This window comes from Gymnogyps californianus, chromosome 5 (genome assembly GCF_018139145.2).
Source record: "Gymnogyps californianus isolate 813 chromosome 5, ASM1813914v2, whole genome shotgun sequence".
NCBI classification, from domain to species: Eukaryota; Metazoa; Chordata; class Aves; order Accipitriformes; family Cathartidae; genus Gymnogyps; species Gymnogyps californianus.
This window is the reverse complement of record NC_059475.1, coordinates 44,694,977-44,757,954: the sequence shown is the minus strand read 5'-3', so window position 1 is coordinate 44,757,954 and position 62,978 is coordinate 44,694,977. Positions and strand designations below refer to the sequence as shown.

The 62,978-nt window shown below is 38.7% G+C and overlaps 1 protein-coding gene across 3 annotated transcripts; it reads left to right on the top strand.

Moving 5' to 3' along the window:
• The first annotated feature begins 2,268 nt into the window (after window positions 1-2,268).
• Window positions 2,269-32,509, top strand: SEC23A (SEC23 homolog A, COPII coat complex component). 3 transcript variants are annotated; one of them, XM_050897022.1, is made up of 20 exons: window positions 2,269-2,286; window positions 6,985-7,226; window positions 9,066-9,123; window positions 9,390-9,476; window positions 10,653-10,889; window positions 10,995-11,074; window positions 12,005-12,149; window positions 12,494-12,652; window positions 13,486-13,601; window positions 15,774-15,897; window positions 17,051-17,131; window positions 18,888-18,977; window positions 20,267-20,373; window positions 21,375-21,528; window positions 22,276-22,353; window positions 23,395-23,556; window positions 25,057-25,143; window positions 26,625-26,780; window positions 27,383-27,448; window positions 31,045-32,509. In XM_050897022.1, the coding sequence occupies exons 2-20, from the start codon at window positions 7,006-7,008 to the stop codon at window positions 31,132-31,134; spliced, it is 2,298 nt and encodes a 765-aa protein (XP_050752979.1). In that variant the 5' UTR covers window positions 2,269-2,286; window positions 6,985-7,005; the 3' UTR covers window positions 31,135-32,509. The 3 variants fall into 3 exon arrangements, with proteins under 3 accessions (XP_050752979.1, XP_050752978.1, XP_050752980.1); XM_050897021.1 differs by lacking the exon at window positions 2,269-2,286 and adding an exon at window positions 2,558-2,596; XM_050897023.1 differs by lacking the exon at window positions 2,269-2,286 and adding an exon at window positions 3,124-3,139.
• Window positions 32,510-62,978: the final 30,469 nt, after the last annotated feature.

Below are 62,978 nucleotides of genomic sequence, written 5' to 3'. Positions count from 1 at the left end.
AGTAGATCAGAGTAGCTCTAAGTACTTCTGACATAAGTTAAAAAAAAGCAATGCTGTTTTTTCTCCAAGGCTGTATTTTAGCAGTTCTGAACAAACATCTACCCTAACTCCTCCTCTCCACTGGCTTTTGTTTGTTTTAAGGTGTTTCCAAAACCACCTACGTATAACAGGGAGTTTTAATTCTGAAACCCGGATCTAACGTCCTAGTTGAGTATGCAACAACTGCAGACACCACTAGAAATAAAACCTGCTTAGCTAAAACTACAGTGATATCTCTGGAAAGGCTGACCAATGGTCAAGACAAAAACTTTGGTGAGTCCAGCTGTAAAAAGTTCTCTTCTAATACTTTGGTAATACTCAGAACTTATTTTTTCTATTTGTCGTGAAGTCAAGAACTATGAACAGAAAGAGAATCCACAGACATAAATATACTTTAAATGTACTTTCTATCTTTAGATTACTTTTTCTGGAACTTCCCATTAATACTTTTTAAATGAAGTTACATATAATAAAATTGTTCCTAACAAGTTTTACCAACAACGTTGATGCAGTGGCTAGCAAATATGACTCAGTGGAGGAAGAGGAAAAAGAAACTGGAAATGAATATTCTTTCTCCTCAACTGCCTAGGCGTTATGGAAGAGTACTTTTGCAAAGAAAGGGTGAGTTGCCATCAGGGGATATGCACTGCTGACTAAAAAGAAAATTAACACATAAACTAAAAATTCTGCATTAAAAAAAATCTACTGCTTTCACTGTACATTCTAATACTGGGAGATAATAAAGTGTTTTCTTATGAGTATGCACCATGTTAGGATCCTATTTTCTGTTCTATTTTTTTGCTTCTCCTTGCTTTTCTCTGGTTTGCACCATCGTAACAGCTGCAAGACGTTTCTTGAAGTTTAGAGCATTGGATTGAGTCCTTATGTAATGAAATTTAATTGTGCTAATGACTGATTAAAAATACTGTATACCTTTTATTTGTAGTGAACTTTCAGAATAGTCTACTTCCCTGTTCTTCCCTTTTAAGTGTCTTTAAGTGGCAGTTGCCTCTTTTTGTCTTGTTGTCTATGGAGTTCATCCCGCAGTTCTGACTTTGGGACTTGCCTCTTTTCAGTGTAACTTTCTGAAAATGTTTCACACAGTATTTGAGTACCTTTGAAATTATAACACTGCATTGCTTTCTGTGCATCTGTTTGAAGTTTGCCCTGTTGTGGGTTCTTGGTTTTTTTTTTTTACAGACTGAGGAGGTTGCATGTCCTTGGCAAGCTCCTGCTTAAGACTCCCACAACTGGCAGTGAGATTTGTGGACGTGAAAATTTAAAATCTCCCTTTAAGTTCTGCTGTTGTTTACCTGCTCATGTTTTTAGACTGAAGAGGACTGGCAAACAATACTGGAGATAGTAATGGCATAGAAATTCTATCATAATTACATTTGACATATAAGAAAAGAGGGTAAGGATGTTTTAGTCCTTTATATTTAGTTGGTGGTCATAGCACGTTTTCAGAGTTGCAGTGAAGGAGGACGTTGTAGTCAGCAGAATGTTTTTCAATCCTCCCCCATGTCCAGATTGGTTGCACTGAGATCTCTCAGGAAAGACTGAAGTTACTGTTCTAGTCTTTTGTGGCAGGCTTGTTTAAAACGTTCTGAAGTGCCCTGAAACCTAAGCGTCACTGTAACTTGGGTTTGGGGGAAAAAAAGATAACCACACTAACAAAAAACCTGAACAAAACTGTACAGTTATGGCTATGTGAAAGTTATTGTGCGGCTAGTAAATAAACGTGTTATATTTCTAAATATTTATGAGATGAAGTATTGTCTGAGGCTAAAAACCACCAGGAATGTAATTTCAATATATTTTTTCCCAGGCAGTCCGAAGAAACACGTAAACAATCTTCCAGATTAAAAAGTTGCCATAAATACAAGTGGTGGAAGATGGGCAACAAGCAGGGTGAATGCAAGGACTCCCAGAAGCCCGGCTGGCTTGGTCCCACGGATTTCCCTGAAACAGCCCCTCACAAGCGGAGAACAAAGCAGCAGCGGAGCAGCACATCCACAGGCGGCGGTGAGGACGGCTGCGGTAACTGCGGGCACAGGCGCGGCCCGGGGGAACCGAGGGCAGCCGAAGCGTAGAGAAGACAAAACTGCCCCCGGTGGCCGGGATGCCTCCTTTCCCGAACGGTTTTAGGAGCGAGATTGAGACAAACGATCTTTAGAAGAAATCGGAAAGCCGAACAGGGAAGAAAACGCACACGCGAGCAGGAGCCGTCAGGGCGGTGAAGCGAAGGTCAGCGGTGTGGGATGACTGACACCGGGCCCCTCCGCTCCGCTCGCCGGGGAGGGCCGCGGGGCACAGGCGGGCTGGCCCGGCGGGAGCGAGGCGGCAGCTGGGCGCGGCGAGGGCTCCCCCTGCGTCGGGGGTGGGCGGTGGAGGAGCCACGGAGCTCAGCCCGCCCACCGCCCCGGCCCGCCGCTCTCTGCCCCTTGACGTGGCGCGGACTCTCCCATCAGCCATGTTGACTGCGTCGGCAGCGCCGGGGCGGCTGCGTGCGGGTGGGGGAGAGCGAGAGAGGCGGCGGCGGCGGCCGGGACGCGGGGTGAGCGAGCAGGGCAGGGGCTGAGGGGGGCGGCGGAGGGCGCGGGGAGCCGGTGCCGTGGCGGCAGCCCCGCTCCCCGCGCTGCGTGGGTACGGGGGGCACCCCACCCCTCGGGCCGTGAGGCCCCCGCCCGCCTCCCCTCAGGAGGCTTCAGGCGCTCACGCCGCCCTCCGTGGCAGTGGGGGGGGATCCCCGGGCGGCCCTGAGGGGCCGGGAATACCGCCGGCGGCTCGTCAGCGCTGCCCGCGGCCTCCCGGGCCCCGGACCGGGAGTGCGTGCGCCCCTTCTCATGAGGCGGGGAGCGCCCACCCTGGCCGCCGCGGTGGAGCCCGGCCGGGGCGGTGCGAGCAGCCGCCGAGAGCCCCGTCCTCAGCTGGGGCTGCTGGCACTCGGGTAGGGCCGGCGGGGCACGGCCGCCGCTGCGCCGGGTGTAAAGTGCGGCTCACTCCGGCAGCGGCTGCAGCTCTCCGGTCCTGGAGCTCTTCTGTACCCGCGTCGTTGTGCCACTGCCAGGGGCTCTGACAGGCGTACCTTGCGATATCGGTAAAGCTACACAAAAATTGTGTTTAGGCAGACCCTGCTGCATTTGAATATGTGTTTTTTAATTTAGGTGGGTTATTACATACACTGGTTGTTTTAAAAAAAAAAAAAAAAAAAAGTCCTCAGTGGACAAAACTGGGAGAGCAGATTTGGAGGTGGCTGTGTTTGAGTAGTGAAAATGAAATTCTTACATTGTCAGTTTGACAACTTGCAGTTGCTTTAGATAAGTACTAAGTGGTTCTCCTCGTATATTTGAGTTCCTCCTTGGAATTGAAGTAGATTTATATCTGAAATGCTGATTTTGGCGTAAAAAAATTAATTAAAGGTTTATTATTGATCTCATTTTACCAGATTGTTAGCGCATAATAAACTGAAAGAATAGGTTTGTTGTAAGATAAGTGCACAGTGAACTGTACTGATTTAGTGGTACTTAAATACATGGTCATATGAGGGGCTCTGATCCGTCTGTGCTGGAACTCTTAAAACACTGTAGAGAGAAATGTTTTGATTTTGTTTGTATGTGCTTCCAAGGATTAGTGGATATTATTTTGGTGATCTTCTGTATTGGGACACATTTATGTGTGGTGTGTAAACCTTTAAAGGTGCTGAGATGAAGGAGGAGCTTTTAGAATAATCTGTTTTGAAGAAACTATCGTTACTGTTTGCACTTGCTTCTAGAAGCATTCAAAAATAATGTCATTTCAAAGTAATGTATTTCAAAACCATTTATTGAGCTATAGGATAGCTTTCCGAATGGTATATCAAATATGTTTGATGTGTGTGATGGTTAGAAGGTCCTAACTGTACTCTTGCATCCAGTCAGAGTAATTACATGAATACTATTATTTACCTGAGAATCAAGCCTTCATAGTCAGGTATAGTCACCCTGTGAGTCTTTATGCAAATCAGGTGTGGCTTCTTTGTGTGACCCAGAGTGAGATTGCCATGGTGCAGGGATGTGAGGTAAATTCAGCCTCAGCAGTGGGAGGGAGGAAGCAAGCCAGGAGGGACTGCTGATCTTATGTGGATGTCCTATTCTGCAGCAAAGCTAAAGCAGTGACACTCCAACATGGGAGCTGTTGCTGTTGAGTTGTTCTGAAAATCACTTCTCTGTGGTTTTCTGAGGTGGGCAATATGTATTTTGTGGCATTCAGGTGTGTGAAGTTCAGTATGTAGTCTGTAGGTCAGGAGGGTTTGCTGTTCTGGTCTAACGTAATACATCTCCACACCTATCCCAGAAAATGTGCCTGCATAGTTATAACAAAACAATGGTACTGAAATAGAATGTAACTTGTCAGATGATGAGTTTCACATTTGATGAATAATGAAATATGTGAACATTATTGGCTGTCGGAAAGGAAGAAAAGATGGAGGAAAATTTGATTATTAGCAGGTTCTGCCTTCTGAATAGGAAATATGTACTTTACTAGAAAGTAACAGTATTTAACTCAATAAATCCAACAAATCTTTTATGTATATATGTGCACTTTATTAGTCACTGCACACTGGTGTTTGTACATTGCCCTCTGGGGAGCAGTAGCTAAGTGGTAAAAATAATGTCCACGTAAAACCATTTTGAATGTAGCTAGAGTAAAATGTGGAGAAAAAACTTTAAAGTCCAGTACAGAAAGTGGGAGTTCACGTTGCAGTGTATGGAGCTGGAGCTGGTGGACTTTGTAGCAGATGCCTATGAAATGGCTGAAACGGCCTTTAAGTTGCGATTTTCTCTGTCTTAGATAATTTTAAAAAGAGAGATTATTCAGTTTGTGGTTATAGCTGAGGTAGTTGCCTCGTGCAGATTGTTGTATCAATACCCCATTTTTCAGGGATAATGTTCCTCCACCTTTTTTATGAAACACTGATGGATTTTGATGTATTAGGAGAGAATTTTTTTCAATTCTAGATCCTTTTCAAATACCAGGCTGTTCTTTCCTCTCTTAGCTGAATTATCTTCTGTCTCTGATCCCTCTGTACTAATATGACTTCCAGATAGTCTCCCTGTTGCTTTTGCTTAGTTTTGTTCCCTGCCCAATGGCCTCATTCAGCCCGATGGCCTTGCAGCAATTTGAGTGAAAGCGATGGTGGAAGTGCTCTTCCGCACAAAGTCCTGTATGGCTCCCTGTGTTGCAATTGCCATGACATGTAGATTTGCTCCTAATATCAGTAAGACGACATACCCATTAAAAGGTTGTCACGCTAATTATCATAGTATTTCAATTACAATGTGGAGATAAGTGATAGTGATAGCACCTGTGGAAAACTTTAAGAGAAGGATACTCTGTAGAGTTGTTTGCCTGTCAAGTCTGTGTTTTATAGGAACAATTTTGAGACTGCTTTTTGTAGCTTTCATCACATGCTGACAGTTGATTATTTTCTAATGATATTAACTGTGAAATGTGGGGCTTCTCTTTGTTTTATGGATGTTATTAATCTGTTTTCTTAAAAATCAGTGTTAGAATAAAACCATTCAGTTAAACTATAATTTAAAAGAACTCGAAAAGTTTTTAACTGTCATAGAAACTAAAGGTGCAATGCCATTTTAATTTTAGTAGAGAGCTAGGTCTTTATAAATGGAGAGTTTTCCAGGAGTCTCCCTTACCATATCTAATTGCAGGACTGAGAAGGTCAGTGTGCTTGTGAGAATTCCTGATTTAAATCCCAATTTAGGAGGATTCCAGCATTTCTAGAAGCTGTTCATTAACTTAGTACAGTCTAAATTGAGACCTAGGATTATTTTCCCAGACTACCTCTTAGGTGGTTCATGTAGACTTTTACAGTAAATTTTTAATTATTAGGCAGTGGGAGTGTAAGTATCCTAGTTGCTGGAAAAACCTGTACTATATGTACTATAAAATGTACTGGGAAGCGTGCAGCAGGTATTCAGGAACAGTGTGTATATAGCTGAGGGTTTTCGGGTCGAGGGGAGGGAGCATGCTTCTTGCTGGCTTTCGCAGATGTTCACAGGTACCTGTTGAGCTTTTCAGATGTGTCTGTGTACCCCAGTGCTCCAGCTTCTGAGTAACTGTAGCTGAAAATTTTGAAAGCCTTAGGTCTGTGCCCAGAATGGTAAATTTGAGTTCAAACAATTGCTGAAAGGCATGTCTTGATAGATAACGTAGTGGAATATGACACTTTTATTTCTTACAAAGTTATTTCCTAGCACTGCTGTAGGAATGTACTCTTGTGGAATATCGTGTTGTTATTCCTTTACATTTGCATGTAGGCTGCATCATGAGTTAATGAAAATATGGTTAGAAAACTCTTACAAAATTTGATACAGCAGAAGACATAAAACAAGTACACTTAGGAGAATACTTTTTGCTATTTGATTCTTAGAAGAAGTTAGAGGATTAAACAGTTTGCAAGAATGAATGATTCTTGATTGATGAACAGAATGAATAACTAAACGCATTAGTGAAAGTCCTTAAGGCAGTGTGTATTTTTTTTGTAAGCAAGTCATTTTTTATAGTGTTAGTGTGCTGCACATTCTCTACTCTGACCTACCCTAGAATTGCTGCTTTAGTTATATCATTCCTTGCCCGAGTTTGTTGCTTAAGTCAAGAAGTGATCAGAAGATGGACTGTTTTAACACTATGTATTTAACTCGCAAATATCAAATATTTGTTATTTTGAAGAGATTGCTACATCCTAGGAGTCTCAATTTCTTTTTGTTTCACCTTGGAATTCTGTGCATTGCTTTTAAGATTTAAGAAGCGCTACTCAGTATTTATTGATGGTAACTCAGTTACAGTATTTGGATGTGTGACTGTCATTAAGTGCATTCAGTATTTAGTGGTTAAAAATGTTTGCATTTCAATATTCTGCTAATGGTTATCTTTTTATTTTAGTGATAAACAGAGAAGTTGACCATGACAACCTTCCTGGAATTTATCCAGCAGAATGAGGACAGAGATGGAGTTAGATTCAGCTGGAATGTTTGGCCTTCAAGTCGTCTTGAAGCCACAAGAATGGTAGTCCCGGTGGCTGCCCTCTTCACACCACTGAAGGAACGGCCAGACTTGCCTCCTATTCAGTATGAGCCAGTTTTGTGCAGTAGGACCACGTGTCGAGCTGTTCTGAATCCCTTATGGTAAACCTAATACATATGTTATGCCAATATTTTACCTTACAAACAATCTTTAGAGTAGTGCCGGTTAAACTATGCAAAAGATCTCCTGTGTGGAAGTTCAGGTACTCCTCATATGAATATACAGCTCATACTTCCAGATCTTAGAAGTTTCTGCACATAGATTTGCATATGTAACATACATACTTAAAACATAGCTTTGATTTAACCAGTCTTTTCAAAGTACTTCATTTAATTAATGATTAGGTGTGTTATTTTTCTGGAAATACACATCTTGTGAGTTAATATACTCCTGCATTTTGCCTCTAGAAAATTACTTGGGTAAAAAGTTACTGTGCTGTATCTTTTTAACTGTTGGGCCCTGATATAGTTTAATTTCCAAGTGAAATAAACTATATTTATTACTGACCTTAGTTCACTAGTAGGCCAAAGCAGGTTAGCTGGTTTAGTTTACCTGAACAGAAGCTGAAAAATGTGATAGATAGATAGATACATACATGAGAAGTAGGCATGAGAGAGGGTGAAAAGCTGTTTAAGCTAAAGGGTGATATTGGCACAAACACAAATGATTGTGGACTAGTCATGGATAAGTTTAGGTTGGAAGCAGAGGAAGTGTTTCATATGTCATTCCAATCACAGAAGTATGGAAAAGAAACAACAATTTCTAAGGCGGAGTTTGATAGTCATGGGAAAGGTACTGATAGTGAGAGATTAGACATGATGTAAAAGATCCTGTAGAACGAACTCAATTTTATGAACGAGTTGTCCCTGCTTGGGAGAAAAGACAGTTTTAAAGCAGATGTAAAATTGTGTTTCAATATTAAACAGACACAGTGACTGATTATACTGGTAGTCAGACTTGGTGGAAGCTTGACTTTTTCAGAAGCATTATCTTTTATTGAGGGCTGAAAGAAAAATAATGGAAAGACAAAGCTGTAAAGGGTCAGTCAGATCCCTGACATTACAGTGAACTGTGTACATTTGTCCTGTATCATGTATGCAAGTCATGACTGGATTTTTTTTTTTTTTTTTACAAGTTGTGATTAGAGACTCAATTTGGGGGGATCTTTGAAGCCTGTGTGGCACAGTGTATCGGGCTAGATAATCTGCTGCCCCTGAAATTGGTATAGATCATTTGATCTCAATAGAGCTGTGTTGTATTTACAGTATGCTGGGACTTACCCAAAGATTTAATGATATTTTAAAAAGACTTTTGCCCTTGTAGACAGAAGATGTGATAGCAAGAAGTGTACATTGAAAACCTGTAAAGTTTACTTTCCCTTAAGATGGGAGTAGGACTTTGTAAGTATGGCATGAAATACAAGTTGCATTTTTTATTTTAACTATCTGAAAATGTAGATAAAAGGAGGTAAGCTCATCAGTTGAAAAAAATGTTATTTTCACTAGAGAGATAGCTGTTAAGTTGGAACCTGTTTTTTTAGAGCATAATGCATATTCAGGATAGTCCGAGACACTGACAGCTAATAGACATAGGCTGAGCAAAGAGAAAAACACAAAGGTAGGCAGAGTTAAAATGATTTGCCTGAAACCGTGCAGAAAGTCTCTAATAAAGGTGCTGAGTCTGTATTCTTAAATTTCTTATTTGCTTCTTTTCCTTGAAGACCATTCTCCCTCTCTAAAGACAATAATTTGCTTGATATATCTGTGTAAGACTACACTTATTTTGAATGTGTAATATGGGTATTTAGGAGAAAGTATATTAGGAGGAAGCTTTTTCAAAGTCAGTGTGTTTTTGAAAAATTAAAAGAAACGTATTCTAGGGTCAGTGGAGGAAAATTAATTGTTCATGCTATATAAACTTTTCTTACTGTATTTTTACAGCCAGGTGGATTATCGAGCAAAACTCTGGGCTTGCAACTTTTGTTATCAGAGAAATCAGGTAAGAAAATGAAACATTCAGGATATAGAAAATCTTTTTTATAAGGTAAAAGTGAAAATCCTCATTTTTCAAATTACAGTTGCAAACTGAAATTGACAGCAAGAGCATGAATGTGCAGCTATATCTTCAGAGATTGCATTGAGAATTTTTTCATGACAGCAATAGTGAACATCTGTTGCAGAGGAAAGTAGTCCATACATATGTTTTTGGTTTTGTAGATGTTGTAATCTTTTATTCATACTTAATTTCTGTGTTTTTATTTGCAGTTTCCTCCTACCTATGCTGGCATATCTGAAATGAATCAGCCAGCTGAACTTTTGCCTCAGTTCTCCAGCATTGAATACGTAGTACAGGTAAAATCATTAAATAAAACCTTTAGCATCTGTAGCCTTGCAATGTACAAAAAGAATTAATTTCAATTTTATTTCCTCACTGCATTTTAATGTCTGTGAGTCTATATGTGCTTGTTGGTAGATTGAACATTTATGTCATCAATTGCAAATGGAAAACATAACCTTTTATAAGAACACAAAGATGGCTAATAAGACTGGTTTAAAAAAAAAAAAAAGAAAAAACAGAGGTCTCTTCTAAAGGCAATATTTCTGTTAGGTCTGTTTCTTTACCAGGAGTTTAATTTGTTTTTGTGCCGGGGGTCTGCTTACTGCTGTTGCTTGCTCAAACGATTTCAGTTCAAATTTGGCTGACTGATGATTCATCTCTCATTAATCATTTGAATTTAAGTTTGTATTCGAAGGATTATGAGTTAGTTTTAGGGCTAGCTGGTTTAGAGAAAACGGCTAATACATAATTCAGATGTTTGAATTTTAATAGTCATCCTTTTTTAGGATAGAAGTTACTTGAACAGAAATAAAAAATGGACCTAAAACCCAAAATTGCAAACATTTGCAATTGCAAATTTGTAATCTCTAAATTCCATTTTTGGGGATTAAAATTTGTAAGACTTCAGTGAGGCATTCAGATTATGGAAAGAAGAGTGAAGACTGAACAGAATCTCTACTTTTTACCAGCTCTTGTACTGTGAAGTAAAGGGGATATTTGCTTATAGTACAGCAAAATTAGTTTAGAAAGAATAAAAAGAACTGATGATCTCTAGAGTAAAATTATGAGGTGAAATGCCGCAGAATGTCATCAGGTTGGAATATTTTATAATTGTGAATAGCTTTATGATTATTACGCTCACTTGGAGCAATAAAAGCTCATTGTATATTAAAAGATTTATATAATTGGCACAAGCTTCAAAACTATCATGACATCCTGAAAGGATTTTTTCTTTCCTTCTGTAGTAAGCATTTAATTTTTGTGCAGAGTTCATTATGGTAGGGGTTTCGTTCCCCTTCAGCCCCAGATACTGGTTATTACTTGAGAGGGAGCTAAGTTAGATGGAACATTGATGTTATTGGTGTGATTAAAATTAAAGCTTTTACAAAATGTACTTTATGTGTTCATTTTTGATCCTGTAAATATTGCAAGATTTGTTTTTCATGTGATTATATTTGTGTTTCTTAAAGCGTGGTCCTCAGATGCCTTTGATATTTCTTTATGTTGTGGACACATGCATGGAAGATGAGGACTTGCAAGCTCTGAAGGAATCCATGCAAATGTCGCTTAGTCTCCTGCCACCAACTGCATTAGTAGGTCTCATTACCTTTGGCCGAATGGTGCAAGTTCATGAACTTGGCTGTGAAGGAATTTCCAAAAGTTATGTCTTCAGAGGAACAAAGGACCTGTCTGCAAAACAACTTCAGGTAACGCACAAAAGCAAACAAAAAGAAATCATCAAGATGATGATGAAGAGTTTCAAATAGTCTGTAAACAAATTTTGTAATAAAATCTTATGTGTTTGACTACAGGAAATGCTAGGGCTTACAAAAGTAGCTGTTTCACAAGTCGGTCGGGGTCCTCAAGTGCAGCAGCCACCACCTTCTAACAGGTAACGTGCTTAAAACATCTAAAAAACATACCTTGACAACATTGATTTACTGGAAAACTTATGTTTTATGACAATGAAAACAATCAACTGACAGTTGAACCTCTTGATCAGGCACAAATTTACTAGGAGACGAATGGTTATAGCCTGTTTCTTTCCTACAGTTTGTATTGGGAAGAAAAGACTTAATGAGTGATAGTAAAATCATCTGGATGATGCTTTGGAAATGTTGTGAGAGAACGTTATATAGGCATATTATAGATACGTAAATAATGATGCTTCTGTTGGTTGGTATGCTGGAAAGTGTTAATAGCTGTTTTAGTGCCCCTTTCTTATGTGGTTATCCAGTTTTGCCTTCCCTTTTTCTCCCTCTTCCGCTCCTCTCCCTTCCCCTTCTGTCTGTCATTTGGAAATTGCAGATTGGTGTTTGATTCTCCTGTGTATTCCACTGTGATATAGAAGAAATTGATGAACTGATGAAAAAGAGAGACAGTTTTGCAGTCTCTGCCTTCCAATAAATAGCTGCATTTGTAGACAGCCTGTAGTACAGAGCACGAAAATTCTTTATATGTTAATGTTTCTTCTGATCTTTGATTTTCACTGAAGTAGTGAAACTTAAGTTTCTTTTTGAGATTCATAGGTCATCTGCTGTGTTCTTTTGACAAGATAGGGTTCTTTCTGGATAGTGGCGATATGTCTAAGTCAGCAAGTTTTTGTTTTACAGGCTCTTTGCTGAACTTGTTAAGCTAAGTGCTGTGTATGTAGTAATACCAAACTGCATTATCTTGATGAGGCAGAGACACGGCTCTGAATCCAGACTAGAATCTAGAGTTAGACATTGCTAATATATGTCTAATGTATTGCTAGTGAGCAACTGATAAAATTTTTATGTAACAATTTGAATCTAAACTAATTCCATGTATTGGTTTACAGGTTTTTGCAACCAGTGCAGAAAATTGATATGAATCTTACCGATCTTTTGGGTGAACTGCAACGGGATCCTTGGCCTGTTCCACAAGGAAAACGGCCCTTACGTTCTTCTGGAGTGGCTCTTTCTATAGCTGTAGGGCTACTTGAGGTAATAGCTTTAACTACAGTTGTGCTAATATGTAAATAGATAATTTTGTTGCAGAAAAGCTGCCACAATCTATATGTAAAAACCTTAGTAATTGATGCATATTAGATTTGTATGATGATTCTGATGGCTATCACCCCTTACATGCATAGAATAATCATAGGTGTTTATGCATTTTAATGAGGCAAAATTGAGATTTTTGAATTAATGGCAGATTTAAGTTTTGGGAGGGAAAAAGTACAGTTATTGTTAGAATCCTATCAATGTGATAAGTACCTGCATAGCTATTTCTTTTGTTCAATTTGTAGCAAAACCTAATGGTTTTATTTGTCTTTTATTTCCTGCAGTGCACTTTTCCTAATACCGGTGCACGTATAATGATGTTCATTGGAGGACCAGCTACGCAAGGACCTGGCATGGTTGTAGGGGATGAATTGAAGTTACCTATAAGATCATGGCATGACATTGAAAAAGACAATGCTAAATATGTTAAAAAGGGTACTAAGGTAAGAGATGATCATGGTTGATACTTTAGGCATCTTACCAGTAAGTAAACATTTACGTTGCCTGGCACTGTAAAATACTGTTAGTAGTAGCAAATATATGAAGAGGTGGGAATTGTGTGGTGTTGTTTACCTGTCTCTGAATAGTGGTATGTCTTCAGGAATTTCTTCAGAAATTTCAGTATATTGAGTTAGGACTTGGTCTAGCTCACATTAAAGTTCTTTGGAGTGTTTCTCTGGTTTAAGTCAGAAAAGATTTATGTGGCTAAATGGTATATCTCGAGTAAGGCTATCTGCTTCTAAGACAGCTGCTCAAAACTGTCTCTGTAGTTGGGGGAGGGTTAGGCAGTAGAGTTTAGGCATAGTTCATTTCATCTTAAATGTACATTGGGGCAGGTGAACTGCATCCAAAACCTGTTGAATTCATCTTAACTGATTATAGTGGAAGCTTAAAGAATTAGCTCAGTTGCAGGTGCCTGTCATTATAGACACCTGAGATTAGAAAGGTAAATTAAATTCTGTGTGTTGGATCTAGTACTTAATGCAAAGTTTAAAAAGAAAAAATCAAGGTAATTTTCTAGTTTAAATAGCAACCACTGGTCTGTCTAGTGTGAGTCAGGTTCTCAACTGGTCAGAAAAAAACCCCAAGTGTTGAAAATTCCGGTCTTAATTTTAACTTCAGGAAAAAATATCCTTTTAGCTTGTATTAGAATATGATGTGAATAAAGTCTGATAATGTTGTTTTAGAAAAATTTTGGGAGTTTAGGATTTAATGTGAAGATGAGGAGAGTTCACATCGTAAATTGCTATGAACTGTATTTTCATCTTGGATTTAGCATTTTGAAGCCCTGGCTAATCGGGCTGCAACAAATGGTCATGTTATTGACATATATGCATGTGCATTGGATCAGACTGGTCTTCTGGAGATGAAGTGTTGTCCCAACTACACTGGGTATGTGCCTATTCATTTCTAAGTAGTATATGAAGATGCAGTTTTTTACTTTTTAAAATTGTTTAACAGGAAGCACTTACCAAAAACGTTCTGCTACTTTTTAAAAAAACCAAATGCACAAACCCACTCTGATATACTGTGATGGTTGCATTTGTACTGGAATTTTGGAATTTCTCAGCCTCTAGCAATTTTGTCACCACAATTGTGGGTTTAATCAGAAGGGGGTTTGCTGTTTTTCTTTTAATATGATCTATTTGAGGCTTAAATAACATGGATATCTTTTAAACAGGCAATTTATCCTATGCACTGTCACTATTTTTCTTTTTCAGTGTGTGTATATGTAAGCGGCAGGTTTCAGTAAAGATAAGGACCTGTCATCCTTCTTTTTCTTGCTGTTGAGAGTGGTACAAAACCCTGTGTTATTCTTTCTGTCTTGTTTATGCCCTCCTCCTATATACTGTTGTTCATAGGTTCAACTACTGTCTTAGGTGATTATCAGGTGCATCTGTTGCTCCTGATTTTTGCTCCCTCTATCCAGTTCTGCGTTTCAGACATGGTCTTGTATTCCCTCCAGCTTGTGTTGCCATCAGTTCACTTTAATATGATCAAAGCAAGTTCTAGTCTTTCTCATGAAACCACTCCTCTATTTTCTGTCTCTGTGGATGACACGCTCACCCTTCCTGTTACGCAGATCTACAGTCTGGGATAGCTTTTGACCCTTGCTTGCATGTTAAGTATCTCATTCATTTTGTAAATCCTGCCAATTCGTCCTCCATATTTTTTCAAAGACTGTCTTTTCTTTCTCTTTCTGAAAGTCTTTTCTACATTCATAATATTTTCATCTTTACTACTGTAGCCACCTGCTTTAGATACCATTTGATTTTAGGTTAGACTTCTGTATTCAGTCTGGATTCTTTTGCCAAGCTCATTTTTCTTGCTTGTTACTGTTAGCTTTGTCAATACCAACTGCAGGTAAAATTAAACAAAGCATCTTTGCTTATCAGTTTAATAACTGGTATATCTGTGGATAACGGGCCTTCTTAGTTGCCTGTCAATATCTTCATATGACAGAGGATCCTAAGCACATGCTACATATCTAAGCATACCAAGAAGAATGAGAGATGCAGCCGCAGGTTGTGGTGAACATACGCCACTGAGTTTCAGGCCAGCTTGGCCATGCTAATCACTGCTGGATTGCTTCTTTTCAGAGCTGTGTGTATAGCCTTAGCTCGGGAGTTTCCACTGTTCAGGATCTTTATGTTTAAGTTTATGACTTTATCTGTACATTTGACTCCTATTCCTTTTCTGCATCAAACTCAAGCTGTATTTTTCTATATACTACAATGTAATTTTGCTCTTTCTGTCTGCTCTTGTGACTCACCTTACCCTGTTTCTGCTCTTCCAGCAAAACTAGCCTTAATGTATAGTTTGTCTGTTTCTCCTACAGCTGTTCCTATTTTCTATTTGGTTACATCCTGAATACAGAGATGAATTTCTGATTCTGCCCATGTCTATTTTCTTCTGTCTTTGAGTATCCATCTGAAAACTTACATAACTTCTTTCAGGTGTAATGTTTGACCTATTAACATATTTCACTAATATGATTTAATTAATATTTTTGGATGAATAAAAATATCTCCCATTACTATTTCCTAAATGCAGTGTATGATATTTCATGATAAGCGGCAACTGTTGCAGTTACATCCACAGATTATTGCTAGGCATAAAAATAAATCATGCTTCTTGAGCATAGATGTAAGCCTGAAATAATGAGTGAACTACACAAAATAAAATGGTGTGGAAATAAGTTTGGAATATTGAATATTAGAAGTAAACTGACTTCGCATGACAAGGTTATGAGACATTCGTAGTGTTGAAGTCCAGTATAGTATTTTCCCAGTGAAAGATTTTGTTATATATTACAATCACAATGACCTTAAGATGCTGATTGGGCAAGAAACTCACTTAAAAATTTCCTCCCTAACATTGTAGCAAAATATTAATTTAATGATAGTCCATTTTAAGAAGGCAAAAATGTGCCTCACAATGAACTGTCTTCAGTCTTTAATAGAAATAAGCTATATAAATCACATGTGCTAAATTATTGCATAATAAGTAATCTATTTTCACTTGAGGGTTTTGTTTGTTTGTTTTGTTGTTGTTGTCGTCTAGAGGCTACATGGTAATGGGAGACTCTTTCAATACATCTTTATTCAAACAAACCTTTCAGAGGGTATTCACGAAAGATATGCAAGGACAATTTAAAATGGGATTTGGTGGCACATTAGAAATAAAGGTAAGAATACAAAAATGCAGTATGTTAGTGAAACACCGGAATAGGATGGCTATGAACTGTGGAATCTTTGCCCTTTAAGGAATTTTTAGGAACACGCTGGACAGATGTGTTAGGGTTGGCTTGGACATAGCTGTTACTGCCTAGCTATCTTTTTGCAGTTCAGTGATTCTGTAAATGTGAGTTAGGTATAATGTTAATTCCTTCTTACTCTGCATTCACTGACAGCTAAAAGGGAGACTAAACTAAACTAAATGTCTCTGTTAGAAACTCACAATGCTGTGTGTGTAGATTTTGGTATCAGTAGTGAGTGTTTCTTGGTTTTAGGTCCAGGTTCTCTACGTAGTCCAGGACAGGTTTCCTTTCATTTTCCATCCTTATCAGAATCCACTCTGGCACTTTAACAATGTTCATTTTCACCTCCACTCTTGTGAGAATCTTAGAGCTGAATGTGCTGTAGGTTCAGGTACTGTCTTCCATGATATTTCTTGCAAAATAGTACAATCCTGCCTTGTAGAAGAATATGGGGCTATTTTCTTGTTCAGTAAAATTCTGTTTAAGTTTTTACTACTAGGACAAATAATTGAACCCTCTTTTTTCATGTATATGTTCTTGTGAATTTTGTTGGAAGATCCTGGAAAATGCAAAAAGGGAGCCCCAGTTCTAGAGGGATGTACAAATCACTTCAAACAGGAAAATGACATTGGAAGAATGTAAATAAATGGATTTTGCTTTTAGCTAAATATGTTTAGGAGATAAATTCATTGTGGGGTATGTACAGGCTTATCTTACCAGTCTTCAGTTGTAATCTCATCTTGTGAATATTTTAATTCCTTTGCTAGAAAATAGACATTATCCAGTATACTTTCTAGGCTCTCAGGTTTATATATAACAGCAGCTTTTCTCCATGTTTTAATTTATGTTCATGCTATTGTTTCAGATGTACTAATTGGTACAGCAAACGTACATAATTAAGTGTAGAAAGTGAGCACATGAAAAGTTTCTCTAAATGTATCAAGCATTATTATATGTACAACTTTTCCTAAAGGTATCAAGAGTCTGATATGCATTGCGGTTTTCATTAACTAATGGTAAAATAAGACTGAATTATTCTTAGTGTGGCATATTAATTTATCTTTTTCTTCTAAATATGAAGACTTCAAGAGAAGTAAAGATTTCTGGAGCGATTGGACCCTGTGTCTCTCTCAACTCTAAAGGACCTTGTGTCTCAGAAAATGTAAGTAAACTTCACTGAAAATGAAGGTAATATCCTACTATGGAAAAATAGGATTTAGGAATTCTGGATTTGAAGAGAGGCTGAAACTTTTCCATAAATGGAACAAATAGTGTTCACTTTTTACCAATTTTAAATTAAATACATGCAAGGGCTGTTTTTTGGATAAGCTCCTGTTCACTGCTAGGTTAGATTCAAGTTGTATTAGACATTGCAGATCCCTTGTTACTTGTTTAAGTTTGTCCACTGAGTGATTGCTTTAAAATTATCACAGAGAAGTTATATGCTGGCGTAGCAGAAACCAAGTAGAAAGTGAGTTAGCGTGCCTTATTGTTAAAATCAGAGCTATGTCCTTTTATCCAAAGTGAACCATAAAAATCCTTTGTTTAGAAAGACTGAGGGAACAGGAGGACACAAGACCATGGAAACATCCCCTTTATCTTGACCCTGTCTTCCCATTTGTGTAGCTGATTCTCCAAATGCACATTTAATTAATTGATTAGAATATCCAACTATTACGGGCTCCTGAAGAAACTCCTTTACATTTACATCAGACTTAAATCATCACTTATTTTCTTATCAAATAATATTATTACAGCTTAATTTTGCATTTGATTACTAATCAAAAACAATTTTTGCAAGTAACGTCTTACATTTGAAAAGTCTCACTTTTGTTCCTAACAATCTGCGTAATAGAGCACTTTCCAGTATGAAAATGCTTACAAATGGCCTGCTTTAATCAAGCATGTTTCATGCCTAAATTTTCCTTGTATTTATGATTGCATCTTTGTGAACTAAAAATCTCAATATAATCAGCATTTTTTTTTTTCTTAATGGTCTGGTACAGATTATCTTATTTCATCACCTGAAGGACTGCATATATTACAGTAGAAGTTAAAAACCCAAAAAACAATTAAATGTACATCTCCTTATTTAAGCTACATATCTAAATCATAGGAGGTAATAGAAAATTTAATTGTGAATTCATGTCTGTTGCCTTGCAATTATATCATGATTAATTTCTATTCCGAAAACCTTTTTGTTGAAATTACCTGAATTAAAATTTTTGAGGTAAAACATATGAATAAAATGTAGATGCATGCAGCTCGTTTAAAGTGGTAACTGGACAATTATTCTAGCCATAATGCTTTTAACAGTGAATACAAGCACAGTGTCAATATTGCTAGTATAATTTTCCTTGAATGTTTTGTATGGTTTCACTGGGTCCATTATGGATGACTGATTATTTTAATTGGTTTCACTGGGTATTTATGTTTGGATGACAAAAAGGAATTGTCACTTGAAATACATCACTGTCTGCATACAGTTACCTCGTTCGTTACTAGACACTATGTAACTACATACTGTATACTACATAAGCTATCTACTTGGAAGTTTTACTGATGTGCCTTAGAAGAGTCATTTCACTTGCATGTGCTTCTTACCTCTTCTCTTGGGACTTTTTAAGCAAAGTCTAGTACTTTTTCATTTTTCTGACTTGCTTTTTCCATTTTTCTAATGCCATCTCCTTGTCTTGCTAATGTTTTAATCTTTTGCAACTGTCTCCTTTTTTAATTATTCCTGCATCCAACGCTGCAGTTGTTTTACAAGAGTATTTGTCTGAGAAGCTGACAGAGTGAGCAGGGAGAAAACTTGTGACAGAGTAGTCGTAAACAATTACCTGTAATGGCCAGATGTTGTACTCTACAAACAAGGTAATACTTCTGGTTTGTAGAAGTATTATAAAATCTTTCTACAGGAGATTGGAACAGGAGGTACTTGTCAGTGGAAGATTTGTGGACTTAATCCTACTACAACACTTGCACTGTACTTTGAGGTGGTCAACCAGGTAATAAATATTTGTCTACTTGTCTACTAAACACTGTAATTTTATTATATGTGATTGCTGAAGCCTATATTTTTGTGTGGTTCCCTCAAGCACAGTAGCAGGGATACAAACGATGTTGCCATTTTCTGTTGTCAAAATTTGGAGGTGGACACTAACAGCTTAATGATGAGCTAATCTTCTTGAATATGATGAGAACTGAAGAGCTCTACAAATTTTGGATAGAGTTCATAATCCAAGTCCACTTTTTAGTTTCAGAGAAATGAAATACATGTACTTATTAAAATGTATTTCAGTTGCAATATATGAAAATACTGTAATCTGTATATTTAAAAATGCTTTTCAGTATTTCTCTGATGTTTTAGTTACAAGTTAATTACTCCATAATGTTACATTTTAATTTATGCTTTAGTTACTCAGTGTTTTTAAGTAAAGATTGGCTTCATTGAAATGCGTCGGGGGCATATAGCCTGGTTTCCCATCTACTAGGAAAGAGGATAAAAACAGGACAAGCAAATGTGCTACTTCCGTCTAGTAGTTTCCCTTCTTCCAAATATTTGAAGCTCAGACACTATGTGAGCTGACTGTAGTTTCTATATATTTAGTATGCTATATTGCATACTTTATAATCTATGCAAAGGTTTGAAAACTTGAACGTACTTTAGCCATTTTTCCTTTTACTTTTTGCGTATTTGTTTTGGTCTCATTTTATTAGCAGCTCTAAAACTGGTCTGGTCATGGTGTGTAATAGTTGATTTCAATTGTCCTTCTCTTTTGGAATGACTTACCTTGTAAGCAGCGTGTAAACCTGTATTTCTACTGACCAGAGTTTTGAAATTTCCGTTTACACCTGGATTCCAATCTCTACGTTTCGATGGCACTTTCTGGGATTCATTAATCAACATTTTATAGTAGTATCAGTTTTGTTGCCCTGTAATTCTAGCAAATCACATGATGTTCAAAGAGAATCTAATGAAATCAGCAATTGTAACACAGCCCTTTTGAAAGTGTTGTCTCTGTAAGGGTATGTGGAAGGAGAGAGCATTAGTTGCTTTAGGGTTATCTGGTGGAGGCAGCAACTGCTCCTAATGTCCCTTAACAGTCTCCAAGTTTAGCCATGTTTAGTAAAGGTACTCAACATAATAAAAGCACCAGACAATGCATTCATATAACTTGGGCTGCCTATTGTGAAGAATTCTATCATTTTCTAGTAATTCGTTTATACATTTTTGAATTATACTGTAAAATCTTGAGATTCCCCTCCATTTAATTTTTTTTCCTCCTGTACTTAGCACAATGCTCCCATTCCTCAAGGAGGACGTGGTGCAATCCAGTTTGTGACTCAGTACCAGCATTCCAGTGGACAGAGACGTATCAGAGTGACCACAGTTGCCAGAAAGTATGTTTTGCTTGTGATGAATCATTTTTGAAAAAGCTTTTAATCTTTAGATTTTATAACCAGTCTATTGTTCTGGGATATGCGGTGCCACAGGTGGTGAAGGCATGATCATACCTTTGAGACAGTTGCCTCTCTTGTTCTATGGGCTGTTTCTTCTCTGAGAGGTTGCAGTGGCTGTATAATGATGTTATGGGAGTGCTCTGAAGTAACCCAAGTGATTCTAGATGAAGAGGAAGCTTTGAGTGAAATTCTATGGCATAAACTGAGGAGATGGTTGGACTTAGGGAATGGCAAAGATCACTTCATAACTTAACTTGAGAGTGCTAGCTGCAGTTCAGGGGAGTGGAAATACCTGTTCTTGCATGTATGACCTTTACCTGCAGCTTCCTTGATTCAGTTTACTTCACAATTTTAGAAAGTGGTGTTTAATATTATGCAGGCATTTTTCAATGTCCAATGACATTTCCTTTAAGCTGAAGGAGATTATTGATTGGTTAATTCAATGGAAAATTCAGTTTATCAAAAAAAGCATTGCCCTTACTATTGATATGAATATCTTGTTAACTTACATTAGTTATATTAGTAAAATCTTCTTGGCGACTGATAAAAGGACAGATTAATAGTTCACCTTGTAAATTGAAAAGAACAAGCAAGGTACGCAGGAAAACTTGCTAGTATGGGAATGTGTGATTCGCTTCATGGACAGTGTTTTCTGTAACTTACCTTACATAATTAATATTTTTTTAATAGAATAACTTTTATAAGTGGCATTATATTTTATTTCACTGGTTGCATGGCATCTGTACAAATAAGGGACGTTTGTAATTAAAGTATGGTTAACTGAGAGGCTGCTTATTTACACCCTGTAGATTGTTAAAGCTCCAGCATGAGTTTGTTAAACTGCTAACACTGCTTCCTTTGCCTTAATGTTGAAGGGAAATTTTGAGGTTGGACATCTTTCCTTTCACTGCGATGCAAATACTTGTATTTTGCTTTTGCAGCTGGGCAGATGCACAGACGCAGATTCAAAACATTGCTGCATCTTTTGACCAGGAAGCTGCTGCGATTCTCATGGCTAGATTGGCAGTGTATAGGGCAGAGACAGAAGAGGGGCCTGATGTGCTTAGGTGGCTGGACAGACAACTTATACGACTGGTAAAAAGAACTATATTAAAAGAGTCAGATTGGTTTCTTGTCTCCAGACATATCTTACTCATATTATATTATATTCTTAAATGACTAGTGTTCAGTGATTTTTTTCTTTAAAAGTAAAACAAAACAAAAAATGAACTGAATGCTTCATTTCCACTAGTGGGTATGCAGAATTAACTAAGATGTTCTATTTTAAATGGAAAAAAGAGCAGATATGTTTTTAGTTTGTTTATTAATGTTTCTTCAGCCCTCAGCAGTTGGTAATTGCCAGCAATTGAGAGAAATTCTAGCATGAGATTAGCAGAAATTAAAGCTTTCTCTACTTTCTGCTGCCTGTAATGATATTGTAGATGAAATATTTTTAGCAAAAAAAAAAAAGTCAAAGTATCTAGAAAACCATATGGAATTTCTTTATTTTCAAAAGTTCAATTTTCTGAGTTTTTTTATTTCTTACTTGTGAGTAGTTATTAATAATTTAATTTTAAACATGTTCTCCAGAGCTGTTTAATCATCTAACTCTGCTTAGCAATTTTAGAGAGGGGAAAAAAAAAAGCATTAAAACCTCATGCTCAAGGGAATCACTGCTTGTTAAGAAAAAAACTTACATCAGTGTTTTTGCTAGGTTTCTGTTTGCTTACAAAGCTGTAAGCACCTCAAATCATGTGTCTATTAAAAACAAACAAACTTACAGTAACTGCATGACTGAGCAAGTATGTTTCTTAATGTAGATAAATTTTTCTTTTACTCCAGTGTCAGAAATTTGGAGAATATCACAAGGATGATCCAAGCTCTTTCAGATTTTCAGAAACCTTTTCACTTTACCCACAGGTGAGTAGAAGGAAGGTGTGTCTATAAGGGATAAAGAGAGAATGCTTAGTGAAGGAAGAGGCACTGTAGCACAGAGTAAAATAAGGCTGTACACTGGATACCAGCATGAAAAGAACCCCTGCCCCCCGCTACTGTCTGGCATGAGACATTAGGCAAATCACTTCTGTTGTCTGTGCTGCTGTGTCCCGTTTTGCCCTCTGTCCTTACAGCTAAACTTCCTCTAACTGTGTGTATTTTTTGTTTCTCCTATAATGGAATCCTCATCTTACCTGAGTTTGTAATTCAGATAACGACACTGTTTTTTTAAGGGCAGTTTTAATGAAGACATTCAGAAAACATGAGAAAAGATAGGGTTCTGCTTTGTTGTTTCTTTCCTATATTTCCTTTCACTTCTGGTGAAGTGAACTTGAGCTTGACTATATTAAACTTTGAATATTTTCTTTGCTAGTAATCCATTCTGATAAATTCCTCCATTCTAATAGCTCCTGATATGTTGCTTTTGGACTCTTCATAGACTTCCATGATATTTCTGTTCAAGTTATCTACCAATCTGTCTCAAGGTGTTAAGTGTTGTGGAGAGATTGATTCAGCAATGAAAGGATTTGCTTTTTCCATTTTACTAATGAAGTTCAACTTTGCTGTGGTTAATGTTCTTTTTTTCTGTTCACATGCTATAAATTACCTTGTGTGTTCAAGCACAGCAGCCTCCCTTATAAGAACAGTAGAACTTACAGTAAAGAACGGGTTTGGCAATATTCAGTCATACTATTTACCAGTTAGTACTGGAGAAGAAGAAATATTAAACTTTCCTCTTAATTCAAAGCTGCTTTGTAGGTTTATCCATTCTGATCTCTCTGTCTTACTCTCATGAGAATACATAAAAATTGGCAAAGGTGCATATACAAGTTAGAAATGTTAAAGGACTTGGAATTCAATTTTGTTGTGGCATTGGTCTCATGTAGTTTGTGGAAAACATTTCTCTCCTTGTACAACTCTCCTTTTTATCTGTGAAAGTTCAAACAAATGTTTTTTGTTTTGCAGTTTATGTTTCACTTGAGAAGATCTCCTTTCTTACAAGTTTTTAACAACAGTCCAGATGAGAGCTCATACTATCGTCATCATTTTATGCGTCAAGATCTAACCCAGTCGCTTATCATGGTTCAGCCGATTCTTTATGCCTACTCTTTCAATGGACCTCCAGAGGTATCATTATATATAACATAATAGTAGGTTAAAAGGTGCTGTTTTGAGAGAGAGATGATTGTTGTCCTCACTGTTACACGTTATAAAATGTGTTGGTTAAAATTTATTGCATGAGAAAGAATATTTATTTAATATAGAACATACTATGAACAGGGCGTATCTCAGAATTCTGATGTAGCATAGTCTTGAGAACAAAAGTCACTTTGTGAAGAGATGATGTTTTAAACTAAGGAATGGTGGGGTTTTTTGTTAGTTTTTGAGAGCTATAGGAGTTTTGTTTTTGTGGTGCCAGAATGTAAACATCAACAAAAATGTTTTTATTTCAAAATGTACTTTTTCTGTAGAGTTTGAAAGAAAAGTTGGGGTTTTTTTGAAATGTACAAAATTCCTTCTATCTTAACGCCCTCATCCAAAGCTTCTAATTTTGATGTGGTTACCATTATGTATAGATTTGGTACAGAACCTTCCAGCTGACCTTATCATGGCACATTCTGTATAAACCTAAAATAAAAAGATGATCTTCCAAGAAGCTTGTGAAAGAAGTGTAAGATAGGAGACAACAAAAGTAGTCTGATAGATAAGAGAGAGTGAGGAAATGGTAAGACAGTGAAAATAAACATAGTAGGCAAGGATCTTGGCAGGTTGGAATTCTAACTTTTGTTAAGATTTTTTTTTTTTTTTTAAGACTACGTCATGGGGATAAAAAAAAAAAGACTTAAAAGTGGAGTTTAAATTTAAGTAGTGAGGTGGTTTGTGAAGAGCTACTCACAGATGTAAGATCATTCTCCCATGTATGAATAACAGTTAGTCACATGGGTGATGCAAAGAAGTATGATCAAATGGGAGCTGACGCCTCAGTGTGGAATGAGTAATAATCTTTTTTTTGAGTCTTGGAATAGTTAATATTTTTGGTATCCCTAATAAGACTGATCCAATTAAATCATATGGTACTGATTCAATTAGATTAATATAGTGCCAATATAGTGTCACTGCCCTTAAAAAGGTGAATTAAAACCTTAAATATTACATTCGATTTCATAAATCATGAGTATTTACTATTTACAGTATTGGTGGATATAATAGTAATAATAGCTGCAAGGACAAGACTAAAAAAACCCAAACAACCCACAACCCCCAAATCGTATACTTTAATAACTATTGAATCTTTATACATTGAAATATCATTCAAAGTAATGGCATTGTATAGGTAAATATGGAGGTACTTGAAAGAATAGAAAAGTGCATAATAATGAAAGAGGTTTTAGCTCTTGAATACGTTTTTTATTACTTTCATGAAGTTATATATTCAGAATCAGTCTGGGTAACTTTAGAATGAGATTGTGTGGGTTGCAGATGTGTAACATGAAAACGAGTAAATATGGAGCTGTAGTAAGTGAAAAAGTTCCTAAGATTCAGTGACTGATTCAAAAAGCTGGTAATGCCACCTGATTGCTCAATTCTGCATCAGTTGGTAACTTTTTATTTATTTTTAAACCTTAGCCTGTTCTTCTGGATAGCAGCAGCATTTTACCAGATCGCATTCTCCTTATGGACACCTTTTTCCAGATCCTTATTTATCATGGAGAGGTAAGATTTGTCATTTCTTACGTAAATATTCTTTTTCTGTAGGAGTCCTACACTATGAAAGTCAAGCCCCAGTTCTAACGCACTCCAGTGCTTGACCTCTCCATCTGCATGGCTGATTCCAGACTCCTAATTCTTGTTTGTAATTTGGTAACCTAACATGCCTTAACATAGATACCTGACACTACTTGATGTTTCGGTCCTGTTTGTTATGATGGGTTTAAGATGAATTAGCTTTGATATGCAGATTATTTGTTTTAGATCAGTATTTTTCCAACTTTTGAGAATGTTATTCCTTGTACCTCCCCCTGCTTTTCAGTCATTTATTTTAGACCTCTAAATTAGTTCTTCAGGGATAGGGAGTCAGAACACCAAGTTTTGTAGTCACCCTTTATCTGCGCTGTCCTGGAGGAATGAAACTGCTCCTGGCAGTTAAGTAGATAGACATTCCCTAGTAATATAAATATAAATGCTTGTGACTTGCTAGTGCTCTGCTTCCCTGGAGGGATTGAGCTGCTGCTTTTTACTGCTTTGCAACTGTAAATGGTTCACAGCTGAGAGTTTGAGAAACACTGTTCTGGATCATGTCCTCATAGCTGCACTTTTTAAAATAGTTACTAAACTTTAACACTTCTTCAGTAGAAAAATGTTCTCTATATTTTTATAAGATTTTGTCAGGAAGCAGCAGGGGTGAGCTGCTCCCTGAGGGGAGGGGAACAGGGGAGTGAGCATGATTGCAAGGCAGGCAGAGGCCTCACCAATGAGGACCTGGCCCCACACTACCTGAGCAACGCGAGCAGAGCAGTTTACGGACAGTAGCCAGGCTCAGCCTCCAGTCTGGATCATCACACAAGTCGATGGGGATGAGGCAGATCCCAGTTTAAGCCAGGTAGTCAAGTCCCTGGGTGGGGGTCCAGATGAGTGGGGTACGTGGCCAGGTACAGGCACGGCTGCAGTGTAGCTCAGGCAGGAGCCAGGAATGAGCCTCAGCTTAAAACAGTTGCCAAGCGAAGGAGGGGGGAACCCCTACTGAGGCTCCTGCCAGGTCTTTCCTAACAACAGCCTGTATCAGTGAGCTGACCTTGAGCAGCCAGCTTCACTCCTAGAAGGTTGGGAGGCGGCGCTACAGGCCCTGAAAGATAAATGTCAGTATAAATATTTATTTCGTATGTGTCATAGACATGCATATTAGAGAACTGTAAATAGTATCCTTGACCTCATGAACTAAATATTTAGCACACAAAGGATGACAAAAAAAGGAAATACAGATGGACCACAAATTGTTAAGAGTTTAGAAAAAAATCTGGTGGCATGTTACTTGCACATCTTGGCTTTTAAAAATTAACTTGCATGCTATAGGGCAGAAAGGGGTGAGTGATAGAAAAGGGGCCAGCAATGGCACATTCTCCTCTGAAAAGCCCTGTGTATCCTCTAAGAAAGATTGGTGAATCAGTTCTAAACTTCTTTCTTCCCCCTGTCCCCAGACCATAGCTCAGTGGCGTAAATCAGGTTACCAAGATATGCCAGAATATGAAAATTTTCACCACTTGCTACAAGCTCCAATAGATGATGCCCAAGAAATTCTCCATTCCAGATTTCCAATGCCCAGATACATTGATACGGAGCATGGAGGAAGCCAGGTATGGTGAAGTATATATTATATAATCTAGGAAGTGATGTGTTAGTAATGTAATGACATTTTTTTGGTAGTAAACATGCATTTCTGTGCTAAAATATATGTAAATTGCAAGTGAACATTTTGAATTTTAAAGCTTTTACAGAGCCAGATATTTAATAGTAGCTTTTTGCCTAATTTGTGAATACTGTTTTTACCATACTGACTTGGACTCAGATTCCTTGTGTGAGGTGTGTAGGACAAAAACGATAGTACTTGTCAGGGTCTCTGTACCAATACCAGAATTATTCTTTGTGTTATTTTTTTGACACTTCTTAATTAATATCTTACTGATACTCACATTTGCTTTGCTAGTGCTTAGAAAAAGACAAAAACTTACTTTCTGCTGCATTGAAAAGTTGTTAGCAGTTCTGCATTATAGCTATAGAATCCAGGGAGTTGCTTTATTTATAGAGGTGCTACTTGCCCTTCCGAATAGGTATCTGTGCACGTTTTTATCTCCAAATAATAGAAATGACATATTTCATACACATGTAATTTTTTCTGAGTAAAAGAAACTTCTATTTGAGAAGATTAATTTATTACCTGTGTTTTTGTTTTTTAAAGGCTCGTTTCCTGCTTTCAAAAGTAAATCCCTCTCAGACTCATAACAATATGTATGCATGGGGACAGGTAAGTATGAATCTGCTGATGAAGCTGATATGCATGATTTTCTTTTTCCCTATTTCAGAAGTCAAGTGATATATTGTGTACATATAAGTAATAATGCCAAGTTTTGAAACCGAAAAAGAAATGCAGTTTTGGCCTGATGCCACCAAAATTGCAAAAGTTAAGAAAAATGGATTTTGTTGCTTCAGACAAAAATGATCTGGTTTGCTATTTTAAGCGTCTGTTAGACTGCTTTCATGTCTAGCCATCTTTCTTGGACAGATACCTTGACATTCCTTAGAATGAGAGCAGTTGCCACATGTAAAGACTAACGGACCTTTTTGCAATAGGGGAAATAAATGTTGAAGTTAGTTATGAGCAAGAACTGAAAAGTATGCCAGTACCAGTGTACTGATGTTTTCCAGAATTTCTGTGGCCCGGGTGACCAAGAATCAGTTTTTCAAATCTTGTCTTTAGGAAGGAAGTTATGTAAGAGTTCAAAAGTTAAACTTTCTGGAGCAGCTTGTATTCTTGAACGTTGCATCCCAGTTTCATGTTCTCCTTCCACATTCAGCTTTTATAGTGGGAGGAGAACACTGCTGTGGGTGAATGCTAGTGCAGTGTCATTTTCTCATGCAAATGTAATGGCATCAGACAGTTGAAGCTACATATTAACTGTACTTATAGAGTATTTTGCTGACAGGCATACAGTGTTCAAGTCATGAGAGAGAGCTCTGTAGCAATTTTACGGCAGTGATTTTTGTCAGGTAGGTTTTATCAGGGTACGTTTTCATAGGGACGTATTGGTTCTAATGAAGCTTCTGGCAGTGAAGAGCACTGAGATCCAGAGTGTAAATACTTGAAAACTTTTTACTGAGTCAGGGACAGCATGATTTGAACCCAGCTCTTGCCTCCAAAGTCAATAACCTAACGAGCAATCTGTTAGTGTCTCTCTTCATCATGTTTCCTCCACAACATATGCACAAATCCTGTAGTTTGAAAGGTATTGTTTTTATCTAAACGTTACCCAGAAATTTTTGAAGTTTTGACATTTCCAAAAGTACAGGACAACTGTTTCCTGCTCATTTAATTTGTAAGCAAATGAAACAGTATTCCAAATGTAAATGCAAATACAGAACAATTCTTCAATTGATCTCTAAGAAAATTGTTCATGCTGGACAAGTGACACTCTTTGATACATCTTAGAAAAGACAGCTTTCCCTTTTAATGTTGAAAAGAATTCAGTTCTAGGGTAACATAAGAAATGGTGTGTTAATCTCCCCAGTAGCGTTGCAGCGTGTTTGCTCAACTTAATGTACTCCTGTGCTTGCAGGGTTTTTTGTGAACAATGTTGAACCAAGTACAAATTATGAAATGAGAAATGTAACTGTTGGGAGAAAATTTTAAACTGAATTTGTTTTGCTCTTGTTTTTCTCATGAGCTTCCTGGATTGTTTAATGTAATTTTATTTTGTGCATAACTTAAGTCTACAGAAAAATGTGTTAGTCCACATTGACCTGAAGAGGGCACCCACACACCACTGAAACTGTGTTTCAGGAGGTGATGAATTGGCTAGTTTGGCTTTTAATATTGTAAGTAAAGATTTTTTTTTTTTTTTTTTTAAACTTTAGCAGGTAGGTGCCTTATATAGTATAGAAAACATTTTCAGAAAATAATGGTAAACTTTTTATACAGCTCTATTATGTTGGTTAGTCTTTGAAGATGCGGTTGAAATTTTCAGATTATATCGGATATGACATTTATTTGAGAATGCCTTTAGTTTCAGCTCTTTTAATCTTTTTTGTCTTGGTAACTATGGGGAGTTTGCAGTTTGAAACAAAAGAAGAGGTCAATGGCACAAATCCTATCAAATGCCCAGCTAGCTGTCACCAAATCACTGTTAATTAAATTTAAATTCTCATTGTATGCCTTAGATCAAAATTTTGAATGAACAGAAAACAAAACTTAAGGTGGTCTGTGAAAAAACAAAGCTAATTCTCATGTACTTTTCAGACTTGTACATTGTGATCTTGCTGGTTTTCACTTTATTCCCCAGCAAATAAAATACTCTGCTACCTTACCTACTGGAATGAAGGGTTGCCAGTCTTCAGAGTAAAGCTACTGCTGTTGGTGGTAGCAGTGGTGACAGCAGCTGCCTGTGTACACATGTTGGATGAGGTGTTCAGCTTCAGGAGTAGAGTCTATGCATAGGTTTTAATTACCCTGGATTACCACTAGCAGTCATCATGAGGCATTTCTTTTCTTAGGGGTCTGTCAGCTCCTTTGGTGGTTTATTTACTGGAGGATGATGTACTGTCCTTCCATGCATAAGACACAAGGTGGTAAATCATATCCTGCCCCAAAATTAAACTACTTGTAATTCCCTTGTGGCTTCTTAAATAAGAGAGCTCAGGCTTAGCATTTGGCAGGCTTCGAAGTAGAACATCCTTTATTCTCATCTTGCCACCATCAGCTGATAGATAATTTAGTGGGCCTTCCCTGAGAGTGGCTGTGTATTGTGTCAAGTGTATTGCAGTGATCTAAGAACTCCTGCTGCACCTGGATTTGTCCCTTGATTGTTAACCGAGAACTGGTTTTAGCCAGTTCTCAAAAAGGGGCACCAGTTCTAAGCATCCTCGTTAAGACTTTCATGTCTGTGTTTTGGAAGATTTTGTAAGAGTTCAGACAGCTCTGATTTCATTTGGAAATATGGGTGCTTACTACCTTTGAGAAGGTTGAATTGTTGAGATTTATAGGAATTCTTCCTACATCTGTAAATGGAAGTAATGGCAGATTGGTTTCAAAGGAGTTAAGAGAGTTACTGTGTAACATTTGCGGAGTTGCCAACTGCTGTTTTATTTAGACTGTAAATTTGTTTAAAAATAGTGATTAAAAGATGACCATTTTGAACTTCTTGGATTTCGGAAAATTACTTCTGAGATCAAAAAGTAAATTGCAAAAATCAACCCAAAAGGTTTTTTTTGATCTTTAGTGATCTGATTTTGCAGTGGCATGACCTTCAGATGTTGTTTTTGGTGTTTCTCTAGCACAGAGCTGTAGGAGAGAATTGGCCCAGCTTTCCTTGAGAAAGCTAGTTGACCTTTGCTTGGTGTCAAATCAGACCCTTAGTGGATTTCTTTCCTCCTTTCACCATTTTGATATGTCTGAGCTTCACTGACAGATACTGATTTGTTAGTTGTCACTTCCATGTTTCTGTTTCTCTCACCTTTGTCTGCTCCACGGAGGTAGAAATGATACAGGAACTGTGGCATGGAAGTTTTATTTACTTTTAAAAATTTGTAAGTTAGTATTTGGCAGCTGTCAAAAACTCTGAGTTTTGTATGGCTGATGTAAATATCTTGCTATACTGCAGCTCATTGCTGTATGCATTAATATGGAAGAGAGTGTAGTTGCGGTTTATGCCTGAATTTATGTAAACATATGAAAATTTATGTAAATGTACGGTCTGCTGTCTTTTGTCAGAGGATTTCAGCAATGATACGCTTCTAAGGTCTTTCTAAATTTATGAAGTGTTTATTTAATGGAACGTATTGTGCCTTAAAATGCTTTTTCTTCACAATGAGTATAATCAGTTCTCCTTGTTTCCTTTTATTTTATAGGAGTCTGGAGCACCCATTCTTACTGATGATGTCAGCTTGCAAGTATTTATGGATCATCTGAAGAAACTTGCTGTCTCTAGTGCTGCCTGAGATTCTGCAGTGCATTAAAGGCACAGATAAGCTGTAGCTGTAGCCATATTTCAGCTTTTTCTCCTTTACCCTTTTCCATGTCTCTCTTGACAGAATGCTCTGATATGCACAAGCTGCCTGACTAAATGTAAAGCAGTGTTGTTTTCAAAGAGCTTTTGTTATCAGCAAATGTTTTAATGTGAACTGCAGTTTGTAAAAATGACAGGTAGTAGATTAAATTAAGTTATAATTAGAGGAAAAAGAACAGTCATTTTAATTACTGTGATACTATAATTACTTTGAGATCATTTATAACAACTTTGAGATGTGATTTCAGTTTCCTTTTTAATGGTTGAGGTTGATTCTGCTCTGCACTACAAAGGCACATTGAACAATAAAGGAAATCTTTGGTGATGTTGGGCTTTCCAGACTGCCATATGACTACTTTTACTTACTCAATTTGAGCACGAAGTGAACAAAGAAGCAACAAAAAGCATATAAAAATAGTATTAACTCAGTCTTTTGACTTAGGCTGCCAGACTTTTCTTTCCTGCAGAGATAGTACTGTTCATGTATTGTTCATTTTAGGAGTATTTAATTTCAAATATTTCTTCCCACTTACCCTACTTGATTCTTTGGGAACAGAGTTTTTCTTTATTTCCACAGAAAGAATTTGAACTGAAAAAGTAAAAAATCTGCTATTGCACAAAATTTAGATCCACAGCTTGTATTTTTGACAAAAGTATCTATTACCAAACACAGTAACAGATGAATATGCTCAAAAGTTAACACTTTTAGCTTGAGCTAAGAAGTAATCCTACACTACCAAAATGAACTAAGAGTACAGCCTTGATTTTTGTCTTGGCAAGTATACTTTTGAAAAAAAAAATATATTTACCTTTTTTATTACTGCCTTATAATGTTATTACACTAATGCATGGCACTGCACATCTGCTTTTTGTTTCTGCATCCTTTTTGTTATGAATTCAACAGGCTGTAGTTCTTGTTGAAACAGTATTATATAGAATATGATGTAATTAATTTGATATTTAGTTCCTGCTTGATTTTTTGGGGGTGGATAAATTAGTAGGCTTTCCCATTTACTTGTTGAAGTTTACACATAAAATAGATGTTTACATAGGTAATACAACATTTTGATAAGTAAAGATGTGAAATGTGTTAGCGGGCAATAAAAAATTGTGCCAAGTCTAAAGGAAGAGAGCAAGTTTTGACATAGGAAATTCAATCATATACCGGTGTGATAAGCATGAGGGTTTTTTTCTGTTTTCTGTAAATTCTCAAAGACTTGATTAAATCAATTGCTCTCCATTTCTTTGATGTAAATGAGATGAGCTCCTTTTGCCTCAATACAAATAAAATACATGTTTTTCTCTCACTTTTTGTATTTATTGTGCTGGTTTCTGTTGGTGCTTGAAATGAAATGTGGAAATAAAGGTAGTCATGATAAAATTTAGAATAATTTCGCCACTTTTATTCAGGTAATAATTGGTATCAAACTTGTTTAACTTCCAGAGATACTGAACTGTTCACACTAGTGGCAGTTTAGAAGATAAAAATCCAGTAGCCCTCTTGGCTTTGTTTTGTTTTAGCTAATAAACAGCTTAAAAAATCTTTCTCATAACACTAAATATGTCCAATTTATTTGGCAGTTAAATACTGTTTGACTAATAAATCAATTCATCACCAAGTCATGATAATGGATGGGGTTTTTGTGCTTTTCTTCCTGCCCTTTAACCAGCTTTCACCTTGTAATAGGTTCTTTTATCCAATCTCTTGGCAACATTAGCTTCTTCTGTAACTTCAAGTATTTAACATTGTCAAAGACTTTTTGAAAATCCAAATATGTCTGATGTATTACTTTCATCGTCCTGCTTATTCACCTCTTCCAAAGACTCTGTGTGGTTAGTGGGACAGGATTTTCCTTCACAGGAAGCATGCCGATTCTTTCCCAAAAGCCCATGTCTATCCATAGGCTCATAAGTCTTGCTCTTTATTATAGCCTCTACCATCTTACCAGGGACAGAGATCAGACTCCTCAGTCTGTAACTTGCAGGATTCCCTCAACAGCCCTTTTTGTGGAGAGTGACATGGGCAGCAGTCTGCCCGTCATCTGGCACAGTGACTGTCTGTAATGATAGTTATACATGCTCACTGGCACCTCTGCCCTTCCATGTCTCACTTCCTTCAGAACTCCTGGGTGAAGGCCATCCAGTCCTGGTAACTTGTTAACATCTCATTCATCTACTTGATCTAATACCTCTTGCACATTTTCTTGAGTCAGATGAGCTACACCAGGGGAAGTAAGCTGTTTGTTATCACTGAAATTGATCAACATTTAAAATCAAAATAATATGTTGTATGGTTGTGCTACAGGAGAAAGTCGTTTAAAAAAGATAAATTGCTGCTATTTGCTGTCCTTGCTAGCATCTGTATTACTAGGTTTCTTGGTCAAGAGGTGCTACTGATCTGTGCAATATCCATGACACACAGCCGTCTTATCACAAGGGTTGACCTATTTAACTGATAGCAGGCTTTGCAATGATTTGACACAGATTGGAAATCAGAGGAAGAGTTGGTCAAACCTCCTTGTGAAAAACACAAGGCCTTAGACTTGGAAGAAGTAGCCTTCTGCAGGACAAAGGATAAAACAATTGCTGACTGTTCTGTTAAGGACTGGGAATTTGAAGACTGAAAATTATCCATGGGCAGTCAGAGGTAGGGGAGCAAGCAGTCGGGTGCTGCTTTCCCTGCTTTGTTAGGCAGGCTGTGAGTTTTAGAACAGCACAAAATCTGTTCTTGATACAAACTTCCTCACTGGACACATATGTGCCTGAAGCATCGCCATCTGGGAAGTACATTTGTCTCTGAGAGCAACGTAGGTGAATCTGAAGTTAACGTTTTGCCAGGATCATGAAATCAGCTGGAGGCTCATAACAATGTAACAGCTGTTCATGTTCTTAGGTATTCTTAGGTGTTTGGACGTGGTATAGAAAAGCGCATTGTGATTGGCAGTCCTTACATAGTGCCTGGTCTATAAGGCACTTATTTCTAGCCTGCTGGCTTTTTCTCTGGACAGCTTTTCAGGCTGTATGTGCTACACAAGCATCTGATTTTTTCTTCTCTTTTCATTGCCTTAAGTCCTGTACTTGCAGTCCATTTATTATGTCCACATGCCATCCGTATGTTTAGATCAGCCCGCAACACAAAGCTCTTGCTGCTAGCATATTAAAGATTAGGTAAAAGTTTGCTGGACCTTGTGAGCATGAGAGTTGCCCTTCATTCAGGAAAAGAAACGGTGTTTAAGCTCTATTTTGGAATGAGCCATTTAGAGCAATAGAAGCCATCACCCAAAACATGGATGATGATTCCATATTTATATGTATAAAACCGTCAGAGCTCTTAAGTGTTTCTGACTGAACCTCAAAACCAGACTCCTTGCCATCCACTCAAAGATGTAAGTATGCTGGAAAGAAGGTCAGAACATCCCCTGACAGTGCTCTGCGCTTTCACTGGCGAGACAGCAAGCCTCTGCCATTTGGTTTCTTGCTGACTGTGAGCTGCTGTGATAAATGCCCTGGCTTGGCTTCTCCTTTACCCCCTCTTCACAGGTCTAGGACCGGCACAGCTGGTATATTAAGAACCTTTTGAAATACTTTACAGTAATTGAATCCATGATACATGATAGCTTCAGGATCTCCTTTTTTTGGGAGTTGATTTTTTTTGCTGCTCTCTGTTTATTTCATCTTTTCTGGTTTTTTTAATACCAACTGTCAATAATTTGCTTTCCTCTTGCTTGGGAAAAGGTAGTGGATTTTTAACTTCAGATTGTCATCTCCTGCTTGGATGGGATAACTCACAAAGTACCAGGTTTAGACACAGATTTAACAAGCTCAACCAAAAGTTGCAGTTAAATTGCTTATAGGCATGCAGATGTGCTTAGAAATACAAATACTGTCAAATTCCTAGAACCTCATAGCTTGGTCTGTGATGATTATGACATCGATGAGTGGTCCCATGGCTGCCTCCAACACACAACAGTGTGTTTGGAAAATTGCATTTCCCAATATTCACTCTTTTCCTTGGTTATAAATCATAGTTGATGAACAGTGACCAGGAGCCTGTCCTGTTCTTCTACCAAATCTGAGGCAAACAACTATATTATCTCCCTGTCAGATTGTGAAGCACAATAGAATTGAGCTCAGTTTAGCTTTTGGCATTTTGGGTTCATACAAAAGTTAAATGTTACATGAAAGCCAACAAGCCTGAACAGAACAGATGGAAAAATTAATGAAGCTGTTGCTCTGCTCTGAATTTAATGTAAAATCTTGTTTAAAATAGCAGATTGTGCCTAATAGTGTAAGCTTTTGTCCGAAGAAAGGACTGCAATGCTAAAAGATAAACAATTAAATTAATGTCCATAAATTGATTTTTGGCAAAAATGAAGCAAAATAATCACTGCATACTTTAACAATGGAGGCTGTCCCCAACACCTGCAGATGGTGAAAGACATGTGTCTTTCCATCCTCTTCCATGACTGCCTGGAGGTATCCAGCTGTGTGGTACACTTGCCGTGAAGTGGGGTAAGAGTTTGTTTGGAAGCGAATGTGTGTGGAACAAGCAATAGGCTGTCCTTCGCCTTTCTCAGGGAGAAATACATGTGTTGTGTCATGGTCTACAGTCAGCTTAACGCATGGGAACTGTGCACATTCGGGGTGTTTCTCTGGCTAGAGAATGGCCAAAGACCGATGTACCTTACTAGAAAAAGAGTCTGTGTCTCACAAAGCCCAGGCATGGCAGCCCTGTGATTTTCTCCTCTTTTCCCTAATACTAGGAACAGACAGCCGCTCAAGGGATTAGCCACTTTCAAAGCATGCATATAAATTATGCTGTCAGGGTAACTTGGAACCATAATGGTTGTTGAAATGGGGTCAAAATCATGCGGGGATGGCCTCTGAGGTCCCTGAACATGCACTTCCTTCTAGGTTAGAACTCATCTCTGTGTGGTTGCCGACCTTTCGACCTTGGGAGAGATGCCAGTGACTCATAGGCCACAGTTCGTAGTCTACAGATAGCATGTGGAACTGTATTGCTTTTATAGGGTCATTAATAAAAGTTTAGCAAGGGAGCATAGCCATGTGTGAAAAATTGAAGCTAGGTGGAAACCCAGAAAAGTTTAGGTGACACTAGATTGGTATGAAGTAGCCCAAGTAATTAATAAAGTACCAAAGAAGAGGAGATTACATTTCTAGGATTCAACTGTGAGCTCCTTTTCACCTGCATACTGGGGGCTGGTACATATTTCACTGTTTTCTGTAGCAGCACAGGCATATTTGAGCCTTGGCTCTGAATTGATGTGAACCTTTTAAGACCCTGTCCTGTACGACCTGAAGAGAGTGCTACTGTGGGAGAGGGATTTTTTTTTTATTTCATTTTTTTCCCTGCTAGATATGTCAGCATGACAGGATGGCTTAAATTACTAATTGAAACGTGGACAGTTTAAATTGAGCTATCCTAATCTGCAGACATGTCACACCTGGCTAATGAAGTAGACTTGTAAGTGGTTTGTAGCACTGCTGATCTTTATTCATCCCGGAGCAAGTGTATTTTTGGTTAGCACTGCTTTTTAGAAGGACTTGTATTGAATTTTTCCGGAAAACTCACAGGCAGTTTATAGGTGGGCAAAATACTACTTGCTGCATTTTTCTGGTGTGCCATGAAACCGCTGAAAGAGCCATGAATGACCCTCAGATCTCTTCTGGTTACCACAGTCGCTGTCTGCATGGAAGCCCAGCTGCTGAGCCCCCCTCCTGTTTGTCCAAGAGCAGCTGTGAAAGACAGGCTGTAAGGAGAGGCACTGACAGCCAGCCAGGCTGGCAGTCAAAGGGCCAAGCTGGGACTACTAGTTGCCGAGGAGCTGGTGGTTTCAAGCAACGCTGCCAGTCTAGTTAGGATCAAAATGTGACCCTCCTGTACAAGTTGCCGTAATATATCCTCCCAGTCTAGGTATTTATACACTGCGCTGAGGGGAAAAATAGCCCAGATGGATCTAGCGCTGTGGCGTGAGTGGTGCTGCAGCATGAGAGGATATAACTTCTTGTTTCAGACTTGCTCTCACTCCCCTGCAGGAGGAGGAGGTAAATGGAGATGACACCCTTTAAATGATGGCACTGAACCAAACAATGGAACTGTACTCCATTTTTGTCCTTGTAAAATCAGAAAATCAGAGAGCTAACTTGTTACAGAACTTAACGTGTATTTTGTCCTTTAGAAAATGAGGATTTTATCACAGAGCCTTTGGAGCTAAAACTGTTTGCAGAAGATATAGTGGTTTTTCACTGGAGTAAAGACAGGTCTGGAAGAGAGATTGCCATCAGAGCTAACCCCCCCCAACTGTATTTGTGTAACAGACACTTTGCTCAGGCGGCTCTACTTTGTGCCGTTTCCTCTGTGAATGAGCTGTCAGCCACAAAAGATACTTTAACATCTATTGCAGAACTAATACTTTTCTCACAAAAATGCACGATGAAATTTGTGCTGTGTCATGGGAGAAAAAGCAGCAGAGATCAGAAGTGTGTGACAATGTCTGGGGTTCTCTGCAACAGCAAAGAATTTTAAGTGCAATGCCCATGTGACAGGAGGAAGTTGGCCACGTGAAATGCACTACCTTTATAGTCCCTGCCAATCTAATCAGAGCAGAAAAATCCTTGCCAGCTTCCGAAGAGGAAGCTAACTTAACCCCAGACACACCAAGACACCCTGGAGCTTTCATTTGATTACGAGCACGAGTTTGGCATCCTAGAGGAAGCGGTGGTTAGTGGCTGTTTCCAAGGAAGGCAAAAATGCCCCAGAAGCAAAGCTGTGCAATGGATGGGTGGAGGAGCAGACTACTGCAGCCTTTGCGAAATAGGTTATCCAGTATGTTCACGGCAAACAGATCTTTACTCAATTCTATTTTCTGATTTTCGGCCCATCGAAGGTAAATCGAGCCAAGTACACTGTGATTGCTATTTTTACCATTCGGCTGACTAAACTGAAAAAGATGGTTGTGCTGAAATTTTAGCACATAAATGTTCTGCTGTTACTTCCTTTCTTTTGGGAGTAACTGAAATTGCTTTACTTTGTACTTAATCAGATGTGTTAGTCACACGTTGACAGGATGCTTTTGAGCACAGATGCACAAACTGATGGCTGTGCCTTCCAGACTGAAGTGATTAAGTGACTTAATAACCTAATAACCTCTTTCTGGCTAAAGGATATGGATGAATTTTCCTTGAGAAAGCAAGAATACAGCCCTGACAGATAACTGTAGAAAATGAGAAGGATTGGGCAATTGCCTGTGATCTACCAAGACTGCAGGACAGAGAGTACCATTACTGTATGTGCTACTGCTCACAGGATCACAGAAAGGCTGAGGCTGGAAGGGAGCTCTGGAGGTCATCTTGTCCAACTTCCCTGTTCAAGCAGGGCCACCTAGAGCTGGTTGCCCAAGACCTTGTCTAGACGGCTTTTTTTGACTTAAAAAGGAGTTGAAAATTTACAAATTTGAAGACAGGTCCTTGCACAGGCTACTTGTTATCCAGCATAATTGTAGCCCAAATGGAAATAGTCCCATAAGCTGCAGGAGATGGGCCAAGAGCTCTCTGCTCCCCATGTTAGTCTCTGTGGCACTGTGCAAAACTATGTGTATAAACACGCAGAGAATATTTTCTGAGAGATGATTTTAGCTGAAAAGATAACATGTGGGCAGAACACTTTCAAAGGCTAAATCCATCTTGATCAGTAGACTGAATGCAGATTAAACAAAAAATTAAATTGTTCCCTGTGTGTAAGTATCTGAAATCCACGAAGTGACAGGTCCTCATAGTAGGCCAGTTGCATCTGAATGAAAAATATCCTTTGTCCTAGTTAAGTAATGCATATAAATAAGTCTGGATTTATTTTTTGAGATGATATATTTGGTAATGTATGACATAATGCCACTCTAAGCAGAGCTTGAAATAACTTGGAATTAAGCTGAACAGAATAAATAGGACACCTATTTTAGTCAGATTTCTGCAATGTGTTAATCTTAGACACAACCATCTTATTTGACATAAAAATATGTATTATTTGAAATACTGCGTTGCACATTGCAATTGACAGTTCCCATGTCCTTACAAGAAGCACAGAATACTTTTACAGCTTCTGCCTCCAATCTGACAAAGAAATGGAATAATTTGCTTTTGCAAATTTGATCCCAAAGGAATAAGTGGTTACTTTGCTGTGTGTGGATCAAATGTGCGTGCTAATCCCCTGCAGGATCAGAGCTTTGGTTGAAGAAAGATGTTATCTTCTGAGACGAGTATCAGTACTTAATGCTAACAGATAAGCCCTGCCACACTTTGGCTGCAATTCCGTGTTTTTGTAGGATTGCAGGAGCGGTGCAGCCACAGAGAAAATAGCAGTATGGATTCGCAGCTTCCCAGTGAGTGGGAATATTTTAATTGCTGGCATTACCTTTGGCAAACCTCGAGAGGGCAGTAGATGCATGAGGCTTCTGGCCTGATTCTGGTTCCAATTATGCTAGTTACTGGTGTAATCAAGTGTCTTTGATTATTCCTCTTTTACATTCGTATAAGTGTGGGCCCAATCAGTGTAGAATTTGAGTTAAAATCACCTTCACTTAGAAAAACACAGCAATATTTTCTTTATTTCTTTTTTCAGTTTAAACTTTTATGATAAAAATAATGAAAACCTTCTAAAGTAAACAACCTGTCATAAGCACTTTTGATGTTTTAAGAAATAATCTAGAAAGAAAAGCTACAAAGAACTGATTTAAAATATTTTAATGGAATAAGCTGAAACTCCCTTAACAAAGCATCTTCTTTTTAAAAGGTGAACTTGTAAGATAAAATGTGCACAAATAAACACAAGAGAGGGAATTCAGCAGAATGATCATCTTTTGATCGTCACCTTCTAAAAGAATACAAAATAAATAGAAACTAAATACACAGGCACTGATTTGCACGCATCTTTTTTTTGTTTTCATCTGTAAATAGAAAAAAGCAGGGTGTGATTGACTAAAGGAAATGAGATATGTTGTATCTATGTGGCTGGACAAAGACTTGGCCAAAACATTCACCCAACTGGAACTAATATAAGAAGACAATTATCCTGGAGGTGTAAAATGTCCAGAAGAAAACTTAAGTTAGGATTTTTAGTGTTGAATGAACGCTTCTGATAACTCCAGGTTCATTTACTAATTGGGAACCTCCCCCCCCATGGAATATGCAAGGAATTGTTCAGAGAACAAGAGGATCATCACACCTAATCACTGTCCTAGGTGTTGTACAAATGAGTTAAGCAGCTCTGCAGAATACTCAGCTGGGAGCTGTCCCATGACATGAAACAGCTAAAACAGGCAAACCCGAGTGAGGAGGTCCAAAGTGTCAGGAAAGAGAAGCAAATGGTCTTGGAAGGCTGGAGCAGCCACAGGTGTCTTTGCAGCTGAGGAAAGGTACTTGTGGTACTTGTAGGCATTGCAGGAGAAGCTTTTACAATGATAAAACTGGTGGCTTTGATGTGTGGAGTCACTGAGGGCTGTATATCATGTTCACTGCTCCCTCCTTGTCCACACAGCAAGCCATTTCATTAGAGAAAACAATCAGATTGGTCAGGGCTGATCTGCCCTTTGTAAATCCATACTTTTCCTCACTGCCTTCTTGTCCTTCATTTGTTTGGAAATGGATCCTAAGGAGATGTGCTGCATGGTCTTTCTAGGGACTGAGTTGAAGCTGGCCAGCATTGAATTCCTCAGATCTTCCTACAGACAGCTGTAATATTTAGCCCCTTTCCATGGACCTCCCTGGATCATCACATGTTCTGAGGATGATGTGGATTCACAATCACATCACCCAGCTTTTTCACCATCCTTCCATGGGTCCCATCTATCCCTGCAGACAGAAATACACCCAGTTTCTCTAAATAGTCTTTAACTCTCCTACTTTTGCGTTTTCTCCTTTCTCAAACTGTGCAGGTATGTATGGAGGTCTGGGAACTTTTTGAAGGCTGAGGCAAAAAAATCATTGACTGTTTCAGCCTTCACTGTATTGTCTGCCACCAGGTTGTCTCCCCCATTCAACAACAGCTTCACATTTCCTTTGAACCTCAGTTTGCTACTAGCAAGCTTACAGAATTCTCTTCCTTTTACCCTTTATGCCCCTCAGCAGCTTGAGCTCCAACTGGGCTCTGTCTTTCCTCATACCATCCCTAATTGCCTAAGCAATGCTTTTATACTCCTGCTTTGTTGCCTGTCCTTGTTTCTGCTTCTTCTATGTTTTCTTTTTTGCATTTTAATTCATTAACAGCTTCTTGCTTTGCCAGTTGGGCCTTCTGCCGAAATTTCTGGTTGTATACAAAATCAGCCCAGCCTTTAATTAGAATTAGACGGTATTTTGTTAGTACATCTATCTTTTTATTATTTTTAGACTAAGTTCTGCCATTGGCCAACTTGTAGATCTTGCGACCCAGTTTTTATGACAATCCTGCCGTTCAGGAACCACTTTAAAGCTGAATGATTCCCCTCTGTTTCTTCTTTCAGTAATTTGGAGTTTTGCCTTAACGCAATGCAGATGTAGTTAAGGCGACATTCACTTGTAACCTTTGCAAGAAGCAAATGTAGCTCAGACCCAGCTGACCTATCTTTATTCAGATGACTAATGCATAGTTGTTATATTTCTAAGTCTGTAATATCATACACCATGGAATGTTTTTATTGTACATGCGTATTGCATAAGGGCATGACTTTTGGTGGACTCAGCTTTTGATAAAACAATGCTTTTCTCTTTGAACACAATACTCGAGGTACGCTAATTGGGAAAAGGAAGTCCTTGTTCTGCAAACGTCAGAGTGCCTGTTGTCAGCTTGGAAGGCTCAGGTCACAAGAACTTCATTTTGATAAAAGGTTTTATATATGTGAGGACTTTAGAGACCTTGTGAATTTCTTCCCATGTCAGAGTTGAAGATTTTGGGGGGGGCAAAAGGAGGTGCTGAAGGTCAGCACGCTGAGTCGTGTGAAGGCAAGACTCGTTCTATATCATAAGAGTAATGGGGAGAGTGGACTCAGCAGTGAAAAAAAGATGTGGTTTTGACTGAAGGAAAAATCGATTTGAACAAGGTGATAGTGGTAACTTGTGATCTCTGAATTAATTTTCAGATTCATTACTAGTAGTAAGAATATGTTGACTCTCCATTCTGGGGTGATGGGAAATAGATTGGAAAGTTGCTTGTTTCGGTTTTTTTTTTAAGGGATCATTCAAAACAGAGAAAATGATGTCATTAAAAAAACAAAACAAAACCCCAAACCAGGCAATGTAAAAGTACCTTCTACTACAGCATCATCCAATGATGACTTCGGTGAGGGCAGGATTTGATTTCACTTCCCAAGCGGCTCTTGCATGCAAAGGTTAGACTGCAGAAGTTGCTGCAGCCATGAAGCAGCAGTTCTCACCATGCGATTGAATTAGCTGATTTCATGAACTGTGGCTGCAGATGTAGAGGCTCAGGCTTGACTTACAGCATGAAACATCTGTTAGAGGGAGCGAGCTGCGAACAACCAACAGAGCTATGGGAACAGGCAGTGAGACAGTTGCTTTGTATCATACCTCATTTCTGTTTATTGTATTGCATCAAGAGCTCAGTTTGAAATCAAGCTGTTTATATGTTGTTATTCCCTAGTAAAGGTTCATTTGCCGGAGAAGGCAAGCCTTCTGTAAGCTTATGGTGAATGGAAATTTCAAGACAATTGCAAGAATTTTTCTGCATCAAGTAAGGGCAGCTTCAGTGACAGACAACTGGAGCTTTAGTGTGATTTTAATAAAAACCAAAAAGGATTGTGAATTTTAGAAACCCTGCCATTTGCTACTGGCCTGCCTGCTAGCTCGAGTGGGCAGCGGAGCTGTCCGAGGAGTTTGTTCACCAGCATCAGGCTGTGGTCACTGCAAACAGCTTGCTGCGGTCACAGCTGCTGTGTTTGGTCTCCCAGCTCGGACCTTAGTGCACCAACATCCCTGCGTGCAGCCCCCTTCTGAGACAGCGGCCCTGCAGCTGCTGCCCTCTGGCCTTCGCCCCCCTCACTCGTGCCCCAGCCCCGTCCCCCGTGCTCCTCCCCGGGCCGGCCGGTGCTGCCTGCCCTGCGCGTGGTCTGGCCGCGTACCCGCCGCCCACCCTCCTCCCTCATGTGAGGGAGGCACAGGCCTGGCTGCTCTACCTTCAGTTTCAGGTGGAAGAAGCATTTGTTGGGGCATCCTGGCAGAAATGGAGGTATTTAGCTTCTTCAGTCTCTCACGAAACGCAGGAAATACCAGTCCTGCAGCACACCCTGCAGTGGATATGTCCGACGTGTGCTGGCTCCTGCCCTTGCTGTGAGGCCAAGTCCTGGGCTCCACTGTGGATACCGCAAACACAAAAATGCCCTCCCTGTTGGAAAGCTATTGTGGTGCCATGCCAGGGGCTAAATGCCAGATCCCCTGTTTACTCTAGGAGGACATCTCCACATACAAGGCTCCTTGCTTGTGAGGTGCTGGCGCAGCCATTTTCTCCCTAGAGTGTGGTCACCAAACAGTCTGCCCGGGCTTCAGGTGCTGCATGCGTGGTGACACGATGAACGTCAAATGCGTGAGGAAACACAGGACGGCTGTACATTTCTGGTGAATCCAGACTCCCCTAAATGTACCGGCAGGACCTGAGAGAGGGTTTTATTTAAAGCTGCCCTGTGACTTTACAGCGAGGGGGAGGTTAGAAAGCACGACTGCAAGGTCTGCATACGGTGACGCTTTTATGCTGACGCTGCCATTACTCACCTGAGCACTGGGCAGAACCCGGGTCTGCTCTTCACGGTGATTTTTTTTATTACAGAGCTCAGAAAAGAGCACTCAACTTGGTATTTGTTGGAAATAAGGGCAGTGTTGGACATTATCCTATAACCCGAGAAGGAAGGAAGTAATTTGGAGAGAATTTCATACTTTCTAAAGTACTGATAGTTTAACTTCTTTGTAGTTTTTGTACTACTGTAAAATACCTCACAACTGTGGCCTGAAGCAGTACAGCAGATTTCTGTGCAGCACTACTCTTCTTTCAGTGTGGCTCCTTATTCAGTGTGACAGTATCCTCAAATGGGATTAAGTGACAGTGTGTTTGAAGTGCAATGCTGATTAAAATCAAAACCATCTATTTCCTTGTATATGGAGTATATGGCTTTGGGAACATAGCCTGACCTGACTTTTCTTTAAATTAAATAAAAAGCAGAGCCATCCAATGGAGGTCTGAATTGCCATTATCTAGGGTTTTCACCAGTCATAAATGACAGGAATTAAGATGCTTTTGAAATAAATGGGACAAAACATACAAAAACCAAATAAAAGCATCTAGGATTATAGACCTCTTGCCTGCCTAGAGCTACTGCTCTAAGCAGGCTATGAGCTGGAAATAGAGACGGTCAAGAAAAGTAATAGAGGTAAATGATGTTATGTTGCCTCCACGCTCTTTCACAGTAGAAGACAGAAGTAACTGAAAACCCACAAGGTCTCAGATACAGATGGGTCAGGGCAACTGGCAGGTTGCTCCTTGATTACCTTTCTTCCTTCAAGCAGTTCAAGTAATTGGGGCCACATGGTCCATGCAGTGATGCATTATTCCCTTTGCTTTTCCAGGTGTGTGAGCACCAGAGGCAGCTGTAGCTGGAAAGCCCTTGGAGAGGTTGGCTTTGTTGGGCAGCACCGTGCAGGTAAATTTTCAGCAGAATTCTGCAAATTTGTGTTGGGCAAAGCAGGCAGCAGACTTGTTTTTGTGATCTGACAAGATGTGAAGCTGTTTTTTCCAGGAAGACCTGGAAAAAGTTTATGTGTGTTTGAGTCCTTATTTCCTAACAGGTGAAAGCCTGTTATCTTGAGAACTCTGGCTTGTAGATGCTGAATATCTTAGTAGATTGGCATTGTAGTCTCTGGGCCTAATCTGGATATTTATTTGTTGTGGTGGTGTAGTGCTTTACTGAAATGGTTAAAGGACTACAGCCCTGCAGTATAGGATTAGTTTATTGGTTGTGTAGTCACAAGTTGGTCAGAAATATTTTGGGAGAAAGTGCTAGTGAATTTCTTTGTTGGAGGAGAAACTCTGAATAGAGTTTCTGATTTAGGGAGCCACACCAATCCTTTAATTAAGACTAGCTGAATAACCAAGGGTACTACGTTGTCATTGGGGATCTGTTAATGCTCTAATGACCCAGTTTTTGCTTTAGTAAGGAGTAAATGCTAACTTCAAAAGTGGTGTCCTTGTACTGATTTTCTTTTTTTTAATGAAATGGGTTTTTCTGTCCAGATTCAAGTTGTAGAACGCTGTCAAGCACTTTCACACTGAAATAACTGCTCAAGGGATGGATTTTTTGTTGTTGTTGTTTTCTTTAATTTTACCACTATGACTTGAAACAGTCTAAATCTTTAAAATGTGTATGACATTTATTAAATCAATTCCTTTACCTGCTTGCAAGTAGAAGTATTTTATATGCTTAAACAAGAGAACACTAGGGCTTACAATGTTGCACTCTGTGTTGCATTAGTCTTCTCTTTTTTTTTTTTTCCCAGTAAATACATGTGCTAAAACCTATCACAAACCTTTGTTAAATGTGTCACTGTTGTTGCACTGCTATTTTATCTAATAGAAGCTGTTGCAGAAGGGGAAAAAAACCCCTAAATTTGATTAGGACAAAAGCTGATTATATAAAGGCTTAATTTACATTTCATTTTTTGCAATAGGTTGTGCAAAATTGCAGTAGCCCAGTCATTTTTGTAATGCAGTAATCCTGTGCTTGGAAAGCAAAAGCCGTAAGTTTAGGTGAAGCTAAATAAAATCATGAAAGGGTAGAGATATTAGGAAAAACTATAGTTGTTTTCTGAGTAGTTTCTACTGCTTTCTAGCTAGCTGAGTGCTCACAGAAACAACTTTTTGCAAGAGACCAAGTGCTAGACTGTTTGCACTGTCACCTTTTTCACCTAAGGAATCCTTCTGAGTTAAGTGAAGTTACAGGATAGTAAGATTAGCAAAAGGACTGGGAGAACAGACACCTAAAATAGCAGATTAGCCGCTGTTACGGCTCAGTACTTTTGTATTTGCTGTTCTGTTTTCACTTGCAAATGCCACTTAGCTATAGTGCTTTGAGAACTTTTGTCTTAGTCACCAAATGACACTAGAAAGACAAAGAGGAGACTCCTGAGCTGTCTCACTGGTTCAACATCCAGTTGAAAGAAGTAGTGAGACTACAGCTTCCAGTTATGATCTAGGTGGACAGTGAACAGAAAATAAAGAAAATGTCAACGTGTGAAGATATTACAAACATTGATTAATGTGTTGCAACTTCCTTCTGACTCTAGGAAGTGTTATCCTTCTTTTATAGATAGTGATACTGAGAGATTAACAGTCTTAACCAGGAGCCTATGTCAAGTCACAGCATCACCAGACATGGCGTTCTCATCTCCTGAATGTTAGTCTGGCACCTTGAGAGAATTGTCCCTTCTGTATGCTCCCATGACTCAGTCGAAAGGTTGCAAGCAATCCAATTCAACATATTGATATGGAAAGTCATTCCCCTGTAGCGTAAAATGTTCAGTGCCTCAGCTTAATTCTGGGTCACCACTGATTCCCTGGCTACGTTCAGTTTAAGTAGAACTAATCATGAATGTGTTTTGCAGATATGTTGTTTCTTGGGAATACGGCTCTTGCTATGCCACCTTATTTTCAGGTTAGGACAGAGTTATAATCTCATCTCTAAGTAACAGTAAGGGAAGGAAAATATTTCAAAATCTTTCTTCAGACCACTGAATGTCTGCTACTAAAAGCCTTCAGGATACTAACTTCTCAATGGTATGCTGGGTTCTTTTGCAGTCAGTGGAAGGTGAGAGTGGATGCCACCTTCAGTGAGGCCTTTCGGTTTCAGTAGTTTCAGCATGCACTAGGCAGGAGCCTCTATTAATGACTGCAGTCCACACACTGTAATATCCTGAGGTGAGCAGTCTCATGGAAAAATTGGGTAAAAATATAGGTCGATAACTGAGATTCTTAGTCTGAAACAATATAGATAGGTCTCTTCACATGAAGTTTTTTAAGAAACATCACCTCATTTATAAACATAAGGTAGGTGTATAAACCTGTGATTTAATTGTCTTATTCACATTACACAAGTATTTTTCATGGTGACTTCTCAGACTGAATCTGTATTAACTATTTAATAGGCAACTTTTATGAACCGCCTTGAATGTGTGTTCCTTTGGTCTCCTCTGTTAGCAATGATTTGTGCCTAATTTATTCAGAGACTACTGACTATGTATACTAAGCTGAAAGAATCTGTCATAGACAGTTTTCCATTAGGTCATGAAATAAAAAAATTGTGAAAGCTACTGTAAATGAAATGTAAAAAAGCAAGGTGGTAGCTAGACTGCTAGGTTGTCTTTCATAGTATTTTGTAAATGACAGTAAATGACTTACATGAATAGAAAAATAATATTCTCACCATTATAATTTTCAGCGGGTATGTTTTTATCAGACTCTTTTTTTCCTAGGTTATTAAAAAAGATTGTAAAACAGACAGTGATACTTTTCTTTTTGATGGTGTGATAACTTAGTTATTGTATTAGTATTAGCAAATCCAATGATCTTCATACTAAAAGAGAGGAAAAAGCTCAAATAAATGGCCTGTTCATATAAACTACCAAAAAGGGTTTGTAATCTATTTGCTTAAAGAAAGTTTTTTAAAAGCTTTCTGGAAAAGGTACCCTTGTTAATAGGTGTGATGCTAAAAACAGACAACAAAAATACAGTGATGTAAAGGGCAAAATCTTGCGCCTGCTGACACTAGCAGGAGATGTACTGACCCCAAATCCTCTTACATTACTTGGAGATTGAAGAGTGAAGTTGACTTTGGCTTTCTTGAGTAGCTGACCACTTCAGGAATATAAGACAACTAACTGTAGTGGCTTCTCCTTACACCTTTGGATAATGAGTCTAAAGAATATAGTAGCTACTTGTGGTGTTAACAGTATGCTTTCAACTGCTGTAGTCAGCAGTCTTGCTGTATATCTGCTCAAACCATCTCTGGCACCTCAGGAGCATTTATCCTCTTTCAAAATCTGTGTGTTAGACTCCCCGAGGGCATCCTTTTAAATACTAAGGGTAAAAGACAGCACCTCTTTCATCTTCTACCCATTTAAAATGCATGGAGGGGCCTTTAGCAAATAGCAAAATGTGATAAGAATCTTCAAGCAATCAGCTTGTGTGGAGGAACTGGCAAGGAGAGGTAGCCTGTCAAATAAAGAGAGCTTTGAATAATAATAATAATAATAATGACAGTGATATATAGCGGGTTTCTTTGGGCATTTTTTGGAAACACACTAAGAGATCTATTTAGAGAAGTAGTGAAGTGCTATAAATCCTACTGGATTTGGGAGGTTGAGGGATGGTCAACAGCCAAGCACAGCTTACTTGAGGTGAAAAGCTATTGGTACATCAAGTCATGTATCTGAAGTGAGGAAGCCTGAAGATACAAAATCAGTAGTGTAGGCTCTACTTTCTATTTTCAAATAGTTGTTCCATTGTTTGTTCTTGGACTGTGGATGCTATTACTGCTGTTTGCCAATTGATATGTTGTCAGCTTCTTGTACATTTAAAAAAAAAAAAATCTTTAAGTGCATATTGCCTCTTTACGCTGATGTGAGCTTACGTTGAATTTAAACATTTCATGTGTCACTAAAGAACACAGCTGGCAAAATTAAAATGCAGACTGAGCCTTTAGCTTTGTGGTTGCTACAATGTGCATAATAGCTGTGCTTGAAATATCATTGCTCCTAAACCGGTTGATCTGTAATTACATCTGACCAAGTGTACCCTAAACCGTACCCGACTGTGGATGTTGGTGTTATGCTATGTAGTACCACAGAAGGTCTTTTGTAAAGCTGCAGCTCAGATTACCATGTGCCTGGATCTCCTATACTAATCTGCTGCTATATATCAAGCCCTTTCATTTTATTTCTTTTGCTGCTAAGAATTCCAGTAGTCTATCAAACCAAGTAGAGCCAGTGCAGAATCTTGTTGCTGCTGTCGCTGAAGAGGTGTCCCATTACTGCTTTTATCTGTACACAGGTAGTGACCTATTTCAACAACCTCTGAACCCCGATTGTAGCTATGTGCCATAGCCTATCTAACAGCTAATGACAAGTACAGACAGTGCTGTGGTTGAGAAACACCCTTTTTGAAGCCCTGGTCTTTTGGACAGTGCTAAGCAGCAACTACTCCTTTCCTTGGTAAAATCAGGATATATTTGAATTTATCCCTGAGTTCTTAGTTGAAAACTTACCTAAGAGTCTGTGCAAGAATACTGTAATTTTGCCAAGACTGTTTAGCTTTTCCACTTGGTAAAGTTGGCATTTATCATATGAAGAGAGGGTTTCGATGAACCAGAGAAACTGGTAAAATGAGAGAGCTGGTAAGAAATTTAGTCAAGTGTAAATCTGTGCACTGACAGAAGGCACTGTTCAAAGTAGTGTCAAACCACACTCTGACTATAACATAGAGATGCAATTTTGAGGAGTAGGTGGTCTTGGTATGTGTCTTGAACAACTTCATAATTATGAAACATCTTTAATTTTTTAGCAGCTTTATCAGTCTTAGCTTCTACTGAGAACTAATTAACAGTATCCTCCAAGTCCTTTACCTGCATTATTCTGTTTTTCAGATAATGCCTGGTTTATCTGTGTCTTAGGCCTAGGCTCCTAAAAAGCAGGAACATTGACAGAGCTGCAAGTGTTAGCTTGTCCTCAGCAAGAATGTCTTTCTTCTGGATCCTTCTATGCAGCCATTTGACTACTCCAAATATTGGATTTATGCAATCAACCAAAAATTAAATAAGGAATATGGAAACCTGTTCCTAAATCTATGCTGCTACTTTCTGCAGGCTTCTCTAGGAGACTAATGAAGGTCCTGCAGGATTAAAGACTATGAACACAGTTACTCAGAATTCATCCAGTCCTGTGAGACCTGGCACCCTTGATGCAAATGAGTATTGAGAGTGTCTCAGAACAACAAGAGCCAGGTCTGAGATTGGTGTGGCAAAGTCCTTGTAGCTCTAACTGTGCGTGCATGCATTTGTGGTCGAAGACTGTGTATACTTCAACGTGGAAAAAGATTTGTTTTCTTCTTTAGGCTGTCAGGACAGACAGATAACTGAAGACACATGTATGCATGAGTTTTGAGTGGCAAGTCACATCCTGGGTGTTCCTACTACATAGGCCATAATACTTGGTATTTCTTTTATCCTCCGTGTAGTAATCGGTCTTCATAACACTTTTCCCAGCAGAAGCGGGGACAGGAGTCCCAATGTACAAAGACTTTTGATATCCCTTTTTCCCCTGAGCTGCAAGATCAACCAATGCTATCTTTTAGCATCAATGTGGGAAAACAAACCTGTTTTCTCCTTATCTTCTGTTTCATATTTTATCATAAGTTTTTAGAACAGAACTTCCAGACAGATTAATTTCAGTCACTGGAGAGGTACATCTTGGATCTGTGTTGTTTAAATGGGTGGTAAGGAAAGCACAGGCATACTTACACAGCCTGTGCTGAAGAAAATATTGCTGCATCTTCATTACAACCTTCATGTGAATTTAGGTGGGTTTGGGTGTCACTCTGCATGCTCCTGATTGCAGTGTATCTCCCATTTGGCGTCTGCTAGTAAAATATCAGTGAGTGTCTGGAAATGCGCACAGGTTTTCATGTCAAATAATATTGATTCAAGTTTATGTTGGAAACTTTCAACAGTTTAACTGGACTGTCCTTGGCATTTGCTCCATTCAGGAGGACACTCTGCTTTCCACAGAGACTCTCAAATCCTGGGTGCTTTGCCAGGAGAGGTGTCAGGAAGAAGCTCCAATTCCTTCTCTACCTTAGGCACAAAGTGGTGTGGAGGCAACTGGATACTAACATGAGCTGACTCCCCTACTTATAAACAAGCATATAAATTCAAGTAGCTTTACTGGGATATTCTTGAATGTTCTTCTTGGCCTATGAGTTGTCTATATGCACAAATCCTTTTCATCATGAAATCTTAACTGGAAGAGTTCTGAAATAGAAACTTCAGCTAGGCATCTTTCTCTAGAAATCAACTGCAAATTGCAGCACATAAAACTATTCTTAGCAGTGTGTTAATTTTGAACGTGCTTTTCAAATGTGCAAGTGAATCCCATCTAGACATCTGCTTACTGTTCTTTGAGGCTTTCTTCAGCCTGGGGATACATGGAATCACCGACACATGGAAAACAACGAATACTTTAAAACACCTCATTTTTTCATAAGATACTTTGCTGGCAAACAGTGATCTCTGTAGTATATTCTTCAGGTTCAAATGGTCAGAATATGCTCCAGGGACCAACTCCTATTACAAAAGCAATAAATGCACCTTACACTTACATTGTGCCTCCTGTGGCAGATTTGTAGGTACCAGTCAGTTCTCTGTGCTGACTGCTGTTGGGGACCTTGGGATGAAATAGGACCTTTGGGAATTCATGGAGCCTTCAAAAAATCTGGAGTGCTCTTAAAGATGATTGAAAAGGATGCAAGTAAAAATGGTCAGATGGTGTGGAAGTGAAACAATATTACTTATCAACCAAAGAGTAGAATAGCAAGTGGTAGATGCCGCTGATGACAACAGAAATAGTTTAATTAAATACAGTGTAACTTTTTGTTAAAGAAGTGTACTGCACTGATAATCTTTCATATTTAATGAAGAGTCCAGTATCTCAGCTGTGGTTAGAAATCCACTACATGTGTTTTGTGCAAGTTGTCTCCAGCTTGGTTGTGCAGACCAGTCCTTGGGAAATTCCTCTGAGTACAGTATGATGTGGTAGGCTGCAGGGAGGGTTTTATCTGTGCCACTGTAGGTATTCCCTGACTCGAGGGAAGGATGGTGTGTGAGAGCAGGCCAGGAAAAAATTGCCAGCACTAAGTGGCAACTGCTCCCAAGTAATCTTCCTTGAGGAATCCCTGGCATGACTGCATGGTCTTTATGCTTCACATGACAAGAGGAGAGAAATCTCCCTCAGTCTCTTTGGCTATCTTATTGGTGGTGTCTTGTAGAAGTAAAACCAAACCAAACTGTTAGACAAGCAAACTCTGTTTTTCCCAGCACTACAGTTTTAATGTCAAGAGGAAGATAATCTGATCTGTGGATGCTCCCCAACATGTTGAAGGGAAAGGGTGACACTTCAGTATTCTGGCCTGACATGTATGGCAATGTAGTAATGATTTTCAAATGCACAAACCCAAAGCTGAATATCATTCTCTGTAGAGCTTCCTCTCCAAATACAATGCTCTCATAGGATTATTACTGACATATTTTACATTACTCTCCTCAGACCCACAGTAACTAAGGTTGCCTTCTGACTTTTTTTGTGGGAGAACGGACTAAATTCCACCACTGCTTGAAATGGTACAGTCTAGAGTATGTCCACTGCAGTCAGGGATATATCTCAACTGATGTCACTGTATTGATTAAAAACTGAGTAAAGGTATACAGTTAGCTCGTCTGTTCTCAAAATGGGTCTGTAGCTTGCACCTAGGCCATAAATAGCACTGTGGCCCAGCCAATTTATTTTTGCCAGGTGCTAGTAGTAGGTTTTGTGATAATAATTTAGCCATATCAGGCCTCAAGCTTTAAACTTATTTTAGGCTCTTTTTTTTTTTTCTTTTTAGCTGTATTGGCAAAATTGTTTTAAGAAACTTTTGATATGCCTGCAATTTGGTTCATGATCAGGTGACCACTGTCCTGACCGCAGCAGCAAAATCACCCAGTGTGTGTGTTGCCTACCCAGTGTTTTTTGGGCTTGTTTCAGTGAACTGTCTCACAAGTTTAGTTATGCAATGATTGTTTAGATTTAGTAGTTCTTCTCCACGTATAAAATGATGTTTTAAACTGTCACATAGTGTGGCACTGGACATGTGTGAAATCTTCAAACTCCTCTTAGACCCTGAAAATACCGTGTCATACCTGATAAGCATTTCTGTTAAAGAAAAAAATATTATAGTTCCAAATAACTCAGTAGTTCTTGAGGGATTTTTTGTATGCTTGGAGAAGCATAAGGCCTTGAACAGAAAATGGATAAAATAAAAAAGTTGGCTTTCAGAACACACCAACATAAAACCATTTTGTTTCTTTAAAACCATTTATTATAAATACAGCTGTACAACAGCGGGCTTGGTGGACATGAAATGGTTTTTCAAACATGGGGTTTTAAGTTACCTCTAAGAGTAACAGATTTTCTATCCAAATATCTTTTGATCTTCAGCACACTAATTTTATCTTTCCAGATGAATTTTCCAGAGTGTGGGTGAGAGTCTGGGTTTGTTATTGTACACTGTGGGCAAGGATCCTGAACTGGAATGCCATCCTCTGGTGCCAGTTAAAATAATCCTAAGATTACTTTAACGCGTGCTGGGATTCAGCCTGGGCTCTCCCTTTCACTAGCTGCCAGAGATAAGATAACGTGAGGTAAAATGTGTGTTATCATTCATACCAACAAATCCTCCAGCACTACTCTATGTTGCTGCCATGTTCTTGAAGACCTGTTCTCAGTCTATTATGCAAGAGTTTCACTAACGCTGATAAAATGAAGAGCTGCAATTACTGTGTTCAAATATAGCCCACTTTTCTTAAGCTTACCAGCCTCAACTCTTTTCCTACCTAGGCTTAGTTCATTTGCTATTTAACATTTTTATTACTGCTCAGTAACCACAAAGGGTTTTCAGTGACATGACATATGAATAGATATCTGTGCATAACTCCCAAATCTTACACCAAATGTCAGGCTATGACTTAAAATATTCAAATAAGTTCTGAAGCTGCTTATAATAGTAACACTAACCGATTCATGACCACAGCTCTGTCATATAAGCTGTTCTGTGAAGATTTCAGTCTAAAGCTTTAGTGAGTGAAGCAGACCTATTAGCTAATACTATGATAAACTACAACAAAGATATGAAATATTCATGACAGAGTAAAATTTTCATGTAAATGCAGTATTATGAAACTTCCATTATAAAAATGCATCTAGATCTAGGACAATTTTGTTATAATAAATAATAGTAAATTATTTCTGCCCTTGTAACTCTCTCAGCCTTCAGCCAAGTCCCTGTAAAAGTTACTGTTTGGTTTTTTTCCTTCTAGTTGGGTTATGCAGGACAGATTTCTGACCATCTTGGTAGCCTGAACCGATCCCCTCACATAGGCAATATGGGAAAATCTCTTTTTTCTTAGATGATGGCAGTAAAACAACATTACCAGACAAGATATCTCTTCTACAGTAGTTGCCCATGTGCAAGTTCCCACAGGAAAAAAAAGCAGCAATCTTCCCTGTATGCTGATTAGACTGAGATCTAATAGATTAGGTCTTAAGTTTACTATATTGACTGAACTGCTTTAATAATGTTCTTTTCACTCTTTTCTCTCTTCCTATCAGCTCTTCTTTGTATCCTTAGAAATGGGAGCATACTTCTAGTCACAAAGTACACAGAGTCAGACATTTCTAAAGTATGCTGTTGAATGGAAGCTAGTACGTTTGACTGGGAGCTAATTACAATGGTTGGGAGACGGCTCAGTGACAGGCCTAGCACTAGAGAAGTTATTTTGTCAAGTATATCGGTGTTGTAAGTGATGGCATTTCTCTGTTAATTAATTTACAAATGATGTATGTTAGAATGAATTGTGTTCTGGTAACAGGAAGGATTTTAATTCTCCAATTAATTTCCTTTTGGTTAACACAATGGTATGTTTTGTCTGGCACTGGTTAAGCACATACTCACAAGGAATTAAATAGAAACACTATTTTTATTCTTGGAAGTGTTCTGTGATGCTTATAAATATTCCATTGACTTTTATTCTAATAAATTGATTTCAGATATAATGGAGTGGTGTATCAAATTAAATAATCAAAAAGGTACATTGTTTTTTCCATCAGTTTTCAATGAATACACACACAAAGTATTACACAGCTTTCTAAAGAACAAGCCTTGCAGCTATGGTATTCTTGATATAACTGGTATGTGTGTGTTTTGATGGTTGACTGCTCTTTAGGAGGTTTCTGGACAGACCTCTGTGGACTGACTCAGAAGCTGGAAGACTTCCAGATGGTGAGGTCAGACTTGGCACCTCCAGCACCTTCATCTTATTTGTAGATGTTGTGTTGTTCACCTTGGGTTTTTAAATTAGTGCTTTCTCATCCATCTCATCAAAGGAGGCCAGTTGGCCCTGCTTATCTGCATGACTGGTTTCTCTGCCCTCCCCCCCCCCCCCCCCCAGTACTTCCTGTTAAGAAGGAAAATGACCTTTTTATTCTTATCCTCTCTTCTTCTATTAGAATTAGCCCTCTCAACATCTTTGACATGTGGTTACAGTAAATATGTTTACAAAGCAATAATCACAGTTTTCATGGTGACTTGGGATCAGTCACTTGAAACACATCTCTGCCCCCAATTATTTGTTTACCGCTGCACAGCTTCACTTAAGAGCAATGAAAACCCGGCAGCACTAATTCCATGTGTGTCTGTTTTGCCATTTTGAGATGGAAAATGGAATTCTATGTTTATTTCACTCACATAACCATGCAAAGTGTAAATGGTTTACTTCTAGCTTAGTAACCAGGACAGTTACAGATTCTTTTTCCTGCCAGGATGCGAGATGTCTGCACTTAGCTATGCAAAGTGATATTAATATTTTTGGGAGCAGTGAGTAGCGAGGGGGAAGTGGAAAGAGAGTGGAAATAATCTCTGTGTGCAGGTTTAACTTCAAAATAGCTTTTAAGGTAGCTGGAAGTGTTTAATTTTTCTGTCCATTTGTATAAAACTTTTGAAACTACATTACATATATTTTAATTTTAATGAATTTTTATTTACTTTTTAGCATAACCTCTCTTTAAGGGTGATTTTTCAAGGCAGCTGCAAAGTATCGATGCAATATATCCATATTTTATTGTTTTTTAGGGGGGAGGGAAGTGCCAGTATGGGACTTGATAGCAGAAGAATCTCCATGGGTGAGAGATTTCCTCTAATAGACAGGTGACACCAGGCAAAATGGCAAGCAGAAGGACGGTGGGGAGGAGTGCTTAAACTTTGAGAGCCACAGGAGAAAAATTTAATGGGAAACACTAAGAGAACTGATGAAGAAATGTGGGTTGTGGTACTTTTAATAAGCTACTTATCTCATCTTGATACAGATGGTGTTGGGATGAAAAAGCAATTGGAGAGTATTGTAAGGCTTACTTGTTGAACAGGTATATATTCTGCCTGCTAGCTAGCAGGTTCTTAATCAAATCTAAATGAGCACCCACTTATTGCTGAGTTACTACATCCCTCGACAGCAGAAAAGATCATTTGATAAAACTGCTTAAGCAAACTATTAAAAAATGTGCTGAGGTTCTTGGCTTCATAGTGACATGGTTTTTTGCTTACATGTTCTACTAGTTATTTATTATAATTTACAATTTTTATTTGCATATGTCATCACAAGGATTCATGACTTCTGGTCTAAATATTAGAGTCCTGTGTTGATCTGCATTTTAGGCTTCACCATAGATTAGTCAGAAAGCTAATGCTGAAAGATGCAGCCTCCCAGATAATACATCCAATCTATCCTCCATGACCTCCACTAGCTAGCTGGGAATTTCTAAATGAAGTACAGGGAGGAGCTGTAAAGGAATTTTGCTTCATTGACACTTTTGCTGAAATATTTAGGTTTCTCTCTAGAAAACCTGAAATTATATATTTAATTGAACTACCGACTTTAGGTAGATGCAACGTAGTGTTTAATGACAGAAAATTCCACAGTTTATCCAGGGAGTTGTAACTTATGTCCCTACACTCTTTACTAATGGCCGGTGTACTCCCTTGGAGTGATGAGCTTTGTTCTTTGTCATCTGTGCAAAGCCACGTGCTTTGGTGCATTACAGGAGACTGGGCCTGTTTGAAAGGTTTGACTCATAGAAGCGACTGAGGGTATGAAGTGCCTGAAAGACAAGTCTTATGAGATGTTATGAACCACACATAAGAGACAGACCTTTTGAGTGGTCTCCCATTCATTGTAATGATCTCTTGAACAGACACAACTGCCTTAATTCCTAGAGACTTTCTGCACTGGAGTCCGACTCCTGAGCAAAACAAGGCAATTGATGAAACTTGCTCATCTGAGCCTTTTTGATTAGAGCAATTATGGCAGAACTCTTCATGGAAAGTGAAGAGGCAAATCACTGAAAAGTTAATTCCTCAGGGTTGCTCAGGCCAGTGGAAAACCTTAGCATCGAGTTAGAGGAAAAAAATCCCACCCAAACTCCCTTCCCCGTCACCAGCAGAAAACCAATTTTATTATAATTCAAAGATTTTGCTGTGTGGGTTGTCAACAGAGAGGAAAGCCAGACACTAATGTTCTAGCTTATGCCAGATTGGATTGCAATTTAACATTTAAATGGGTTAGTCTGTCTATAAATCTATTTGCGGCTATTTCTGATCTTCCCCCAAGAAAAGCAAGGAAAAGCGATCTATAAATCATGCTGTTAAAAATGTCTTTTATTTTCCTGGTTGGTTTTAGGAAGAGAAAAGGTATATTTGTTTCTTCATTTCCCTTCACTTATGCCTAAAAAACAGCTTTGGTTTTATCTTTGTTAAACAGAAACGACCTCTCTGTTAGTAACTAGGCTGATAATGTATAAGCATTTGGCAATGACTGCGCACTGTGCAGATTGTGTCAGAAGTGGGTAGGTCTATTCTGTCAAAGCACCAGTAGAAATGTAACTGCACGTTCGTGTGGCACCGTGTAAGAGGAAGCCTGTAGGCTGACCTGCTCTGCCTGTTGCAGCAATGATGAGTCTGTGCTGCTGCTGGGGAGCTCTGGGGGTGGAGTTTCTGGGGTGCTAGGCAGGACTGGCATTTGCCTCCCTTACCAGCTGCCCTCTGCACTTTCCAGTAAAATGGGTTGTTTTATGTTTTCTGTGCATCCCTATTCCTCTCCTTCTGGCATTTAGTAGCACATTATTCCTTCTGCCTTTTGCAGTGATCAGTGTTAAGAACCTGTATTATTATGGCATAGTGTTATAAAACTGCTTAATTGAGAAAGCAGAGCTGTGTACTTGGCAGAACCTAGGGAAACAAGCCCTTGAGTGGAGGTGTGAAAAATGGAATAAAATAAATATTCACTTGTTTAAATTTAGCCAGTGCCCCAGTAATGCCAAGCTGTGGCAGGTTGAGTCAGATGTGCTAGAAGAGGTGGAGTGAGTACGTCTTCCCCGCTTCCACTGTGACCAGTCAGAGATAGCTGTCTGGAGCCAGGAAACCTTACATCATTAGCTGGTGCTAGGTGGAGGAGAGCTTGTCGGAGACTTCTTTTCTAAGCTAACACTGAAGAAGTCTTCAGCTAAATATATGTTCCCCAAACATATTTTGCTTTAAGTTTCAAGCTTTATTTGTGCTTTTTGAAGATGGATGGCAGGTTTTCTTTTCTATGAGTGTTTGGCTTTTTTTTCCCCCCCTTTGTTTTAGGACGGAAAGTTTTCAGGTACTGGTGGGAGGAAAAAGGAAACCATTTCTCTTTGAAACTCCTATTAAAAGGAGGAAGTACTCTAACCTTTTATGCACTTTCCATGCTGACATTTTAAGTATTGGCTGGCCAGTGGCTGTGCTTAATCTCAGTAGAAACATGTAACTAGAGCTTACTATGTTTTTTCTTTGGTACAATAGATCCTTTTGTTTTGGCAGTGTTGTTGCCTGTTTTGCAGCTGGTGAATCTGTTTTCTTATAGGCAGATTTCTTACGTATGCTGAGATTGTGCCTTAAGGCTTTTAGTAAATCAATTCAGTTTGTTATATGTGGTTTTAGGAGTGCTTCAACAGCTAAAAACCCAATCGATGGAGAAAAGGACAAAACAAACATACGTGTTTGTTCCTTTAGGGGATGAATAGCTGAGCTGATGACAGTAGTAAAGGCAATGACACTGGTCAGTGCAAAACTGCAACAGTTCGCCTGCGACCTGACAAAGAAGTTCATGACACAGGTGAAGCAGGAGGAAATATGAGCGACAACAGAACATACAGTCTGTCATCCTTCATGTCTGTTGGTGTAGGTGAAAACGTGTGGGGAATGAGGGCATCATCTCTGATAGAGGGGCAAATCTTGCTGACTTGCTTGCTTTTCTGTTGCAAGGCTGAAGAAATCTAAGCCTATGCCTGTTCCAGGTGAAATGGAGCCAGGAACTGTCCTAGGGAACTGAGGCCAAGTACCACAGTATAGAGGTATTTGGATGACGTCATACTTGCCATAAATCTCTTGCAAGCCCCATGCGGAGCCTCCGTGCCACTAAAATGTAATCCAGGGCAGAAGTGCTGAGTTCAAAGCCTCTGAAACGACCCATGTCTTTGTAGCATGAAAACCTGGGACTTGGCACGAGGACATGCAGGTACGGCTTTAGGGTGCAAAGCCGTCTGGGATAGCCTTAGAGGATGGGAGGAAGCCAAACCTAGTGCAGCCTGTCCACACTGCTAACTGGGAATGGATCTTGGCATAGATATGCCAGCTCTGAGTTATGTCTGTGTATTGTACTGGAGAGCGCTAGTTCTAGTATGCCGGAACTGTGCCAGGGTGACAGCAAAACACTAGGGCAAGCTGCAGTCCTGTACAAGAGCTTGTCCTATGGACTTCTTCAGGACTCTATAACTCTGCTGCTGAAACAGACCTGCAGAACATCCTCTGCAAAGTCAGGCCATCAGAAATGGTCCAAAACTCCTAAGGCTTTTATCTCGTCTATGAAGTAGCAAGCAGCTGTTCTATGGTGCAGAAGAAATGCTGTGTAATTGTTGAAAAAAATAACCCTGTGTTGAGTAACACAGGCTTTGATTAGTTTTTTGGGGAGTGCTGCTTGTATGTATTTCTCTACCGAAAGAAACACTTGCCATACCTAGAAGGGGTTTGGTAAAATATCTATAAATATCAAGTGGCAGAGACAGGGAAAATGGGTCTGCGCTGTCAATGGGAGGGTCATCTTCTCACAGGTATGATTTGGCTTTTGCTCTGTAGAAATTCAGTCACAAATACTGCAAGGTATATAGCATGCTTCCTAGCAAAAATGTGTTATTTTGAGTCTTGTTGTGCATCTTTTCTAGGACTTCTATGAAATTACAGTATTTTTCTTCTAGATTATTCCCCCATGAAATCTAGTGACCTTTTTTTAATCCATGTTCAGTGTTGCTTGGTTTGCTTTTAGTTTGTATGGAGTTTCTAGACACAGTTGCAACTTGAAAATACAGCCTCGTATTATAAACAAAAGTGCAATGAAGCAGAAGCAACTCAATGAGGCACTGTGAGGGTTTCAGCTTACAACAGATGTTAAAAGAACTTATTGGTACAAGAATGTTTAATAAGCTGATAGGTTCCTAGTAGTTCTCATGCGACCTTCTTGGGAACAAGTGAGTTCTGATTTCACTGCTAATGTTTCCTAGGTAGAAATTCAAATAGGTAATGAACATGATGCCTTTGTTACCTAAGGCAGAAGCATTCTAAAAACATGGTGGGAAGGTATCTGTTCTCTAGCCCGAGTCCCAAAAAGCTGTTTATGTCGACTTACAATTGGTCTCTCTCCCACTCGGCTTTCCTATATTTTTCTTTCAGTTATTACTGTTAGCTGTGGTTGTGTTTTTGTGTGTGTGGTGGTGAAAAATTACTGTAGCTGTGTGCAGCCAGATTTTTTTTCCAGTATGATGAACAGGAGAGTAAGTAGTCTGTAAGATCATGCCTTAAATTCATAGCATAATTCATAGCATAAGATTCCATTGCCCAGGGGCCTGTGAAAAATTTGAAAATCCTGCTGAATGAGTCAGAAACTATGAAACTAGGGAATCATTATTTCTCCAGTCTAGATTCCCTACAACTTTTTTTTTTGAGTGCCTGTTTCTTAAATCAATTTTCTTTCAGTTGGGGAAGAAATAGTTGGTTTTTTTAAAAAATAAAAAAAAACTTGTATAAATGTGAAAGAAGGAGCAAAGCTTGATGACCTCTGACTATGAGATTGCATATTTCTGAAGTTGTACAATGAGGCACATGATGAAAAATATGTGCTAAGCCAGAGAAGTTTACAATAAATGAAATTGCACAAAATTGGAATGGGAACTGAAAGCAACAGAACCTTTGAAACTATCATATCTGTGACAGTATTTGGTATTTAAGGAACAAATATTCTAGGAGAGTTTTGATTTATTACTTTACCTCCAGATTTTTCTTTCACAATCTTGTTGCTTTTCTAACTCTGGGAAGATTAGTAAATGCATGACTTGGACTACTTCATTCTTATAACATGATGACTCCCCTGTCAAATAGTTAGCTGCATTATGGCAAGTCATGTCATTCTGATTTCCTTTCAGGGAAGAACTAGTTTGCAAAGTTGAACAACTACAGGATATACTAATTAGTATCATTCTCTTCTTGGATCTCCCTGAAATTGATTTAGATTTTCTTCCAAAAGATTAATAACTGAAGGTCTGGGAGGAGAACTCAATGTAACATTTTATCATTGAAACAGGATATTTTGACTTGATATTGGTTTGAACTGATATCTTCAGAACCCACTCAGATTGCATATGTACTATTTTTTCTTAAATGGTGTGTTGCTTAAAAAAAATAAATAAATCTGCTTTTTTTGGTGGAAAGTGTACTTGCCAATAATCTCATCTCAAATAGCCTAAGGGTTAGTCTGTTGTCATATGTTTTCCCTAAACCCAAGCCCATGCATTGAAAACACTTGATCTTATGTATTCTTAGGACCTAATGGTTGGATAGAAGAGGACTAGGGAGTCCTGGATGGCATTGGTAAATGTCAAGGAGCTATAGTTTAACAACTGGCAAATATTTAATTTGCAGTTTAATGAGTAAAACATCTGCTGTTGCTCTAGAGCTGATAAATGGAAATTTATATCTGTTTTGCTAATGGTTGCAATAATACGGGAAACCATAAACATGTTTCAAGTGACTTCAAGGTATTTTGCTAAAAGAAACTTTTACACAGATCTTTAATAGCTTATAGCACAAGAAACTTGGTGGTACCAAACACAGAATACAAGTTTTTTTTAAAAGTTGGGTTATGGCTCTAGAATATTGTATTTGGCTAACACATACTTCTAAACATCAATCTTGTAGTCCTTGAATCAAGAACATAAATCATCCTTTTAGCCAACCTTACAAAATATTTTTTACGATTCTTTCAGTGAATTAGTGTGGCAGTTATGTTCCCATTACTTCACGGTGGCAACAAAAGGTCCTTGCTACTACTGCAATGCAAGCAGTAAGACTTATTAGCTTTCCTATGCTGATGGACTAATAATGGCTAAATGATGAGTTTGTTACTAGAGTAACTGGCAGAGGATGCAGCTGAATTTGTTTATCTTCCCATACTTGCACCGTTTCATGCCAAGACTAAAGAGTTTTGTTATCCTCACTTGTAAATCTAATGTAGAAGTCCCAAATCATTGTTTTTTTGCTTGTTTGTTTTGGGCAAAAGATGTTAAAGTCAGCATGTGCAAATGCTGTCTTTTGCCTAGCATGTTGGGGAAAACCTATTTTTCATTAAACAGAAGCAAGTTCCAACTTAAATTACATATGCCACCACTCGGTTGTGGTATGGTCAGACCATTCAGCAAGTGGGACTGTATAGGCGGAGGCACCTTGCTGTAGAGGTGTAAGAAAGTGTGGATAAGAGTCAGACGGAATAACAAAGGAAAGGAGAAAATTTAAAATACACCTACAGA

Excerpts from the sequence above, each read along its gene's own strand:
- SEC23A (XM_050897022.1), top strand. The coding sequence starts at position 7,006 with ATGACAACCTTCCTGGAATTTATCCAGCAGAATGAGGACAGAGATGGA. Across the intron at positions 15,898-17,050 it reads GTGGCACATTAGAAATAAAG|ACTTCAAGAGAAGTAAAGAT; the intron begins GTAAGAATACAA and ends CTAAATATGAAG. Across the intron at positions 25,144-26,624 it reads TCCTTATTTATCATGGAGAG|ACCATAGCTCAGTGGCGTAA; the intron begins GTAAGATTTGTC and ends CCCTGTCCCCAG.